This window comes from Silene latifolia, chromosome 8 (genome assembly GCF_048544455.1).
Source record: "Silene latifolia isolate original U9 population chromosome 8, ASM4854445v1, whole genome shotgun sequence".
Lineage (NCBI taxonomy): Eukaryota > Viridiplantae > Streptophyta > Magnoliopsida > Caryophyllales > Caryophyllaceae > Silene > Silene latifolia.
Window position 1 is genome coordinate 27,120,811 of NC_133533.1, and position 72,089 is coordinate 27,192,899.

The 72,089-nt window shown below is 35.2% G+C and overlaps 7 protein-coding genes, 1 non-coding gene and 1 pseudogene across 10 annotated transcripts; 4 read left to right on the top strand and 5 right to left on the bottom strand.

The window, feature by feature from the left end:
- Nucleotides 1-11,186: 11,186 nt before the first annotated feature.
- On the bottom strand, nt 11,187-12,617 carry LOC141594226 (uncharacterized; annotated as a pseudogene).
- A 5,003-nt stretch (nt 12,618-17,620) lies between these two features.
- Nucleotides 17,621-22,449, top strand: LOC141596639 (protein CURVATURE THYLAKOID 1A, chloroplastic). The gene is made up of 5 exons (XM_074416845.1): nt 17,621-17,990; nt 19,304-19,404; nt 19,511-19,618; nt 20,416-20,487; nt 22,122-22,449. The coding sequence occupies exons 1-5, from the start codon at nt 17,837-17,839 to the stop codon at nt 22,185-22,187; spliced, it is 501 nt and encodes a 166-aa protein (XP_074272946.1). The 5' UTR covers nt 17,621-17,836; the 3' UTR covers nt 22,188-22,449.
- Nucleotides 22,450-22,632: 183 nt separating this feature from the next.
- On the bottom strand, nt 22,633-24,030 carry LOC141594228 (GDSL esterase/lipase At5g03980-like). Its single transcript, XM_074414371.1, has one exon. It carries the CDS (start codon nt 23,979-23,981, stop codon nt 22,767-22,769), a length of 1,215 nt encoding a protein of 404 aa, XP_074270472.1. The 5' UTR covers nt 23,982-24,030; the 3' UTR covers nt 22,633-22,766.
- Nucleotides 24,031-27,990: 3,960 nt separating this feature from the next.
- On the top strand, nt 27,991-28,062 carry TRNAQ-UUG (transfer RNA glutamine (anticodon UUG)). Its single transcript has one exon. It is a non-coding gene; the product is annotated as a tRNA-Gln (tRNA).
- Nucleotides 28,063-31,905: 3,843 nt separating this feature from the next.
- On the top strand, nt 31,906-33,230 carry LOC141596641 (metalloendoproteinase 4-MMP-like). The gene has a single exon (XM_074416847.1). It carries the CDS (start codon nt 31,971-31,973, stop codon nt 33,078-33,080), a length of 1,110 nt encoding a protein of 369 aa, XP_074272948.1. The 5' UTR covers nt 31,906-31,970; the 3' UTR covers nt 33,081-33,230.
- Nucleotides 33,231-34,781: 1,551 nt separating this feature from the next.
- Nucleotides 34,782-38,734, bottom strand: LOC141596640 (F-box protein At5g51380-like). 3 transcript variants are annotated; one of them, XR_012522527.1, is made up of 4 exons: nt 37,341-38,734; nt 36,133-36,669; nt 35,507-35,609; nt 34,782-34,867 (listed from the first exon to the last, which is right to left on the bottom strand). XR_012522527.1 is itself a non-coding variant. In XM_074416846.1 (2 exons), exons 1-2 carry the CDS (start codon nt 38,537-38,539, stop codon nt 36,402-36,404), a joined length of 1,467 nt encoding a protein of 488 aa, XP_074272947.1. In that variant the 5' UTR covers nt 38,540-38,734; the 3' UTR covers nt 35,859-36,401. The 3 variants fall into 3 exon arrangements, 1 of the variants encoding a protein (XP_074272947.1); XR_012522528.1 differs by lacking the exon at nt 34,782-34,867 and having other exon boundaries at nt 34,890-35,609; XM_074416846.1 differs by lacking the exons at nt 34,782-34,867; nt 35,507-35,609 and having other exon boundaries at nt 35,859-36,669.
- Nucleotides 38,735-48,396: 9,662 nt separating this feature from the next.
- LOC141594896 (uncharacterized) lies at nt 48,397-54,009 on the bottom strand. The gene is made up of 8 exons (XM_074414882.1): nt 53,938-54,009; nt 53,012-53,134; nt 50,146-50,217; nt 49,970-50,068; nt 49,641-49,712; nt 49,441-49,555; nt 49,165-49,233; nt 48,397-48,668 (listed from the first exon to the last, which is right to left on the bottom strand). Exons 1-7 carry the CDS (start codon nt 54,007-54,009, stop codon nt 49,178-49,180), a joined length of 609 nt encoding a protein of 202 aa, XP_074270983.1. The 3' UTR covers nt 48,397-48,668; nt 49,165-49,177.
- Nucleotides 54,010-59,385: 5,376 nt separating this feature from the next.
- LOC141594229 (expansin-B15-like) lies at nt 59,386-61,589 on the top strand. The gene is made up of 4 exons (XM_074414372.1): nt 59,386-59,467; nt 60,159-60,271; nt 60,955-61,151; nt 61,358-61,589. The coding sequence occupies exons 1-4, from the start codon at nt 59,386-59,388 to the stop codon at nt 61,587-61,589; spliced, it is 624 nt and encodes a 207-aa protein (XP_074270473.1).
- Nucleotides 61,590-66,548: 4,959 nt separating this feature from the next.
- Nucleotides 66,549-67,238, bottom strand: LOC141594897 (uncharacterized). Its single transcript, XM_074414883.1, has 2 exons — nt 66,989-67,238; nt 66,549-66,821 (listed from the first exon to the last, which is right to left on the bottom strand). Exons 1-2 carry the CDS (start codon nt 67,103-67,105, stop codon nt 66,549-66,551), a joined length of 390 nt encoding a protein of 129 aa, XP_074270984.1. The 5' UTR covers nt 67,106-67,238.
- Nucleotides 67,239-72,089: the final 4,851 nt, after the last annotated feature.

The window sequence follows — 72,089 nt, forward strand, 5'->3', positions numbered from 1 at the left end:
ATTTTTTTGGTATTATAGAAACTTCGGGTCATGACGTTATTGTCGGGGATAGCGTCCTCAAGCAAAGACACAATAACATCAACGACATTAAATGGCATATTAAACTCACATTTTAAGGTTACTATCCTAGAGGCGGCTTGTAACAATGTCATTCTACTCCCTTCATATAAAGGTTTTTCTGAAGCCTTTAACATTTCAAAAAAGGATTTTGCTTGTGGGTTTGGTTCTTGTTCAATAATAGGCTCGTGGTTGTCATTATTAAAAGTATTAAACTCCAAAGCATCAACTACCATATTTCTATATGGGTTATCATTTTGTTCGGCTTGAGGTTGCTCGGTAATTGGAGAATATAGTTCTCCATGACAAATCCAATTATAATAATTTGGAGAAAACCCATTTGTATAAAGATGTTCTTCTACTTGAATGTAATGAAAATAATTCAAGTTTTTGCATTTACTACAAGGACACATAAGTTTATTTTCTACCAAATCATATCCATCTTGTTGTTTAGCAAACTCAATAAACTCAAGAACCCCCTTTACAAATCTACCAGTGGGACGTTTCCTCTTATCTACCCTATCTTCGTACATCCATTTGCGTTCCGATCTCTTCATTTTAATCTAAAAAATATTCCAAACAACAATTTTTAACAATATAACTCATACAACATTATTATACTTCTTAGTTTACAACCTTATACTAAAAAATATTCCAAACAAGACTAACAATAATTGAATAAACTAAAATCATCCTAACATTATACTAATTTACCACCTTCAACAATATTAACATTACACAATACAAATTATAATAACATTATACTAATTTTGATAAATTCAATAATACTACCATTACACTAAAATTATACTAATTTGATAAATTCAACAATACTAGCATTAGACTAACTTGGTAAATTCAACAATACTAACATTAACAAATATTAGACTAACTTTAATTATACACTCCAAACCCTATACAATACTTAAATTATACACTCCAAACACCATCAACAATACTAGCATTAAACTATATTTTAATTATACACTCCAAACATATCAAAATCACAATTACAACCCTAATTCAATTAATATTCACAATTACACAAAACCCCCAATTCATATTCAACCTAATTATCAATTTACACAAACCCTAACTAATTAACAATTAAAAACAATGTAAACATCACATGAGTATACATAAACATCATAATAACATCAAAACAACTAATTACAATCACAAATTAAACAAACAATACAAAAACCAACTAATAAATTGAAATTTAAAACAAAATAACACACCTTCAAACAACAAGAGAATGAAATCAAAAGAATGGTGATGAACAAAGGACCCGGCGGTGACAATGGCGGTGGAGGTGTCATCGGTGGTGGTTGTTGCTCGTGTCGTCCGTCTCTCCTTCTTTTTTTTTGTGTGTTTTGGTAAAGTATGAAAGAGAGAAGGAGAAGTTGCTGGAAATAGAGTAAAAGAGACGGGCGGCTGAAAGTGGCGACCGACTACAGTGCAGTCGCTATTTTAGCGACGGAAATCAGTCGCTATTTTGGTCATTTCCGTCGCCAATTTTTTTGGGTTTCGGTCGCTATTTTGGCGACTGATATTTGTCGCCCGAATTTTTAATTTGTCGCTAACTTGGCGACTGCGGAAATCAGTCGCTTACACTAGTCGCCCGAGAGCTGAATTTTTGTAGTGTTCTATTCACAATATTTATTTAAAATCTATTGCTCATTTGCCCATGAGTTTCTAAGTTGTAGATTATATTTTATGGTTTAATTTATTTATTTGATTATAGAGAGTACATTGAGTATTATTATTGAGTATTGTTGTTGTTATGTCCAATAAAATATATTTTAATTTGTTATGTTATTGGTTTTCTAAATCCTTTGATTTATATCTAAATTCATGTTTTTCATTTGGTTTAATTTCAATGATTTACATGTGACAATGTTGATTCGTTTGTGAAGTTTTTGCCATGTTGATGTTTTACCTTTTGGTCAATATATTTTTTATATGAAATTTAAAGCATCTTGAAATGTATGTGAATGCAGATAAGACAAAGCATCACGTGGGTAATCTGAAGAGGAAAGAAATACAAAAGGCATGAAACTGAGGTAAAATCTATCTATATAATATAATTAAAAGGCTACTTAAAACATTTAATTTTAATTCACATGGCATTTTTATAGAGGTTAATACTAATTCATCTATATTAATTACTTAATTATTTATTTTTATACAATATTATAAAAAGGCAAAACTATGTATTAAAAAGTTAATTATCTCCAAAATTGTCACATGCTTATAAGTATCAAAAAAATTTTAAAAAAATAATAGTGGCAATCACTAAAAAACTAATATACTTCCTCCCTTCAACTCCACTCTACCACTTTACTTTTTCACGTTTGCCAACGCGTATTTTACACGGTAAATATCGTTAGCTACGTCTTTGCAAAAATTATAAAAGTTAGATATTTTTAATGCACTCGTAAAGACGAATCAAACAAGATACCACATTAATATATTTTCACTTATTTATTGAGAGAAAATTAAAGTTGAATGTTTAATTGTGAATAGTGTAGAAAATTGAAAGTGGTAGAGTGGAGTTGAATGGAGGAAGTATATTCTTTATTTTCCTCTCATAAATTTGGTTATTAATCTACCTGTTTATTTAACTTTAATTCCATAAGATAATTAAAAAGCAAGCGATACTATCTACCATTATTATTCTGCATGCCATACTTTAATTCGGAAGACAATTTTTAAACCATTCTCATGCAAAGTAGATTGTGTAAAAAAATAATATTAATAACAATAATAATAATAATAATAAAGCAAATCTTTCCTTGCTCCTTATATGGCTTGTAAGTTGTAAGTTATTGAAAAACGTTGAGAATTTGAGATGATCGATCACCTTTCCTTGCTCCTTATATGTCTTGTAATTTGTAAAGGAGATTTTATTATGAGCCTTAATCACTTTATTTTGCAAAAAATATTTGGTGAACATGTTCAAGGACTGATCATTTTTCTAATCCATTTCATACATAAATCGCACATAAATCAGTAACAGTGAAATTGAGTTGTTAGATCATTCCCAAGCAGAAGGTCGAGTTAATCGGGTCACCAATATTTTTCCTCATTATCACACCTAAATTATCTTACCCACTTTCATCCTCCCAAGCAGAAGGTCACGACCTAGGTTACCAACCCAATTATTTTTCACTTTTTAACCAATGAGAGAGTGCAACCTACCGGGTCATCATACTCAACCAAAGGTCACCTTCTCTTTATTTTGACGGTTGTTCTTTTTTTTTTTTTTTTTTTCCAGCCAATGGGAGTGTGCCACCTGGCGGGTCACCAACAAGGTCACCAACTCAACTCAAGGTCACCAATTGACCCTGAGTAGTTGAAGGTCACCAAAATTAACCCCTTAATCCTAATTTAAGGTGTCATTAAGGTGACCCAACAAGGTCACGACCCAGTCGGTGACCTTGCTTGGGGATGGTCTTAGGACTTGAGTAAGTTTACTATAAGACAGTCTCACTTTTTAGTGATATACTTTTCAATATTTGATCAATTTTATTAGATTCACGAGCCAGAAAAGATAAATCGTTCCTATAACGTGATAAGAAAACTAGAATACATACAAACATATACTTACCAAATTACATCGCTTTCCTAATCCAAACAATATTAGAGACGAAAAATTATTGGGTATACGGGGAATACAAAATTATCGTACCCCATAATCAACCAGTAATAAATTAAACCTTTATTCATATCCACTTAGATTTTGCTTTTTATTACTACGTTTTTTTTATTGGGTAGGGTTAGAGATGGCATTTCGTGCCCAGGCACGGTGGGCGGCACGGCCAGGCACGCACGGCACGGCACGGGTGCAGTTCTCGAGGTGGCACGAGCACGGCACGGTCGTGCTTGGTCCGGGCTCCGACACAGAATTTAAGAATTTCCCGTGCCCAGGCACGACACGGCCCTGGCACGGCCAGGCACGGCACGCACCAGGCACGCGGGCCTGGCACGGCACGGCCCGGGTTGTGGCACGCTAGTGGTTGTTTATAGCCATTGAGGTTGGATGAGGTCATGCTGAATGATGAATTGATGATGGCTGCTCTGTTAGATGTTGCCGTTTTCTCTGTTTTGTACTTTTGTTGCCGTTGTAATTGCAAGTTTGCAACGGTTGTTTTAGTTTTTTTTTTTTTTTTTTTTTTTTTTTTTTTTTATATATATATATAATTCCTAACTCTATAAATACAACCTCAATTCAATTCATTTTTTCACAATTCAATCCATCTCTTATTCTCTTCTACTTATCTTTATTCTTATATACTTCTTATAATTTTACAATATAACTTATAAATATATAAAAATCTTATATAAAACAATTAGTAATATAAAATAATTAGTTATATAAAGTAATTAGTTAATCGGGTTTGTTCAAGCAAGGGTTCAATTGGGTTTTATAACATCGGGTTTGTTGAATCGAGTATTTGGTTCAAGCAAGGGTTCAATTCTTCATTTCGATATTCCGAATTCCGATAGCTTTGTTTGCATTTTCTAACTCTACTTTTTATTATATTGTTTTAATTTTTGTTTGATGAGTTAAATTTAGTTAATTAATTCTATTTAAATATTAGTTTGTCTTTTAAAAATTTAATTATAATTATGGACTCACAAAACTCGTCTAAGAGGTCACGTCATATTAGTGAGTCGGATTCACCAAACCCCGAACCACCATTAAACATGAACCAATATATGAATTTTAATCCGTCACTACTTGAAAACATGCATTTTGAAAATACTATTTTCGAAAATCAAGCTTTTGAAGGACCTAGTACAATGCCTATTTTACCACCTTTTGTGACGGGGGGGATAAAACCACCGTCCGAACATGGGTCATCTACCGAGACATCACTACCCCAAACACAACCCAAACAGCCCGTAATAGATGTATGGTGTACCGAACAAGAAATGGACGAAATGCATAAAAAGGGTCATTCTAGTGAAGCATGGAGTCATTTTTTTAAGTGTAAAAATAGACCGGTTTGCATATTTAGTTGTGCTACTACGGGTGGTGCCGGTCATCTAAATCGACATTGGAAAAGTTGTACTAAACGAATCCAAAGTGACCAACCTACAATGGACCAATTCGTGACTCACCCCGATAACCAAAGGTCCAATTATAATTATGATGAATGTTCCACCCAATTGGCTAGAATGATTATTCAAACGGAAAAACCGTTTACACTAGTTGAACATCGTGCTTTTAACGAATATGTTAAAACAAATCAACCCCGCCACAAAGAAACAAGTAGACGGGCCGTTAGAAATAAAGGCATGGTATTATTTTTTGGCACGACAAAACCTTATTTCGAGTTTGAAAAGACTAAATGTAAATTTAGTATAAGCGCCGATGGGTGGGATTCGGGCGTCGAGTATTCGTATATATGCATTACCGCTCATTGGTTGGATGACACTTGGACTATGCAAAAACGAATCATTGACTTTGCTAAATTAGAATACCCTCATAATGCGGAAAATACACATGCAATTATCATGAACGGTATTAATGATTACGGACTTGCATCTAAAATTTTAACTTGTACTTTTGATAATGCATCTACCATGAATTCTGTTGCTAACAAGTTAAAAGCTAGTTTAAATGATGTTATTTTAGATGGTGATTTGTTGCATGTTAGATGTGCATGTCATGTTTTAAACTTATGTGTGAAAGATGGTCTTGAAGGCATTAAAACTTATCATGCGAAATTTAAAAATATTGTTATGCATTTTAACTCGGCAAAGTGGAGATTTAAACAATGGAAAGATTTTTACGAGGCCGAAGGATATAAATGCATTAAATTTCCCGACGAAAATAACACTAGGTGGAATTCTATGTACATTATGTTGAGTGCTATGATTCCCTATAAAGAACCTCTTACTACTTTTTGGAACCGATCCTTTCCCGGTAACTTGTTATTAGAGGAGGATTGGACGAAAATTTCATTGTATATTGATTTATTAGGTGCTTTTAACTTTGCAACTCTCTCTTTTTCACATGTTTATAAACCTACCGCTCCTTGTTTCGTTGGTAATGTTATTCCTATTGCGCAACTTTTTAACAATTATCGTCAAAATGCTATGTTTAGCGGGTTTCTTCCAAAAATGGAGCAAAAGTGGCTCAAGTATTGGTCCTATATTCCCATTGTTTACGTTTTTTGTATGATTTTAGACCCTAGGTGGAAATTAGAGGAAACTATACAATTAGTTGGTGTTTATAGGAGTCTATTATGTTTACCTTTTGACGAAACTCAATATGGAGAAAGAATTAGTTCGCAATTTTTTACTGTATATAACCATTACGAGTCTGTTATTGGCAACTTCACTCGTGTTTCTTCTCATACTACTTCTAGTGCAGGTACTAGTGGTGGTGCTATTCAAGGAGCGAGCTTGACCGCTCTTAAAGGTTTGATGAGTCGAGTAAGGCCGAGTCGACAACAATCTACTCCAACATCCAACTTGGCCGAGTATCAAATGTACACTACCTACGATTATATGCGAGGTATGACCGAAGAAGAGTCCAACAACCTTGACCTTTTGCAATGGTGGCGAAATCAAAGGAGGTCGCTTCCGGTGATGTCAGCAATAGCAAGGGACTTCTTAAGCATTCAAGTGTCTTCCGTTGCATCCGAAAGTTGCTTTAGTGGAGCAAAAAGGGTATTGGATGAAAAACGAACTCGTCTAAGATCCGATACACTTAAAATGTTAGTGTGCTATAAGGATTGGATGGATGCCGAAAATCGACAACAAGACTTTGTCGATCATGAGCACGAGCTTGATTCCAACGAAACAAGCACCTCGTCAGATTCATAGTTGCACACTTGCATATCATATTAAATAAACTTGTATTTTGTATTTTTTTCTTATTATTATATTAGATTAATATCGTTTCTTAATCGTTTCATCGTTTTTTTAATTGAATAAACTTGTAGACGTGTACTTACATCGTTTCATGCTTTTTTAATAAAAGATTGAGGTATTTTTTTTTTAACATTGTTTCTTAATCGTTTAATAAAAAAACTCTTTTTTTTTTCATCGTTTCTTAATTATTTGATTAAATCGAATATATTAAAAATACAAGTAATCAATTACATTAATATTTAATAAAATATATATTTTCGTTAAATTATTATATTAATAAACAAAAAGTACTAAAATCATACAATTATTATAAAAAGTTCTTTGTTTTTTTATAAAAAAAAAAAAAATAGCACGATGGGCCGGCCCATGAACAAGGCACGACCAGCCCATGGGCCAGGCACGGCCCAACACGAAAATAGGCGTGCCACAGACGGGCCGCGGCTAGGGATGGAGAAGATGGGCCAAGCACGGCACGGCACGATGGGCCCATTAACCGTGCCTGGGCCGGGCCAAATTTTGGAGGTGGCACGGTGGGCCGGCACGGGCCAGCACAGCCAGTGCCATCTCTAGGTAGGGTGTACGATGACGTGGCAAACCCGGTGTAGTTAAGAATTACTCGATTAGAGTCAAAGAAACCCTAATTAAATACCAAAAACCCTTACGACAGGAGCTGTAACATCCCTTGAATCTTCTCCAATGGCAACAACCATTCCCATGGACGTAATACACTCATGCATATTCCCTAGATTACCAGTCAAATCCCTTACTCGCTTCAAATCCGTCTCCAAATGCTGGAAAACGATAATCTCTTCCCCTGAATTCATCCGCCTCCACCGCCACCACGCCCTCTCCTCAGACACCAACCGTCTCTTCGTATACGTGAAGGACTCATTCTTCCACATTCACGAACTCGACTCTCTCCTGCCGGCCCCATCTTTACACTGGCAGTACACTAAACCCGCACCTATCTTCGCAAAAATCCTTTCTTCTTGCGAATTTTTCCTATTGATAAACTTGTACTGCGACCTTGGACTCGCCTTGCTTAACCCATCTACAGGTTGGTACTACAAAATTCCTTACCCTCCTTACCATGGCGCAGACGGCGAAGAACACTTTGGGATGTATCTCGACGAGGCCAACCATGATTATAAAGTTGTTAGAATAACTCAAACGCATTATATTCTGTCGTCTGACACTATAAAATTTGAAACCCAAGTTATGGTGTGCAGCCTCAGAAATAACAAGTGGAGATTAATTAAGCGAAGGTCGGATAAATGTTTTGGTACAGCGCTCCTCAATGACAGGAGCGCTGTAATCCGTCATTTATTCCATATACTTTTCGTACCTAATACCAATAACGCCAAAAAAAGTATTATCTGTTGTTTCGACATTCTGGCTGAAAAGTGGACTACTGATGTTCCCTTCCCTCACTTAAATGGACTTGAATCGATCGAGTCATTAACTGTACTAGACGGGTTACTATGTGTTACAGCAGTGGAAACGGAAAAGAATGGATTATATAATTGTAGTGCGTGGGTTATGAAAGAGTATGGCGTTAAAGATTCTTGGTTCAAGTTAATGAGCATCACTTATAACAATTATTCGATTTTTTGTCCGATTGCATACCGTACAGGATCACGACACGAGGTATTATGTAAACGATTTCGTAGCATTCAAGTTTTTTGGTACAACATTAGAGAAAAGAAAGGTACTACAACTACTATTGCAGGTATGGATGGCCATATTTGCAAAGAAAGCCTTGTCGAATTTCCCGGTGGCCGACAAATGAAACTACATCAGCCTAAACAAGCCGAAGAAACTACTAGGTCGTCTGAAAGGTGAAAACTATCCTTCTGTCTATGGATGTACTTTAAATCAAATTTTCTTTTCATTGTCCTAATCATTTTTTATTCATGACGTTATTCACTACTCACTAGGATAAACGAGTTTTGGGTCGAAAATCTGTTGCCTTTTTTTAATTTGTGACGGCCTTTATTGCAGCTTCGATGAATTCATCTTGTTATATACTCCGTATTAAGAATAAAGTCTACTTCAGTACAACCATGACTTGCAAAGGTTACCATGATGACAAAATTATTTTGTATTCTAATTAATTACTTTGTCCCGATCGTTTTTTCTTCCGTTGGATTATAAATCCTCGCGAGTAAATAGATGAATGAAACGGAGTGAGTATTAGTTATCGTTAAGTAATTCATCGTAGTGAAAGGAAACGTTACCCAATCTGAAACATACGGAGTATGATGTAATGCAACCATTTTCTTTGAATATTAACAGCCTCTAATACTCTTCATCCTATTAGCTTTGTAATTTAGTTACCCACTATTAGAGTTGGCAAAAGCTGATCCGGCCCGCCCGAAACCCGACCTGATACAACCCGAAAATTGGGTGAACCGAAATTGAACTGTTTTTTTAACCGACCTGATAACCGACATCAGCCTTATTTTTTTCCAACCCAAACCCGACTTGAACCAATATGACCCGACCCGTGAGCCGTGACCTGATATTTTCTCAACCTGATAGATGATCCCGATAATGAACTAGCTTAATAATGGTTTAAACAACACCAAATCGACGTTCATCTTAATTATTTTCACTTAAAAGTACAATTAATAGACCTATTCATTATTTAAACATAAAATTACCATCTAAAACTAAATATATAAGATAAAATATATGCTGATAACTTGACCTCCCACTGAACCGCTAATGACTCGACCCGACTTATCACCCGTTGATGACCCAACCCAAAGATGATCCGACATGAATCGAACCGACCCGAACCCGTCACTCACCCGACATAACCCGAACCTGGTATAACCCGACCCACTTTGACCTGTCCCGTAACCAACCCGAGTGTCCTGATTGCCACCTTAGAATCACTGTTTTGGACATGTTTAGTAGCGGTAAATGAATCAGAATTTGGACTGTATGTTCATGGCTTCCAAGGTGCTGTAAGAATTGCCATCTAAACAGTGACGGATCTAGGATTTTAGAATGAAATTGAAAGCATACTTTATTTATGAATCATTATATTGGTGAGATATTTAGTCTGGTGGCTCGTTTGATAACCAACACTTATACTCCGTACTTCGTAATATATAGTGCGACAAAGGAAAGTAAACATTTTGTGAGAAAATAAATATCGACCATTTTATATTAAAAAGTTGACCACTTATAAAAAGTGTTTAATTTACATAACATAAAATAGTTACTTCATTTTTTATGTCGTCGTACCATATAACCGTCCTACAGCATAATTTGATCCAAACTTATGATACTATAACTACAAGTCTATAACAAAGCAAAGGTGGAGTAGATGAATGACAGTTGTATTTGTATATACATATAATTAAGCAATCATCAAATGATCTGTATTTTAATTGGAATCTAGTGAGTAGTGACCTATATTAATAGAGCATTTGGTGATCTTAATCATTAGATCACAAACTTATATATAATGACAGAGTCATCCAATTATCATTTTATATTTTAGGAGTTGAACCACACAATTAAACAAGTCAACTTATACGAAATTAAAAACGTTTCTAATTAATAATTTTGTTGTATTATTAATTACAGTCTTATTTTATTTGGAGTTTCGGAACACAAATCGAAAATATTAATCAATTTGTCTCTCTTGTGACAGAGGATACGTGACCGTTTTATCATAAACATTAACTATCTGCAAATTCTTACTCCGTACTTATCAAACAATGGTTATATTTTTAATTTATCATAAAATGGTTATATTTTTCCGTCACAAGCTTATAAGGCGATTTGTGATTATTAATTGTGCGAAACCAAAAGTATGCGATGTAATGATTAAGTTTGTCACGATTACTTGTTTAATTTTTTTTAATGAAGATTAGTAGCTGTCTCTTTTGATTATGCCAAGTATGATTCTCAGTTTATTTGCTGGAATTGAAGTATCAATTTCACCAACTTAAGTTCTTGTTTTCTTTTTGTCTTTTTCATTGGTTTAGACTATTTACAAGGCGGAGCCAGAGGAGGGCTAGCAGGGAGCGCTCGACCCTGTTGGAGTGTGGAGGACAAAAATTTCGATGCTTTTGGTTAAAATTTTCGAAGTTTTTCCAAGTTTACCTTATATTATTACATGTTTGTCTCCACTAAAATTTTTCGACCCCAATTTACAAACTTGGCTCCGCGATACATTTGATAATCCATCCCTTTCTCGCAACACAATTTACAATATTCCAGGAAACGCACGTATATTATGTTCACAATATTGTACATTCTTAGAACAATGAACTATCTAACTTAACTAAATTTAAATAATCCACATCGAGTATTAACCATAATATTCTACGTGAGTATGATGGTACTGAAACTCAATTTATACCGATAAATAATCTAAGGAGCCAAATCGTTCTCGAGCACAGCTTGGGTTCGAGTAACATGAGCCGAAGGCATCTTACTAGTTCCAATCCACCTAGTATCAAGGTGTTTCACTCTTCTCTGCCTTTCTTTCCATTCTTGCCATCTTTTGTAATCCAAATGCTCTATAACCAATTACAAAACCCGAAACTAACAACATCAAACCCACTAACCCGACTATAAACCCAATTAACCATCTTTTCCATAGCGCGAATTTAACCCCTTCTCGATCCTTAGATGAACGACGAGGCAGAGGAGTTGATTCCGGTGCACTAACTCCTGGCATTGCAATCGCAAATAAACCTAATGAACGCGTTAAGCAAACATTACGCTTAATCATATTACTTAATACAATTAACCCGTTAATTGGATCAAACCGAACACATCTTATCTCATTCAAATTTTTCTCTTGAGGTAGTTTTACTTGATCATTAGGGAACCTCACTTTAATAGGTTCCCCTGAAATCGTAAAATTAAGCCTTTCAGGGTTTGTGTTCGGACTCAAATCCGTGGCATTATATACCGCGAAACCAATGATTGAGCTAAGAATCGTGTACCCCGGTAAATCATAGTAATTTGATGAAAAATTCCCTAAGTTTTCATACATTATTGCATATCTCTTGACATAAGGTATTATGATCGCCTTTTGAGGAATATCGAATGTGCTAAAGTTTGCTCCTTTAGCCCATAATGTACTACTTCTTAACGTTACAATGGACACCTTCATGCCGGAAAAATTAGCCGGGAGAGGTACGTTTAGTAATACACCGGTGTGACGCCTTTGAGATGTCGATTTTGAGGAGTATTTATATAGATAATCTTCTAAGGAGCTAGGATTAATGTAGGTATTGATATTGATACTAGTTTTGTTCATGGCTAGGGAAAATGTTGTAAAACATGAATTTTGTAAAATTATAAACCAAATAGTAATTGCATACCATGTAATTTTGGAATTTGGACCCATCAAGACTTGCATACATTGCTTCTTAATTACATCATGTGATTAGAACAAAAATTAATTGTATTTTTTGAGCATAATATGACTACGTCACGACGGATAAATGTTCAGAAAAGGTGAGAGTTTAAAAGCGGAAATTAGAAATAGAGAAAAAGGGTAAAGATTTGGGGTTGAATATGGAAATGGAGAGCTAGAAAAAAGGAAAGAGAGACGGGTGATGAGAAATGTGACAAATGGAGTTATGAAAATAAGCAAGAAAATAGGGATTATGTGTACAATTTATTTACGTAGAGAAAGGAGGCATTGCTAGACTGGCAGCACTAGAGAATAAAGGGGAAAATATATATGGAAGAATGATGTGTGTGTTTTTTCTCTAATTCTTACTTTGAGATGAGTTATTTCCGTTTTATTGTCAGGCGGTCCAAATATAATCATTTTACGATAAAATATAACTATTTAATAATAAACTGGTTATAATTAAAGTTATCACTTTTAAACAAAAAAAAAATGATTATGGTAACATTTTATCATAAAATGATTACATTTGGTCCGTTATATTATTAGACGGAATAGTTTGTTTGACAGAAGAGGTAGTCGTTTTTATATGAAAAATAAAATAAAATGGAGTTGTTCAAAAAAGGGTTTGGTTTTTATTGTTGACTCCTAGTCATCAAGGAATATGGACGTATTCACCAACTAGTTATATGTTATTTTAAAGAGATTTTGGCTATTTTATGATCATTTGTTGTTGGTTGGAGGATTGGAATTTGGAGCTGTATAACTTTGTAGTACAATTTTTTCTGATTTAATATAGTTGTTTGGTAGATTATGAATTTGGATCGTATACCGTATCCGAAAAATTAAAATGTTATTAAATTCTTTTTTTTTAATTTTTAATATCGTTGACTTGCAAAGGAGTTCCAGGGGTTGGAGAAGTGGGAGCAATTTCAAGGTCTTGATAAGTAGGAGCAATTTCAAAGTCCTGATAAGTGGGAGCAATTTCGCAGGATTGAGTGGAGTAAAGCGAGACGAGGAAGAGGGTTAAGAAAAATAAGGGACGAGGAAGAGAGCAATTTCAAGGTCAATGACGCCTTATTTCTACGACTTACTAAATTGTGGTTTTGGGTAAAAATAACACATATAATTAATGCAAATAAACAAGACTAAATACAATGAGATTATGATGAGACATGGTGTTCGACCGGTTTTGTGCGAACGTGGGGTCCTGGACTTTGCTCCGCTCCCTTATCGCCTATTACCTGAAACGAGAGTGTGTAGCAAATCTAGCCTTAAGGGATTATGAGGAAAGTCCTTTCAATGTCCAAGTGAGAAGAGTGTACTCGTACGGGTAAAGGTGTACACGTGGCAAATCTACATGCCCCGTTTCATATTTCCGACTAATGGTCGAAGGCTTGTGCTTCGCATGATCGGCGAGGGACACTATTGATTTTGCACGTCGCTATTAGTCCCACTCGGAGGTAGAGGTAGTAGGTCCGTACAACCGAGTTTGTGGGAGAGAGTGTAAGTGTTTCACACTTTTTTTTTTGTTTTTTGAATGCACGTATAGCAAAAGGGTCATCAAAGAATTGAACAGGCAAACAAGGTGGGATTTTCCCATGAGGAATGTGGTTCACTGGTGCGAGCAGAGGACGGGAACAAAGGCACAAAGAGGGGTGCAGTCAGCTATGATGTTGAGTGCACTTTACCAGGTCTGGAAACAGAGAAATAAAAGTAAGAATGAAGCTGTTTTGGTACGGCCTGAATGTGTGGCAAAGATGATTATGGATGAGATGAGGTCACGAGTTCGAGGCAAGGAAAGAGCAACTTTGACATAGGCTGAGAGAGACTGGCTTATAAAAATGCGTCTAGTAGAATGATATTTTATTTATGTTGGCTTTCCACTTATAATCATATGTAATTATCATTTGATATATATATTATTCTCACATTTCACCAAAAAAAAAGAATTACATTTTGGATCAAATATCCATTTTTCCAGATCAGATATTGGTAGGGTTGTAGATATAACACCCAAATAAGTCGGGAAGCCTTCTCCTAGACCATCTTAACCCATGGAGATGTCACATGACTTGGTTTTCCAAGTTTGTAGTGCGAACAAATGAGATAAAGCGAATTAATATAGATAAGTTGTAGTTAAATAATTAGGTTACAAGTTAAGGGATTCAAAAGCAATCCTAATAATACAACCAAATTGAAATAAAAGTGGAGTCTAATGAAGAGTCAAAAAGCTAGACAACAAAAGTGGTGACAATAAGGCGAAGACCGCTCTCAAGCCTCCAAGGTATATGCAAATGCTAACCTATCAAGCCACTGCTCCCCATATGAGCGGAAATCATCATATGGTTCACCACAGATATTTTGAAAACACTTTGGTTAGCTCCAATAATACGAATGCTCATTACTAACATGTGAATGCAAAAGACTAAGATGATTATACAATGGAATGATGATGCAACAATGCAATTTATCAAGTTACATAATTCTTCCACAACAAACCCGGTGACGGCATCGCAACACCGCCACCAAACCGCCGGACCGCAGTCCATAACAAAGGTACGCGAGATGCACCCGTAGTACCGGACCCAAGCGCTAACCGGAATCCCTGCCAGACGTCGTGCCTCAACCACACGAGTCCCTCCAAACTCGAATCATTAACGTGCACGTTCCTCTTGGAGTGGGAAGCTCCAAGAGGCGGCCCAAGCGTAAGACGGTCTCCCAACCGTCTTACGTCTCCTCAACAACCATATATCATAATCCAATATCCTCCCTTCACCACCTTCAACATTCACAATAAACCAAGTATGCACAACAACAAAATAAGACTTGCCACATAAGAATAAGCCATCTTAAGACAAGAATTCTCATGTTTACCAACAAGCCAACTAATTAATTAACAAGTTTTCCAATTCATGTTATAATGCAATAAGATGATATCATGATACTAATTCCATTTACCTAGCCACAATATATGAATAAACACCCCACATTAGTATGCCATTAAACCCTAGTTGCCAATTACTCATGTTATCATGTAACTATAACATGGATTATGTAATTCATAATAACTAATGCATAAATAAACATCCATATTATCAAAGCTAAGTAGGGAAACCCTATCTCTGTGGTGAACCCTAAATGCTTGGGCACAGACACGACACGGTACGGACGAATAATACTGACGGCACAGGCACAACACAAACTGGTTGAGGGCGGGCCGCGACTGCGTTTTTTGGAAATTCCCGTGCCCAGGCACGGCACGGCCCAAGCACGGAGGGTCCGACACGAACCAGGCACGGCGGGCTTGGCATGACACGGCCCGAGATTTGACCTGTTTCTTAATTATTTAATTAAATTTCTTTTTTTAATATCGTTATTTAATTACTTAATTAAGTCTAGTACATTAAAAATACAAGTAATCAACTAATCAAGACATCAAGTACATTAATATTTAATAAAATATATATTTAAATCATTAATATTCATTATCTTATCTTTATAAATACAGAAACATTTAACCCCTCCTGATTAACCCACGTCATCATTTGCAACCTTTTTTTTTTATTTTAAGAAAAGTAAACCTGAGACCCGCATAAATGTATTTGTATTTAATTTCTGGAAAACTAACCTCCATGCATGTTTAATGTTCAGATGCTATGAAACGTTAATCAACACTATCAACATTATATAAAATAACAAAGAAACAATTTAAATTTTAAAAGAGCAACATTATAAAATAATTTGAAAAACATGAGATTTAAAATATATTTAAAATTTTAGAAGTATAGTCATAAATATTAATAGTGAACTACGTAAAAATGTTGTAGATTACAAATATTTGTATATAATTTGTATAGAAATTATACCAATACCATTTATACTAAAAAAAATATTGTAAACTAAATCAAAATTTATTATTACTAACCAAAAATTAAGCTTGTGAGTCATGCAAACACAATCTCCTTTTTGTATCAGGCTATTCGATTTCAAGAACTAAAAGACAAATAAATGGGAAAGATGGCTAGGAATTTTGAGTTTAGTAGATCAGATTAGAAGGTAAGATGAGTTCAGTTAGTTGATTAGCTTTATGGATTTAGATGATGGGTAAAGGGGAAAGGATGGATATGAAGAGCCGAGATAAGGGAGGCGAAAGTGATAAAAAAAGACTGAAAGAAGAAGTAGGCGAGAGGTATGGGCCAAGGTTGAGTACTTCAAGTGAAATAATGATGGACCTATGGTCCATGGACGTTAGGACGTGGCTCTATTTATTTGTGGGGAGGTGTGTGTTTGCACAAATTTTCATTTAAAATGGGTCAATCCGTCTTAAGTTCAAAACGAGTCAAATAGTTAGGATAAAACAAAAGAAAAGTTCATAAATACTAGCAGAATAATTATCTTACCTAGGTAAGTGGCGTAATATTTTACATGTTTACTTTTAAGAGGGACATACCCGTCGTTCTAAGGGAAACCAATTATAGTAGTAGAATAGAGTTTGTTATCTTTTACTTCCTATATTCTAATCAATTCTATACATTTGATTAAAATATAACTCACATATATTCGACAAATTAAATGTATAGAAATGATTGAAATGAAGGAAGTACAATTTACTATTTCCTCCATTTTTTTTTATCTTCCCATTTTATTTTGCACAACATTTAAGAAAAATATTAAATAATACAACATTTTATGACGAAAAGTAAGGGCAATTGCTAATCAGTTACTATCATACTTCACTCTTTTACGTGATGAATTATATAGACCTTAATATATACAGAGTAGTAACAATTTTGTTAAAAAACTAAATAAAATCACACTTTAGATAAAGCATGCCCGTGCAATTTTGCACGGGTTTAAAACTAGTTTATACAAATAAAAAAGTATTTAGAAAAAAATACTAAGGATATTGGGCCGGTCCACGTGCCAGGCACGATTAGCCCATGGGCCAGGCACGGCCCGAGCACGAAACTGGGCGTGCCATGAGTGGGCCGCAGTGGGGGTTTGGGCGAGTTGGTTAGGCACGACAAGACATGACTAGCTCAATATCCGTGCCTGGGCGGGGCCATTTTTGAGGGAAGGCACAATGGGCCGGCACGCGGGCGAGCCTAGCATAACCCAATGCCAATTCTATCCGCACGTGCCGGCCTAGCACGGCCCAATGCCAACTCTATCCGTCTCTTCAAAGAGACCTCTAGTGGAAGGACAAGTGAAACGGTCACAAACAAGAAGAATTGTTCCTCATTTCCTATCTTAAGTTGGCTCATTAATTTATACTGTACTCCGTTAAGGTGGTTCGAGTTTCAAGGTTAACAAACCTATACGGATTTGGAGATAGAGAAATAACCAATAAGAATTCATTAAACATTCCACGTGTTGCTCAAACCAATAACCTTTTTCAACAACACAAACATCCTTCATAGTTCATCCTTGGATATTTTATGTATGGTCGAAAACTAAACTCAAATAAACCTTCAACATTCTCCCATTTTCTTAAAAATGGCAGCAATTTATGCTGGAACTTCATCTTCATCAATGGCGGCTGCAACTACTGGGTTACTGCCACGTGTCCCTGTTAATCAAGTTTCTCCTTTTTTAGCTTTGCCTTACCTCCCACCTCGCTCATTTCTGCCATCTTTCAGGGTTTCTGCTGGTATATTTCTTGTAGACATTTCGTCGAACATTTGGTGTGCATGGTTTAATCTGCTGTAACTGTGTTTTCTGCTATTGTTTTGAATTTTTGTAATCTGGGTTTTTGAAGCTAGTTAAGTGTTTTTGTTGGTGACTTATGTTTGCGATTATATACTCCTTTCGGTCGGCGTTATTTCTTTTATTTACGTTTGCTTTTGACACGAGTCTAGGGAAATGAGAGATGATATGATTAGCGAAAATGTAAAGAAATGACTCAGAGTCTCAGACACCCAAATAAGGAGAACGTAAAGAAATGACCGGGACATAGGAGGTATTAAGTTAGTTATGATATTGTTAAGCCAATCATGTTACCAGCCACACTCTTTTGATACTCTGTTGAATTTGTCAATGATCTTAAGACAAATACTGTATTCTCTCGAGCTAAAGGGTGTTCCATTCTAAAACCAATAGGTCTTATTGCTTGAATGCTTGTTCTTAGGTTGACTGGGACACTATCCAGTCTAGTGGGTTGGCTTTTCCAACACATGATGAAAAAGCCTTTCGTATGTCGCCTTATATTACAAAGCTGTGATGTTACTGTCAGTAGTCCATGAACTGATTTTCTTTTTTAAGGTAAAATGGCTATCAAGAAACAAAAGTCTGAGTGAATTTTCTTGTTTATTTTGGTGGCTGTGGGGGTGGGTTAACCTTAATTGAACCCGGCTCATAGTCTAAGTGGTGTTGTCAGTATCTTGTTTCTTGATATTGAGTGCGTCCTGATTTGGGGACTTTGGATATCTAATCTTAGATTTAGGGTGTTCTAAGTTAGAAGAGGACCCTGAATTGCTTGATAGGATAGTCCTTTTACTCACCTTTTAGTCTTTTACCAGTCAGTTAATTTGCGATAGGATTTTTTAGACAGGCTGATTTTTTTGCCAAGTAAATCGATTGTGCTGGTGATGTAATGACTTTTTACCATCATACTTTCCGCAAATACTCTCCCTTTGTTCGCCAATCCAAGCTCTGAAGATCGCAACCCTTGAGTTTTTAATAGTTGGTGACACTTGAGCAAGTGGCTATTAAATTTCCGTGTTAAACATGGTGGTGTAACGAAATGGCTCACAATTTAGCCGATTTATCTTTGTGTTGAAAATGAAGCTTCAGTGTGCTTTGTTCCATGAAGGTAATCGAAAATGAATGCATTTTAAGTGATGGTAATTGGAGAGCATATAGAATCATGAGCAGCTCAATACTGTCTGCTACGTCACTCTTGTCTAGAATATTTGAATGATAGAGGTGTGCTGCTCACCACTTTCGATGTTTGTCTCTCAACAGAGTCAAGGAGGCTCTCTTCGTTTCAACTCAAGGCCTCCTCAACAGAGGAGACCTCAACGTCTGTTGATACTGGGGAACTATTTGATGACCTGAAAGAGAAGGTAAATATGAAGTTATGACAATTGACATCAGATGAATGAATACTTCTTTTGTTGGGTCATGATTTACATAATGTGAATCTTTACTTTTTTATCTGTTTCTTTACAGTGGGATAAGGTGGAGAATAAGTCCACCGTGCTCATATATGGTGGCGGAGCTCTTGTAGCAATTTGGCTGTCTTCCGTTGTTGTCGGTGCAATCAATTCAGTTCCTGTGGTATGATACTCATATTCTCTTTTCTGGAAAATCAAATATTTCGTCAGATTAGACAGCTTGGATCTTTATGTATGTTACTGATTTGGACTGTGAAATTGTATTCAAAAATCTCCATTAGCAATGTACTGTATTTCATATTATCCTTCCAATTTTGTTCTCCTTTTCTTTGCAGCCAACTAAGAACTACTTGATATAACTAGACTTTTTTTATGAAGTTAGAATACAGCTCAATCTGTTTGTAATTCTCAATTTAGCATACTTCTGTTTCTGTGACTGAATTCATGCATGTATTTGCCATTGACCTCTACTCCTGTAGTGTTGCATGGTTCGGTGTTTGTCTCGGTTCGAGGAACGGGTACAACGTACAAGTTTGTAAAACGCCACTAGGTTCAAATATAGAGCATTTTATCAACTTGATTAACTTATTAGCTATGTTCTAGTGTGGATAGTTCTCTTCAAGGATCGGCCGACCGAGCCCAAAATTATGCAACCATGACGTAACCTGAATGAAATAATGTTTGACTCTGCTCTTTTCTGCTCCTCTTAACTCTAATGCTTAATGGCGAGTGAAATAAGCTACTGAACAATTAATTTAGTTCTTGAGGATATAAAGTGAGGGAGGGAATGCCTATTTCCTTTTAAATCTTCACGTTGGAAGAATTTTAATTTGGCTTGTAGTCGGCTTCCCGCTCCCTCCTTCCCACTTCCCTTGTAGTCCCCTTCATCCATACAAAAGGATTAATGAATGTGTTATTGTATCTGATAGTTATTTATGTTGTCGTTGTCATTGTCATCAGCTTCCAAAGATCATGGAATTGGTTGGGCTTGGATACACAGGATGGTTTGTTTACCGATACCTTCTTTTCAAGGTAAAGTTCCTTCCTGGTTTTGATGCGTGTTGAACTTTGTCTTTTGACTTGATCGGAGTAGTTGCTCTTCAGTTTTTATACCTGCAGATGCTTATTATGGTCCTTCCCACAAAAGCTAGAACTTAAAACATTGACTGATTATCACGGGGAAGCAAATGCACGCCCTACTGCCTTAAACATTAGTTTTATATTCATGATAAGTTCGATAGCCAACATTCTAACAAAAGATGGGTTAGAGTAATATACTATAACAAAACATTAGTGAAATTGGATTGGCAATTCTTGCTTTACAAGGGTAAATAAGTTACTGTGGAGAGGAACTTATTTTGCACGCACATTTTCCTTCACACGAACTAAACAAGAGTGAGAAGGAAAACCATTTATCGGGAAAATGTTTCCCCTAACTGAACACATTCAAAAGGGAAAACTTTTAGTGCCTTATGGGCTCCCGCAAATCGTATAAAAGCTTAGGGAGGTCAGGGGCGAATCCAATTGGTAGCAAAGGGTAGCCGCTGCTACCCCATAAAAAAAAAATTCAGTTGAGACGATGATGTTTTGCTACTCCAAATCTGAGCAGTTGTAAAGGAATAAGTAACAGAAAGCGCATAGTACACTAATTAAAACCAGCGTGGTTCAGTGGTAAGTAATGGCTCTTACCATCCTATAGAGTGGAGTTCGAATCCTGGCACAATCATATCCCAGTTAATTTTTTTGGTTTCCTTGTATCTCGTACCTTTTCTTCCTTTGTTACTTCGTATTTATCGTAACTTTTCAAATTGTTAATGTCCACTATATTTGCACCCAATGGATTTTCTTTTTTTTCTATTTACCTAATAATATTTCTTTTTTTTTTTTCTTTTTTTGAAAAATCTTACCTAGTAATAATTGTGTTTGCCTATAATGATTAAATTTTTTTATGACAAAGTGTCTAAATTGTATCACAACTTTTCATGAAGATAATTGATCGAATAATGTGAATTTAAGTCGTGATGATTAAGCGTTTTTTATATCACAAAGCTATATAACCAAATTTATTGTCGAAATATAAAAGAATTATTTAATGAAAATACTCTAATTTTAAGTTAGTCTGGAGCGTTCATTTGATTGTTGAGAAATTCTTTTGTATTTTTAATTTTTATATGTTATACAACAAATGTTTTTTAATGATTTATTTCATCTTTTTGAATAATTATCCGCTCAATATTTTTTGCTACCCCAGACTTGGAATCCTGGCTTCGCCCCTGAGGGAGGTTGAATACTTGAATGTACTTAGTCTGAGGGGTTGATTTTTGAGTAAATAATAAGGGGGTCAAGATTTGGACTTATGACCTTTGTGTTAAATAAAATGTATATATGAACTGAAAAAGCCAACGATGGTTGTCCCCTCCCACTGTAAGTTAGATCTATTAATGTTCAAGCTTACCCCATGTGTTAATAATAGAAAGTAGATGCTTTCTGATGACCCATACTGAAAATTACTTCAAATAACGACTTATCACACGATTAAAAGTAGCGCTCAGAGTGTGTTTTTGGCTAAATTGGAAATGGAAACAGGCAAGAGGAGATGATATAATCTTGACATTTTAACAAAGAGAAAGACTCGTTGTCTGACACTATCTTTTATGTTTGTTCAGTCAAGCAGAAAGGAACTAGCAGAAGACATCGAATCATTGAAGAAGAAAATCGCTGGAACTGAATGAAACTGCATCCATCGACTTATAATTAGTACCATTCTACCCTATCCCATGTTGTATAATACACCATAGAGCTGTACCTATATATCCAGTTTTTATCATGATCCAGTTTTTAATGTTGCCATAAATGTGCGTAAATGTAGTTTTCTTATCCCTTTTCTTTTTGCACGCGACAAATGCCAATTTGTTATTACAATGTTACAATCGGAATCTGTATCAGAAATGTGAGCCTGAATTGCACGACTACAATGGTCCTGATTTTGATCAATTGCTCTCTCTAAAATTTTGCTGTTTTATTCCCCTGCTGTGTTTCTGGTGGCTCTATGCTGTAAACCAGAGAAGGTTACAGATCACTTTTAATATACTGTAATCCATGATATATTGATATTGATATCACATAAACTTGATGCATTAAACTGAAACATAAACATAAATTTAAAACTAAGCTGAACAATGACTTAATTAAACAGAATATGAAAGGTGTCGCAATTGCGAACTAGAGTACCGTAACATATATTTGACACGCTAATCATAACAATGTCGTAATTAAACGTATAGACATAAGCAACACTAGAGTCTGATTAATTAAACTCTGTTGAGTTCCTGAACAAGTCGTGGCAGCAACCATTGAGACATACGCTTGTAAGTCTGTTGAGTCATATGAATTCCATCCCAACTTATGAACTGATTCGGATCTGCACACACCTCAAACCCTTCAGTCCCACAAATTTTCGTCAAGTCAAAATTGTAGTCATTATCACCTGATCCACAACACGCCTTGAACATGCTTGGTACATCAAATCCAAGAGCGCCTGCATTCTTAAGGACCGAACTCAATGCTGAATAGTAGTCTCCATATACTACCGTCACCTCTGGGTAGTCTTGTTGCAACTCTTTGATGGCCTCTTTAAGATGGTCATTGTGGTATCTTGCAAAGGCGTTCAGTCCGTCTAAGCAATTCAATCCATCTAATGTGTAATCGCTTTCGAATGTGGCTTTGTAAATGGGTAGGCACCCGATGGGGAAGTTCCCTGGGATATAAACCCGGGTCACACCATAGCTAATAACTTGTTTAGCTGCGTTTATAATAGTTTCAACAACTTGGGGAACCATATCGCGTACTTGATCCATTGTCTTTCCTTGTAGCATGGCATAGTTATAGTCATTCCCACCCGTCTCAATCAAAACAAGGGACCTACTAAGCTTGTCCCAGCAGTCTAAAGCATCGTCGCAAATGGTGTCAAGATGGGTCTTAAACCAATCAAGTTGGACATTCAAGGAACTAGTAGTAACGGGTGAAACGATACCGTTGGAGTGTAGGGTATCAGAGTCCAAGGCAGTTGAACCAGCGACAGCAAAGTTAACACCCTGCGAAAAGTCGTCTCCTTTTGCAAGATAGGGGTTGAGGAAGGGCTTATCAAAGAATTTGGCAAATTGGTCGATCATTAGCAGACCATCAGAGCAACGTCCAGTGGGATTGTGCATGGTCATCCCATAAGGATAAGCTGCGAAATTGTGCGCTCGAACAGGAGACTCAATGACAAGATTACCGGTGTCGCTAATGGAGTCTCCAAACTGGAAGAGGTAATCAATAGAATAAAAAGAAGTGGGAGGTGAAATTCCAGGGGGTTGAGAAGTGGGAGGTGCAATTCCATGGGGTTGAGAGGTAGGAGCAATTTGGAAGTCTTGATAAGTGGGAGCAATTTCGAAGTCTTGATAAGTGGGAGCAATTGCGCGGACATGAGTTGAGCAAAACGAGACGAGGAAGAGGGCTGACAAAAGTAAGGTAGGGGATGCCATTGATGAAATAAGAGAAAGATTAATGAATAAAGAATATGAGTTTTAAGATATTAGGATGATGATGATTTGTGTTGTTTATATAGGTTTGTGTGTATGCTCTAAATTAGTCGTAAACTCCTAATACGAGTTAGGATAAGAATACGATATGATAAAGAGTATAATAAGGACGCTAAATTTCGAAACCTAATGGAAGAAGGATTACCACGTAGTTAAGGACCTGAAAACTGTTCCTAATGGAAGAAGGATTACAATGTTAAGGATTCTGGAAACTGTTCCTACAACAAATTTTCAATGCAAAAGCAACTAGGAAAAGCTAGTAGGAATACATTTATTTAGCGTCTATATCCCGAGTAGATTCTGTGGGTTGTTAAATTTTTAGCATATTCAAGGTTATTAGCATGTTACTCATCAATCTACTATTGTATGCTTGAGTAGATTGGAAATAATGAATCTCTCAACCATTTACACATAGATACAACAATTTGTTAACTTAAACCCGCTAATTAGCAAATACTTATTCAGGTGCTGTTTCAAGGGTTTTAGCATGTTTGACCAAACAATGTGCTAATTTTAGTGTTTGGTAAACAACATATTAAAACAGCATATTTGGGGTCAATATGTTGTTTTACAATATGCTGCTTACCCCAGCATATTGGTTAGCATATTGTAAAATAGGAAATTTGTCTCCATTTTACAAAGAAAAGTAACAATCTACTAATCGTAATCTGCCAATTACCAAACACTCAAATTAATTCTGCTAATTATAATATGCTAGTCAAATCTTCTCATAAAATTTGTCATTTATAATTTGCTTTTGTAATCTGCTTATGCTGAAATTAATCAGATGTTTACCAAACAGGGCCTAAATATGCAAATTGAATATATTTAGTCAAACATGTCAATCTAATCTGTCATTTATAATCTGCTTCTGCTAATAATAATTTGCGGACTGCCTCTTTGTGACACATCCTCACTTTAATAAAAATATCTGTCATTTTTACATTTTTATTATGTGACAAATGGTGTGTCGTAAGATAAAGGTAATGAGACACTAGATAGGACACAAAATCACAAATTAACGTTTTTTCAACTTTTCACGTCTTATATTTAGATTCTTGCACAACTTATCCCCAAATAACAAATCAAATAGTAAGTAAACACTAAAGCTTGCTTGATTTGTTGTTTAAGGAAAGTTTTAATTTTTAATTTTTAATTTTTAATTTGTTTTATGGAAAGTCAGCCGACATAACTATGAGTCTATATGAATATCGTGTACAGTGTATGTGTTTATTGTTACTTGTTATCATACTTTCAGCCAAACATATACCGATATTAATACTCCTATTAATTCCCTACGCACACAACAACAACAACAACAACAACAACAAACACAAAAACATGGATGAAGATGAATCAATGATTGTGGAAATCATGGATATTATGAGTTTAAGACTATATAAATGTCCTAAAGTGTATGATAATGTTGATGGTCGGGTACTCTTCATATTTAAGCTTCGTGACACTGAATATAAAGATCGACCCGGCCACTTCTTCAACCCTCGTCCTAAATACACTCAATTGTCTTTGGATACTTCATTCCTTTATAATTTAGATGATGATCGATTTTCGAGGACTATTCACGAGGTTACTTCTGTGGCTGATTTATTCTTCTATAGTAATACTAATGAAGAATTAGCCTCCATTTTAACACGTTTAATCAGGAGTTATTATCGATTTACTCCTAGTGTGTTGAGCGCATTTAGTGATTATTCTTTGGTTTTTGTTGTCGAAGTTGGGAGGGGTTATGCTACTAAAGGTTATATCGAGGCTACCCGGAAGATGTTTTTAGATTATCATTCTTCGACGACTACAAGTGTTAATAATGATGAGGAAAATGGTAATGAACAGGTGATTGTTGAAGAATCGACTATAGGTGATGAGATGGATAAAGTCGTCGACCCGAGTGATGTGGATGCCAATGTGGTCAATGATGACGTGGATGATTGTGATTATAGAAGCGTAATTATGGATGATGGTTTTGATGACGATTTAGAGGAGGAAGAAGAGATGGAGGAGATAGATTGGGATAAGGAAGAAGAGATGAATAATATAATGAACGGGGTGAGGAGTTGGCAAGAGTTAGCTAACGATTCGGAGCCCGTCTTAGAGGAGATTAAGCCCTTAATTACATATGAAAATTTGCATTGGGATATAATTGGGAATGATTATGTGATTACCAAGGAAGAGGAGCGTGGTGAATGTGCTATTTGTTTGTCACCCTATATCGGAAAGGTAAGGAACGATCCCGTTTTCACCTGGGAGCAAGAGGGAAACTGTTACACGCTTGTCATATTGGGTTGCGGACACTCGTTTCATCATCGTTGCATATTCATGTGGCTCGAAAAAAATCAGACATGCCCTTTGTGTAGATCAGTTACCTATGTTACCGTTTGATTATAGCTAGCGATTGACGACGCGAAAGAAAAACATGTTAATTTGTAATTGTTGGATTGTATTATATTTCAGTTTTTATATTTAATTGCATCATGTATTTAATTATTGAAATTGCAAGTTTGATTCATACATTTTCTTTAACAGTACACTGGTGATGAAATCGATTATTGCATTGAATACAATGGCGGAGGTAGAACATGTATTGCATTGAATTCATGATATGACATACGCTTTCTTATGTTGTTATGTGCAACAGCTGCCACTTTAATGTTATGATGTTACCATTGGAATGTATCAGCAATGTGAGGCTGAACTGCACTGCGAGTGTCCTGTTTACGATCAGTTTAAAATGTGTGAATATATAATATATAGCAACCTTGCAGAATCATGGCATTATCATCTTGGCAGATTTCTCCTTCAAAAGAATGCTGCTCCATTTGATGGACTATGTTGGGCTGACAGGTCTTATGCAGGTCGGTATGCCAATCTTAGTCCTGTTGAGTACAGAACCGTTATCGACACACACTCCTGCAAAAAGTAGTACCCCTGTAAGGAAACCAGGTCTTTGTGTTGTGCCTTTGATAAAGCTAGCTTCAACTTCTGCACGAAATTCTCGTTCCATTTCGCCAGAGCAAATCTTTCAGAAATCCTGGGAGGACTGTCGGTCTCCTCCTCATGTAGATAATCCAACTCCCCCAATCTGGATGTTAACAACTCCCCAAGGTTTACTGCTAATTTTAGAAGGACGGGTTCTCAGACCAAGACCGACATTGATATAATGTTACAATCAGAATCTATCAGAAATGTCAATGTGAGGCTGAATTCCATGATTATGACGGTCCTGTTTTCGTAGGCTTGTGAATTGTTGTTGAGGTCTTTTCCCATATGTGTGTGAGGGGCATTATCCCACATCGGTAGAATAATAGTGAAGAGGCTAGCTTATAAGTTAGTGGGCTACTCCTCCTATCACCAATTGGTTTTAGGATGGAACCTCACTTGCTTGTGGGCCGGTCTCATGCACCTCGGGAGCTGCAAAGTGAAAAGTAAGGTACGGGTGCCATTGATAAAATATAAGATGGAGTTGTGAGATATTAGGAATGATGACTTTTAGTCCTAATACTAGTTAGGATATGAATAATTTCGAAAGCTAATAGAAAAAGGAATATAAATATGGAGATGTCAAAATTATATATGGTCATTCAACAATCAACTAGATTTTCAATACGAAAGCAAGTAGGAGTACAAGTGTTAAATCTTAATTCTGTAACTGTAATCACAAATTGAATAACTGTGTAAAAAATTAGCTTTTCAGCAATAATACCTTCAAATGCAATTGTGGTAGTATCTTTTAAAACCATGGCCGTGTTGAAACGTCGATAGATACGGATTCCTGTGCTTTTACAAAGATTACAGTTCTAATGCATAGCTAATGTCCTCCCGGATCAAGCACGAAAGGTTTTTAAAAGAGACTACGCTGGTACTATCAACTTCTAATGTATAGTTCAAATATTATTATCATGTATAACTACAAATACAAAGACTGAAAATACAACAAGGTTCTATGGTGTAGTGGTTAGCACTCTGGACTTTGAATCCAGCGACCTGGGTTCGACTCCCGGTAGGACCTTTTTTCCGTACTTTGCATTTTACGGTTTTAACCTATAAAAGGGAAGTTAATTTATTTTTATATTGTGCTGTTTATTGCTTACTAGTTTGAAAGCCCGTACTTCGTACGGGTTAATGACCTTGATTATTTTAAAACTAAGTTATAGAAAATTATCAAATAGGTGTTTCGAAAAAATGAAATATCTTAATCCCTTATGATCTCTTGATACGTACTTGATTCTAAGCATTAAGTAGCCTCTAAAGCTTTGTTATCTCGAATTCTAGCAAAATTTATTAAATATTAATCATCATAAGTGTAAGCCAATCGGGCGCGCTTTGATAGCCCTTATGATTAATGTAAAGATAGGTGTTTCGAAGTTCAAATACGGGTGTCACATAATTCTAAAAAAAAAAAATGAAATATCCCAATCCCTATGGTCTCTTGATACGTACTTGATTCTAAGTATTAAGTAGCCTCTAAAACTTTGTTATCTCGAATTCTAGCAAAATTTATTAACTACTAATCATCATAAGTGTAAGCTAATAGGGGCGATTTGATAACCAAATTTATTAACTACTAATCATCATAAGTGTAAGCTAATAGGGGCGCTTTGATAACCCTTATGATTAATACAAAGACAGGTGTGAAATTAATGAATAGTTTACATTTGCTATATTTTGGTAGGGAGAATAAAGTAAATGTAAATTATTGATTGGGACGGAGGGAGTATATATTTGGTTTGAATCATATACCTACCCTTCAAATATGGACAATTTACTTAGACATGTCATTCTTATAAGTTAGTCATTCAAATTTTTTTGTTCAATTAATAAGTACCGCCTTATATAATAATAATAATAATTAATTTTCTAATTACTGATACATAGAGTTCATTTTTATATTCTTTCTTCCACAAAGCACATGTAATGTATACTCCTATGATCATCTTATTGCTATCATTCCACCGTAAAGGCGTAAAAGATAAATCCGTCTATGTTTTTTGCCACTATAATCAAACATAAGTACAATTTAGTGATAACAAAATTATAGTTTGTTAAATTTCAATTTTAACCGTTAATAATAGAAACTTTTAAGAGCTCTCTTTCACAATCGTTAAGTGACTCAAAAGATTTTGGGTTTATTCCCAAGTTTTAAGGATGGCTTCTATTTATAATCATAAGATCACCCTACCTTATGCATGCTAATCTTTCAATGTAGTTATATTTCATATTTAATAGGGTTTTTCTAACATGCATGTGCCCTTAGGGCACATGTTAGAAAATCCGTATTTAATAATATGAGCAAATACTATATGTTAATATTCATACATTCAACATCCAATCCGATTAATAATAAGCAAATACTAACAAACTCATCTTATCTAGAGTCTAAAGTTTTTCGCACGTATATAGGTAACATTTGTGCAATTTTATCTTATTACTAACAAACTAATCTTATCTAAAGCTAGTCCAAAGTTTTTCTTACGTATAAAATTAATATTTTTTCTTATAAATATTAAGTAGATTTTAAGGGTTGAACTCTCTAGATGAAAAAAATGTTAAAACTTGAAAAATTAACATTACGTAACGTTACTTTTAAAGTATCTTAGTATATAATAAGAATACTACTGTTGTATATACGTTATTTATAAATTCAGCTTAAAAAATAAAAAATAAATAACTTATTCCTAAACTGCTAAATTTGAGTAGAAAAGGAGATGATATAACAATATATAATTATATAATTGTGAAACCAACAAAATCAAAAGTATAATACAAATAAATTTCACTATTGTGGGGGTAATAATACAAACTTTTGAGAAATAGGAACATACATCGGATGTATTACCTCATACCTCATTTGTTTTTGAGCTTATGTGTATTTTTTCTGAGCATTTTTAAGTTTATAAGTTACATTTTGATTTTTTTCCGTCAAAACTCAAATTTAACTGAGTTTATATGTAATGTTTTTGAGTTATATTGTGATTTTTTGAGCTTAATGTTTAAGTGAATGAACTCAAAAACTTTATAATAAAACTCAGAAACTTTAAAACAAAACTCGAAAACTTTATTGTAATGCTCAAAATTTACACAACTGGTGGTAGTACATCGGATGTATAATCCACTTACTGCAAACTTTTAAGATCTCTTTAAGACAATACTTAAGAGACTCAAAAGATTTGGGTTAATACCTAAGTTTCAAGGAGGCCTCCTATTTATAATCATAGGATTAACCCATTTGTCAATCTTTCGATGAGGGACAATTCTATTATTTATACCTAGTATATTCTCTACACCTACATTATTTTTCAATGTGGGACATATAATGTATTAAGAACTAAGAGGTACACTATCTTTAGTATGTGCAAATAATATGAAATTTATATTCTAATGATAGCATTTTTTTATCACGAATCTAATTATATTATTTTCATAATTTTTTTAACAATACTTTGTTGTCAAATGAAATGGAAAAGTTTTTATATAAAAATTGAAAATATCACTTGAATAATTTAGGAAATATATATATTATAATAATTAAAAGATTCTCCACCTTATTTTTTACATCAAAAATTATTATTTATGATACTTTCCTAAAGTGATTTTTGATGATGTGGACGCTCTAGAATCGCTCGAAAAAAGCCTCTTTTATAAATATATATAATATATAGATTACTCCCTTTGTCCCGGTTATTTGTTGTCCTTTTCTATTTTAGGGTGTCAGTCATTTGTTGCCCTTTCTATTTTAAGAATGAGTTTGATGAGTAATTTGGTCATTCACACTCAATTTATTTCACTTGTCATTTAGTAATTGGCTCATCCCTTTTCCTTGGTCTTGGTGCCAAACCCAAAAAACAACAAATGACCAGGATGGAGGGAGTACATTTGTTACTTTTAGATTTGGTGCCATAGGCGTCAAAGCTAACTAAAATACCACGACGGTTTAGACCATGAATGGGATATGATCTCACTTTCAGTTTGCCTCTTGAATTTCAAGTCCCTTACAATTATAGGCTTGTGTTATCATCTAATAACAAGTTAAGAGAACCCGACAATAAGCTAAGAGAGAATACCTAATAAAAATCAAACATAAATAATCTACTAACTTATAAATAATTGCGACGGATGGAATATATGTATATCCATGAGCAAATTAAAGAACTGTGTGAATAACGACATGTAACGGTAAGTAGTTGCTTTAGAAATACATAAAGGACCATGTTCAGTTCTAAACTACAATTGGTCTCCCTTGTGACGGGTTACCATTTGTGACGGATATTTTGTGAGATAAAATGGTAACAAAATGGGTTAGTGGAGAAAGGGGACCACATGAATAGTGTTGCAGAGAGAGAAAAAGTGGGTACATTGTGAGGTAAAATGGTACCCGTCTTCAGCTTGTGACGGATATGTCATGTCTTCAATGAGAATTTGTGTCTAAACTAACACACAAGCATTCCCTGTACCTTCCACAACTGTTGTTGCTACCAAATTTTACCAAATTTTGTTTTCCAACTCAAATTTTACTAACCACTTTATATTAACTTATATGAATATAATAATACATCACTCATCACATATGGAGTTGTTCTTGTGGATTAGGTCCTAATTCATGACTAATGAGGAGCAAGTAGTGTATTTTTTATCGTATCAGAAAGTCGGTTGTACTCAGTCTTACCCTTATTGCCAAGTTAAACCCACCAAATGTTTCTTTTTTTAGCAGCCGTAAAAAAAAGTTCTTATACGCATGATATTTGACTCATTTGATCAAATGCACTTATTTTAGTAATACTGTAAACCCACCAAATATAAAGGCTACATTTGAGCATTATATCTACTAGTATATCATTAGATTTGTTATCACATTCCTACCTTATAAAAACTTCCCAAGACTTCCTTCCAACATTAACTACATGCTAGCTATTAGCTAACATGCTCTCATTTCTCATTAATCCAATCTCACTATACCTCATTATATCACTTCTAATCACTCATTCTTCATCTACCATGGTTCAATCACATTACCACGATCACGATCATCATCACAAACATCCTCATGTATGGCACAAGTTCAACAAACTCCTCAATTCTAAGAAAGGAAGTCGAATTCAAGGCATCGCGGAGCTTAAACAATACTTTCACCATTTCGGCTACTATCATCATATACTCCCAAACAATAACCACACCAAAATTCCATTCACCAACAAATTCGATGACCATTTAGAGGATGTTGTAACGCGTTACCAACAAATTTTCGGCCTCCCTAAGACCGGAACCCTTGATGAAAGTACAATTTCCTTAGTCATGTCTCCTAGGTGTGGGGTACCAGACCATAATATCATAAACAAAAACCCTAGACCAACTTCATTATTACATGGAGTTCAACATTACCTTTATTTTCCGGGACAACCTAGGTGGAACCGCGAAATCCCTATAAATCTAACCTATGCATTTTCACCTCAAGACATGATCAATTACTTAAGCATGCCAGAAATAAGAGGTGCATTTGCGCGGTCTTTTTCCAAATGGGCATCAATTATTCCAGTTAACTTCCTCGAAACACAAGATTACGACTTAGCTGACATTAAAATCGGGTTTTACAGTGGTGACCATGGAGACGGTGACCCATTCGATGGGGTATTAGGGGTGCTAGCCCATGCATTTTCACCAGAAAATGGGAGATTCCATCTTGATGCAGCTGAAACATGGACTGTTGATTTCAAAAGCGAGAACTCGAAAGTGGCTATTGATTTAGAGTCTGTTGCATTGCATGAGATTGGACATCTTCTAGGGTTAGCTCATAGTACTATTGAAGAATCAGTCATGTACCCAAGTTTGAAACCAAGAGAAAGAAAATTGAAATTAAGGGTAGATGATATTGCAGGAGTTCAAAATCTTTATGGTTCGAATCCGAATTTTACACTTGGAGCTTTGTTAGAAGCTGAAACTTCATCATCTTTTCATTGCATTGATCATCTGAGGGATACATTTCATATGCTGGCTTCCTTAGCTGCATTTCTAGTCATATGTTTGTGTCTATGATTCGACGTTTTATTTCGAAACAGAGTGTTTTAGCAAAGTTGGTTTAGTTTGTGTATATCATGTAGTAAAGTTTAGACCTTGTACAATACAAATATACAATCCAAACTCGGAAAATCGATTTGAAAGTTGAAATATTCGAATTGTTATAGCACATCGTCATAAGAAAGATGAAACTGTTCTGAACTACCCAAATCTCAATTAAAACAAGGGACCTACAAAGCTTGTCCTGACAGTCCAAAGCAGAGTCACATATGGTCTCAAGATGGGTCCGTAACAGGTGATAGGATACCCTTAGATTGCAGGGTAGCAGTATCTAATGCAGTTGAACCAGCTACAGCGAAATTAACATCATGCGAGAAGTCGGCTCCTTCTGCAAGGTACGGGTTTAAGAAAGGAAGATTGAAGAAGCTGGCGAATTGGTCAATCATTAGCAGGCCGTCAGAGCAACGACCAGTTGGCTTGTGCATGGTCAGCCCATAGGGATACGTCGCAAAATTATAAGCTCAGACAGGAGACTCGATGACAAGATTGCCAGTGTCGCTAATGGAGTCGCCAAACTGGAAGAGGTAGTCAATTGAATGAGAAGTGGGGAGCTGCAATTCCAGGGGCTTGAGAAGTGGGAGCGATTTCAAAGTCTTGGTAAGAGTAATTTTACTCTTTTTTTCTTGGGTCGTGTTTAACTTCAGGTGTCCTTGGAACTATGGATCCTATAGATCAAACCCACCAATTCCCGCCTTTATCTGAGGATGTGGAGCAACTCTATCGGTTTACAGCGAGCTAAGATAAGTCTCGTGACGAAGATTGCGTACCAAAAACAAGATTTGTGTTAGGCTCTCTTTACTCATTAGTGATGATGAAATCACGAGCGAAAAAAATCTTTATCAATTGACCCCTGGTTCTCAAAGCAAGAAAATTAAACAAATAGATTGAAACATTAATTTGTTATCACAAATTACTGAAGCTGAAAGACACAATATTCAAGATTTGACAATATCACAGATAATTGAAGAGAGAGTATTCACAATATCGCAGAAATAACTAGTATCTATCCTCCGTCATAATCATTTGTTTCACTTTGAGAGACGGAGGGAGAACTAAAATACTCCGTAACACGCATAGAAGAATTGCAAAATTACTAACATGTATTCTCATATAAGACGTTGTATTGCCTACAACAGTATCATAATAACTTAACTTATACACTATCTATTAATTTAATCAAATAAAGTGCATATATTATGAGGCCGTTATACACCATTCAACTGTCTTATAGAGATCAATCGATTACTTCGGACCAGGCCCACTAGAAGAAGAAGGGGTGTCCTGAGAAGCAATGTCATCTGGCTTGCGATAATTTACACCAAGTTCAGCAAAAGCTTAAAAGTGTATTCAGAGACGCTTTTTATCGATGGGGCACTTGCATAACTTAAGCTTGTGCACGCCACAACTACTACTGTCTTCATTAGAACTTATAAGTATTCTTTGTTAACAGCTGGGCCAAATTTACTTTTCAAGTTCCGAAAACCAGTTAAAACAGTTAATAGGAAGACTTGCTCCAAGTTTGGCTTTTCATTTGCAAAAGTGAACACTCGGTCACTTATTAAAGAGATAAGGGAGCCTTTATCACATTAACCAACTTTGGTTCTTACACTAGGACACAGCTCAAGGTAAAGTTCAAACACTTACAGAACCCGAAACCTAACCTGCGATTCAACGAGAAGTTCAATTGTTGTACAAGGATCAAATGTACAGCAAGCCTTGGATCCACGATGGGCTGGCAGCAAAAGCTGATGAGCATCCATTCAAGAGTGAGAGCATAAGAAACATGCACTAAGCCGCGTTATGAACATCAGTGTTAAATTTTTGACACTCGAACAATGAAAAGACAAATCATTAGAACGACTATCGATTACATTATAAAACGAGTTTTATGAATGGATGAATGGGGGTGTGATTGATCAACATCATCATTAGAGCCTTAATCCCAAAATGATTTGGAGTTGACTGACATGAATATCCTTTAGAACCGTCCTTGGGTGATAACACACCTCATAATGCAAAAAAACAGAAAAATAAAAGTGACAAGCAAATGGGATGTGAAACATAATTACAAAAGTCAATTTTAGAAGTAAAAAAAGTACTCATGTTTTTAGGTAATAAGTTTGATAAATCTCAAAAGTAAACAAACAATTTTAAAAACTAGAATAAAATGATTTGAGGATGTTGCCATTACATGAGTAGGTGCAAATGTGTAATCAATCACACTCCCTCCTCATTTTTCTCTATCCACCCCCATTTATGTCCCTATTTGAAATAAAAGTAATCCATTACATTTCAACGGTAATTAAATGCTAACGAAAACAGCCAACTTATTCCTTTAAGAAAGCTCGGAAATAACAAGGCATGCGGTATGAAAAAAAGCTTACCAGGCACCCACGTCTGATCTTCTGTTCCAATGTGAAATTGTCGCTATCTTTAATAAAAGGGTAATTTCCACGACTTGCAATCACCAGCAATATTCCACATCAGCTGCAGATACAATCCACATACGTACTGATCTTTCCAAAAGTTTGGAGCAAAAACAAAGCAAGGTAAAGAGAAATTAATGTGGTAGTTATGGGAGATTATGAGAGTACATCTTGGACAAAGCAACCAACGAAATGATGTGGAACATCGAACAGGAAAAACAGTATCAGGGAATTCTAAGCCGTAAACATCGTAACAATAATGCTCCAAGCATTTTGAAGGAAGCTCAGCTGGTAAGAAATAGACCAGGCATCTGAGAAAGACTGTATTTCTGTATTTATTGCAATAACCTATATTTACAGGAAAACTACTTCTTAAAAGAAATAGTTGACATTATTAAGCAGTTATGTATTGATGAAAAGTGCAGGAAATCTCCGTTGAAGTGCCTCCCGGTAACAGGTTGGAGGCACTTATGAAAGGAGGAGTATAAGCTATGTTACAGCCTACACTAAAGGTAAAAATAAGTAAAATACATTTGAGAAAACTGTTCTTGTTTGTAATCAATAAGAAAGTGAATCCCACATACTATTAGCAAAAATGGAGAACAGTATGTAGAGATGTGAACTAAGATTCCCTGAGCGGCATGCAGAGAGCCAATCATTTCCTCTTGTCCACCATGGTGAGTGAGCATCGGGGTTGAACACGAAGGAGGTAATTACAGAACATTCACAGTAAGTTTAACTATGCTTACGCATAGCTTAGGCCTTAGGGTAAAGTAAACCTTTTCATGGAGTTGTTGTCTAGACATATAACACTCGAAGCTTAGGGTCACAGCATCAGGTTACAGGTTGAGCTTTATACCCTCTTGAAAAATCTACCACCTTTCTTTCCTACTCCAGTACCAGAGAGACTCGTTGCCAGCAAAGATCTGGAATTTGGCCTCCATTTCAATTCTTTCAAGACAGAAAACAAAGTTGCCAGCTCTGGAGTGATTTCAGCATCCTGAATATTGTTACATGATACGACTTTAAGTGTCTGAAGCTCTTTCCAATTTTGAACTACCGAATCTAGGCCTATTGTTGTCAGTAAAGAGCATCCTTCCAAAGATATGGACTTCACTCTCCTGTAATGAAAGAATCACTGATTAAAAAACTTCAAACTGCACTAATTGACATTACCAAAATCCACAAAATATCTCGCAAAAGCGCAATCAAGCAGAGAGGTTGAGATAATAAAAGACAAGATAGGAATGGGATTGAGCATGGTCACTAATAGTAAACAGCAACAGAAGAAGCCTTCGACACACAAAAGCCATCAATCAACAAGAAAGAATAACACTTTTACCATGGAGTCGCTCACAAAGTCACAATAGAGATACTATGTTGAAATTAAAGCATCACAATACATCACATAGCTCAGAGATTTGTACATATGCATCAAGACTAACAAAACATGTTAACTTGCAAACTTTCCTAACATTAGATATCTCCTGCGATCACATTTTCTGGTTCAATAATCTTTATTACTAGCAAGAAGTAATTCTACCACAATCTCAGTACAACACAGTGATACCATCTCTTATTAACAATTTAAGCATGCAGGCTAAATTTTCAAGCCGATCAAGCAAACATTATATAGAGGATATGTTTTACAAGTAATTTTGAATCAACCACCAAACATTAGAAGCATACGCAGTTCGGGGTAAAACTGTGACAGTAAGCTATTGATCAACCCTTCTGGTATCGATATAATGAGCAATAGTACAACAATCGAAAAAACAAGCCAATTTCATACCTACACACAGCTGCATAGCGAAATAAATCATCGTCCAATCCCCAACAATCCAGAAAAGAAATCTCCTTAACAAATTTGCACACTAGAAACAGAGCTCTGACACCCTCTTTCTCTCGCACTTGACACCGCTCTAAGTACAACTCCTCAAGTGTGGGGCAAGACCCCAAATGCTCATCAGGACCCGGACACACATCAATACTCTCACAAGACTGAAGCTTCAAGGTTTTCAAATTGCTACAATACGAGAGCGCTGCCAACCACCCACCACTCATCCTATGCCCGCAAATCGTCAACTCCTCCAGCATTTGACAACATTGTCCAATAGCCTTAATCCCATCATAACTCCCTTCACACCCACTTAACTCAAGCTTAACCAACCGCCGACACCCTTGAGCCAATATCGTCAACCCAATATCCGAAACAACGGATTCATACAAGCCTTCAACATACCCACTCAATTTCAAAATCTGCAAGTTCCTAAACTTGGAAAAACTCCTCAACACCATATCCTCACAGCAATGCACCTCTAATTCCTGCAATGTATCACAGTTTTCCGCAACAGCCCGTAACCCTTCCTCACTAGCATTAACCACACACAGCTTTCTCAAATTAGAACAACCACTTCCAATCAACTTAAGCCCATTATCAATCAATTCACACCCTAAAATCCCTCCTTTACCAATCAAACCATCACTAACAACCGCGGTATCGACATTAATCTTCACAATCTTATGACTAACAACAATCCCTGAACTCATACTACTCCTAAAACAAGCAGGTACCAAATTAACCTCACTCAAATTCGTAAACCTGTCAATTAACCTCCCAGAAATCAAAAAACCCCAATCTAACAAACAAATGGACCTCCTAATCTTCCCTAAAACATAATACCACCTCTTACAAACCGCCGAAATCAACTCATGCTCCAAAACCGGAACTTTCGACAATATTAATTGCAAATTCTCGTCCCCAATTAAAGAAAATAAATCATCACCTAGGGTTAGGGTTTTCAAATTAGCTTGCTTTTTCCCCAATTCATTATGCGACGTCGTTTGATGTTGTTGCATTTTGTAAATTGCGTGCTTCAATTGTTGGTCTTTGAACCAGAGCTCCGTTAAGCTTTGTCTTCGTTTTCTCGGCGTTTCAATTGGGGAATTAGGGTTACTGGGATTTTCCAATTGATTTTTAATTGACGCCATTTTTAATTGTTGGTTTGGTTGAAGGATTATATAATTTAGGGTTATTCGGTTAATTTTTTCCCCAATTTTTTTTTTGTGCTCTTGTATTTATTTTGTCACTATTACAACGGCCAATTTTTTTTTGATTAGATTTGTGGGGTGTGGAAAAACTTTGAATTTAGTTTTGTTATTATCTGGTTTTTGTTGTTGTCATTTTGTGGATGTTTAATTATTGTGGACTAGATATATAAGGATAATATTATATTATTGTGAAATTCGATTTTTGAAAAATGTTTTCTAGTTACAAATACTCGGTTTTATATTAAGTTGTTGAGAACTATTTTATCGTACTTTCTTATGTGTTACTCTATTTTCGCAGAATTGTTGTTAGGGTTGACCGTGATAAGTTTGGTCAATTCGCCATAAAAAATACTCCCTCCTATTCAAGATAAACCTCCCTATTTTCATTTCCGTCTATTCACAATAACTTCCCTATTTCCTTTTTTGCTAAGTGTTTGTGTGGTCCAAATTTAATTGTATAGTGGGGTAGTGTATTTCTGTGGTTCAAATTTATTTATATGGTTGGCTAGTGTATTTTCTTAATTTTTGTGTCAAAATGAAATTGGAGGTTTATTGTAAATAGGAGGGAGTATCTCAAGTTACAGTCTTCTCAAGATAATTTCACTCCTAATATTGTTTCATTTATGAACCTATTTCACCGAAGTAACCCACTAAAATAATATTCATCAGTCAACCACACTTTTTTTTATAATAGGACATTAAGGTCTTTGAGAAAGATTTTACTAGTCTTTAGTTTCCTTCAAAATTAATGTCGGAAATGGAAATGAGTGTAAACTAGTCTAATTTGTATTTGAGTTACTTTGAGTTACGCAGCGAGATATTCGAGATTGTAACATGCAAAATGGATGTGATTTTATAATTTAGACTTGTAATATATATATTTGTTAGGAAAGTCAAAATCTAAATTATTAGGAAATTAATACAAATAATTTCACATTTACTCTTATCTCATCGTCAGGAAAAAAAGTGAGCGAGTAGTATGTATGCATGAAGAAAGCAAATATTTTCTTCTATAACCATTCAAAAACTAATGCCAACTTTCTAACTTCTAATACTCCGTACATAATATTTACAATTTAAAATTTATTCAAAACTTGGAATTATTTGTGAGTAAAGCATATCACCCAAAATAACCAAAAGATTAATTCTTAATTTATTATCCAAGTAATGTTGTAGTGAGTGTTGTCTAGACAATTAAGGCAAGCAGATAGATTGTGGCAACTACCAGATTAATAGGCTTTCAATTTGGCCTTCCAACGTCCCTATTGAAAAGGGCATTTAGCACAAAATTCAAATCTAGACTTCATGGAATTTTAAAGGTATCTCACTTAATTAGAATGTCAAAGTTCTCATGGTTGATTATTTAAAATCTCTCTCATAAAAACCCTAGGTAATGAGCTCAATTGAAACACTTCTAAAACTTCTAAAAATATGTTCACGGAATATTATAGTTGGTTCGTGTGAGTGGTATGAACTCTTGTCAATCATCACTTAAAGGATAATGATAGGGCATCACCGGATGACGCTCAGTCTCATCTTTCACATGTAATAAGTAGGGACCCTAATAATAAGAGGTGCATGCGAAAGCTGAGATTGGGCGCCACCCGACGACGCCCTATCATTATCCTTCCTAAATATTGAAGAACAATATAATTGTACAAGATTATCGAAAGAAGTATGAAGAAACAATTGTTGCTTCATATTATGGGTAATTCTAGGAATATTGAATGCCTACATTTTACTAAAAATATGGCAACCAAACACTCTCCCTCTCTTACAATTCATGGGATTTTAATTTTCCCATGAATTAAATAGGCAACCAAACAAGGCCTAAATTTGCATGTTATTAGCTTAATGACTCAGATATCTTCTAATAACAGATTTTTTATATTACAAATTACAAACGACCATATTATGATATAGATCAACTAAATAAATAACAAAACGTCCAAATGTAAAAAAAATATCTTTTTAATCTCTTAAAAAAAATTACAAAACGTTAACACAAATTTATCAAAATAAAATAAAAAATTAATTAAATATGCCGTCTGAGCTAGAGCTGGCAAGCTAAGTATGATCCATCCCAGTGACCCGACCCGGCAGGACTCAAAAATGTTACAATCCGAAATCGACCCGACTTGACCCGATTATGGCTCGTGAGCTTACCTAACCCGATTAAGGCCAACCTAAAACCATGCCTGACCCGGCCCGAGATGACCTGTAACGCGAATCAACCAAATACATCCTTTGATCAGACCCAACCCGACCCAAACAATAACCCAAAAGTTGACCCCTTTTGAAAGATATCCCGACATTAACCCGAAATATAAGCCTAACATAAACGAAACGTCAAGGCGATAAATACTAAACACAAATCGACATTATGAACAACTTTTATAGGGTATTTAAAACTAATTTACCTTTCTCCTCAAAAAAAAAAAAAAACTAATTTACCTTTATAACTTCGCTAAATATTGTCCATAACTCAACTCAAACTGATAAAATAATCGGAAAAAAATCAACCGAATAATAAATTGATGAACAAAACCTGACCCAAACCCGACTAGACTCGGCAAATTATCATATTCCCCGACACGACAATGACCCATCCCATAAATGAGTCCGATAATGACCCGACCAAAACCTGACCCAACCAGGACAAATCTATCTACATGACCCAACCCAACAATCACCTGAACCCGTCCCGAGCTAAGAATTGACCAACTAACTCGACATGTAAACAACATGAACCCAACCTGAACCCGATCCAAAAATAGTTATGAATTAATATGACACGAATTCATCACGACCCGACACAAACCCGACCCAAATGACCCTATTGCCACCTCTACTATGGGCTTCAAGAAAGTAATTTATGCAATAAGATACAAGAAATTGTTTGCCTTGTCCATGAACCTTGGAATCGCTGAAAAGAGGCCCATTAGCATTTAACGCATTCAATTCACTAACAATAAATCCAACGGATATGGATCGTGTGATTAACAGTATACTCCGTATGTACTTGGACAAATTTATGGTTTAGAAGAAATACATGTAATTTACAAATTTATCATAAAATGTGATGTTTTAATAATTACATTTATCCGCTAATAGGATTGTATTTGGATATTTAATTATATTATTATAAAATTATCCTACATAAGACTAAAACTCTGTTGTTATGAAATATTATGGTATAATATTATATGAATGTCCATATCTTAGAATATTCTAGAGAGTATTATCTTATGGAAACTTTACCCTCATTGTATGTGTATATATACCCCACATGATGGAATAATATATAGTTCGGTCTCCCTCCATTCTCTCTAACTTTCTCTCTACAATCTCTTGTCTTTATTTCACAACACGTTATCAGCACGAGTCTTAACCGACTGAGCGAAAGGAATTTATATATTATTCAGGTACGCTTTCGTAATTATTATTTGTATATTATTTTGCTGATTTAGGTACGCTTTCGTAATTATTATGTGTTGGTAATTTGAGACGAGATTTAAGATTTCTTGTTATTTATTGCTATGTTTATCTCGTTTGGATAAGCGATGGAACTAATTCAATGTTTATCTCTTAACCATTTAAAAACACCTAAATTGAGCATATTAAGAACAATTGCGAACACATAGATGCCAAACTTATTAATTCTTTTAAGACCACGTGTAAATAATAATTAAGATTAGTTCCTATCAGTACATATACTCAAATATTAAGATTTAGATTATTTTTTTACCCGATGCTGATAGGGTGGACAGCGTGGACTTGGTATCACATACATGCCAAACTTGTTAAACATTCATGGTGAACTAATGATAAATCGAAGCTTTTAGTTAATTGTGAACTAATTGCAAAGGCAAATGGTTGTTTAAACACTCTACATTTATTCGTATATTTTGATTGCATTATTGGCTTAAATTCGGAGTATATAATTTTTGCACGACTCATTACGAGATAACATCACATTACTATATATTGTTTTTTTTTTCCTTTTTTTTTTTTTTTTTTTTTTTTTGGGCCTGTAGTCCATTTAGAAGGATTTTGTAATGGTGTATGAAATTATTACATCAGGCGTATAGAATGTACATATTATTATTGAACATGAAGTTTGATGTATGGGTCAACAAGTTTTGACAAAGGACATATCATACAATTTTGGGCAAGAAGTTCCAAAAGGTTTATTTTTAAAAAGATGAGCAGATATGTCCATATTATAACTTCGTCTGAAGTTCAAAGTTTTAAAAGGTGTGTAATAATTTAACACCGTCTCATCAGTACAATATACTTATTATATTGTATAAGTGTAAGTGGCCAGAAGTTCACTTGTAAATGCTAGTGGTCAGAAGTCCACGTCTATGAGAATATAAACCGCTGTTGAGTTTAAAGCGGTCTTTATGAAAGGCAAATTTATTTGCGATTCTTGTTCAACTGAAGTTGAACAGTATAACGAGATATGAAATGAAATTTGATTCATTCTTTGTAGTGAATGTGACATCGCATAAAGACTCTGTTTGTAACACAGATCAAGAATATGGCGTTATGATAAGTCTAACATTGCGGCCTTAATTGAGCCTAATAATATGGCATTTGATGAGCCAAGTAAAGAAGCCTTAATTGAGCTTAATGATGTGACCTTATTGAGCCAAATTTGTTCATTGAAAGAAATGAAAATATCTCATGAAAGTAAATATTTCATGAAAGGTCATATGAAAATACTCAAAGAGTAATATATTCCTTATTGGAATATTGACGAGTCTTGCCTACATATATGAGACACATATTGTGTCATATGTCACATCATTTATCCGGCTGGATAAAGTATTACTAACCATAAAATTAGCGTGATAAATATAGTCAACAAAAATATGGCATGTGATAAGTGAAATTATTGAGATACATCCAATTTTGATTAAAGTTTGCCGTGTATTTTTGGCAAACTAAGAAAGTTGAGATGAAATGATTCAGATGTGACAAATTAAAGCCATCCGGGTTCTTACTATACCCGTTTTGATAAACCTTGAGTTTATCTTCAAGAAAAGATAAGTGCTGAAATTCTCTCGTGTAGAAATTTTATTAAAGGCAAGACACTACACTGAGATTGAGTATATATGATGTTGGAGATCTAAACACTACTCGATATTGAATAAAGAACTTAAATGTTCGTGTATGGATTGACATTATATTGAGAGTAATCACATAATGATTTTTCTGAGTAGTTCCCGTGATTAAAAATCACATTCAGATTTTTATATAAACTAGTTGTTGCACCGCGCCCTATCGGGCGCGGTGCCCCAATTTGGTGAAATGCTTAGTGGAAGTCGCTTTGTGCTGTAGCATTTGAAACGGTTGTTTGACATGACGATGTTTTTGAAAGCACGAATTATTTGGAATGCATTGATAGTTGTTTGTTTAAAATGAAGTGGGTTATTTGCTCTTAATTTGCAAGTGAGTCGATCCGGAGGGGAACATAAGTTGTGGGGCAGTAACAATTGTTTGGTGAAAGCCATAGTCTATAATGGTAATTAGCACGAAATTTACAGTACATGTGATTTTTACAACAAAAAACCATTAGTTTGACACATTTAAGATTAAAGCTACATTAAAGTGCTCGAAGTACGATAAGTACACTATCAAAAACATTGTGGTTTTGCATTGACAAGCACCCTTGATTGTGGTCTTTCTGCAAATGATACTCGGACGTAGTCCACAGTTGCTAGGAGATAGGGTGCATCATAGTGAGTACCAACCCAGAGGTGGGGATGATCTTGCCGGTTCCTGTTAAAGAACCAGTTCATAAAGTCGCGTTCTTTTATATCGAACATGTTTTGTAATTTAAATGCAGATCTTTGTTATGATCATATGGGTTATATGGAATGATGGGAATAATTTAATGCATGCTGTAACTACTAATCCACAATATGTCAGATGAAAAGTTACTTACATAGGTACTGGGAAGCAAATACATCAAATGAGAACAAAATGGAGTTTACTTCTCATAACCTCGTCTGGCAGCCACCCCCTTGTGATTTCTGGAAAGTGAGAAACACACAACTCATTATATGAATCTTAAAGATCATAGCTCGAGCAACTATGTTAGCGGTTAGTTATCAACTACCACCTACAGTGCAGCGTAGAAACATTAAATGAATCAGATTTGCATGCAGCTATTTTGAGTATGAGCGACTGATATGGCTACCCCACCACAATGAATACATGTTTTTACTTCACGATCGCAACAAGGCTCGTGTTATCAGATCGGTCAACTACATCAACCACCCTGGAGTCTCATCGCATTAAGTAAATGGCCAAACTAAAAAGATCTTGTTAAAACCAAGATTTAGTCCTCAATAATACAGCAATAGTATACACAATGGTCTGGTCCACCAAATTATGTATATGGAACCAGACAATACTAAGTGGAAAAAAGTCACTTACGGAAAGATCAAATATTAAAACTTACCAATGAAACGAAAGATCTAAGAGGTATAACGTCCACTCCTCCCCTCACCGATTTCGTATTTCCAATCAGACAACAAAAAACACAAATTCCTAAGTAATATTTACCAAAGTTAACGCCTTTGCAAAATTATACATCAAATTATGTACTTAGCATCATCAAAGCATTATAATCAGAACAGCCTAACTAATATCAACTATATAAATTAAACAACGATAGGAGGAACTGAGATGGTGGTTTTGGGATTGAAAGTGGAGAATAGATAGGAGAATATGAGAATTTAATTGAGTAGAAATGAGCAATGGAGAGGAGAAGAGGAGAAGAGGAGAAATGAGTGGGTGGCAGTGAAAAGTAAAAGTGGGCAAGTGGGCACCTGACCAGAGCGCGAGACATTGTTATAAGAACAATTACTGTATCTTTAAACTGGGATTAGTGCTAAGCGCCCTGAAAACCTTCATCCACAAAGCCTATGTTACAGATTAATAAGCTTCATCCCTATATCCAGGTGTAACAAATAGGCATGCAAGGGCAACAAATAACGGACAAATATAAAAGTCATAAATTACATGTAAAAGTGCATGCATAGAAGAATGGGTAAGCACTTACATAATTAAGAGTTGTCGGAAACAAAGTGTCCGCACAACAGCAAAACATCACCACGGCTTCATATAATAATTCAAGAACTCGCCGTCAACTATAAAAGGCCAATCATGCTACACCATCGCCATCTCTACATAAGCATATAACATAGATGAAGATCTTTACCAGGCCAACCAAACAAGACACTCATCCCTGGTGTATTGCCCTCCAATAAGAGAGAACAAACAGCCATCTGCTGGGCAACTGCAGCACACAGAGAGCACTGTGCTTACCCACTATATGTTGTAGTCCAGTGGAGCCAGATCATTCCCAAGGAGATTTTTCAACAACCAAATTAATCGAGATGTTGCTTGTTTAACAGATTTGGACGGAGGTGACATTAAACTGATGACAGGAAAGAAGAACAAATGCACTTCACATAGATTGAATGCAGCTTTCCTCACAATAGTAATTAATTAAAATCAGACTTTTATGAGACACGGAAATGTAAGTAGGTCATACACAAGGACAAAAGGTTTGATGTAACATTCGCCCAAAAAAATATCAGGAGATGTATTGTTTTCAAACTCCCCTAAGATCTGCAGAAGCCTTCAGTCTTGAGGATTTTTGGGATTGGTCCTATTTTAGGCGATTAACCTATCTTTCTTTCCTTGTCGAAAGAACAAACGCTATACCGTGAGATTTCCTTGCAAGACATTTTTAGCTTTAAAGTCTAATATGGGTATCCCATGACTACGAAGACATGTTTTAACTCCCCGATCAAAACAAGGCCTTCATTACCAACGCGGACTCAGTACCCTGAATTCTCGCCCACTATCTAGTAGGTAGAGTTCAATTACATGTTGTGTACATTTCGTGGCTATAATGGTGTAATATTAAGTTACAATTCGACCCCGCCACGGCCACCAATCACCACAGTCAAGCAGTTTAACTGATAACATCAAGACATTGAATCGAAGTCGGTGTTTAAAACTTATAAACGACGACTTCGAAAAAATAATAGCAATAAACATAACCTAATAGCGAATCACTCAAAATCAAACAATAAACATGCAATTAAGCAGCTCCTGGAAAAATGATCAATGTTTAGAAAATTAGATAAACCCTAATCACAATACAACTCGATCAACCTTTCCACACACCCCGATGAACCCAACCAAACTACTCACAACCTTCTAAGCCTCGATATCAGAATAATTTTTCTTCACATCCTAACTCTTATACTGTCTATCTAGCAATTATCCCTCCGTGAAAATCTCACTCTTCGATATACATCATTTTCAACACTACCTCTTTCGAAAAAAAAATCAAATTAAATATAGGCAATCAATTAAGAAGGTAAAATGGAAGCAAATAAGTGAAATAACTCGCAAAGCTCTTGAGAATACCGTCTGAAGGACATCCAATGTGACAGCATACTGCATATTTTCAATTGATGCCAGTACAGTGCTCTCAGGTTCGAAATTTCCTCCCATCTAAGCCCACGCAGCCACGCCTAACCGCAACCATTACTCCGTTAGATCTCAAACAAAGAGCAAGAGTGATGAAAACCGGGATCGCAAAGACAGAAAAGGAGAGGGATGCGCTAGTGGTAATCTTTAATAGAGTAATCAACAAGGAACATCATACTTCACACATATATAATTACATTTCTTCCAAATTCATAAATGAGAAGGTTTCACAAAAATTGATAATCGGCCTTCTTAATATCTCTGACTTAAGCATCAACACTAACTCCTAATAAATCGTATACTGTCTCCTTCGCCGCCATCTACAAAGGTTCCACATTTTTTTTTGTCTATTTCAGATATTTCAAATATGAACATCATCATTTCAATCCAAAATTAAAACAACAAAAGAGTAAACAGTACAATAATTTATGCTTGGACAGACTTGAATGAATGACCAGTCTATAAACAATGCGTTTAAATTGGCAAACAGAATTTGGGGCGTTGGAAACATGTTCTAGCTCCATAGTTATAGTTGACAAACTATGTTACTATACTTTGGCTGTATTGGCAAGAGTCGACACGATATTCCTTCCAACACAACATGACACGACACTTGAATACTTCATTTTAGGTAAAAGTCCGACTGTTTTAGATGAAAGGCCATGCCGGTTATTCAGACACATACATGGGTCCAAAACTTGAAAAAAGGTCTATCTCGAGTAATATAGGTAGATGATAGCTTTGGGCTTGCTTACCTTGAGTTAAATCCCAGACGGAATCCACATCATCAGTGCCATCAAAGTTACCCCAACCTTGATCATCAAAACTTTTGTGAGAGAACAAGGGAGCTTCATATTAGGACTCATAAGATAATGTGAGTCTGTGATAGAGGAGAAGATGGGCAAAAATTACTCCATTTAAATTACTTCATTTTAGGTAAAAGCCCAACTGTTTGAGATGAAAGGCCATGTCTGTTATTCACACATACATGGGTCCAAAATTTGAAAAAAGGTCGGTCTGACTAATATAGGTAGATGATATATACAGCTGGGCTGGCTTACCTTGGAGTTAAATCCCCAGACGGAATCCACATCATCGGTGCCATCAAAGTTACACCAACCTTGATCATCAAAACTTATGTGAGAGAACAAGGGAGCTTCATATTAAGACTCATAAGATACTGTGTATGTGATAGAGGAGAAGATGGGCAAAAAGTAGTAAACCATATCGGTGAAGATCTATTTCTCCCTTAGAGCTCCTGGCAAATACATCAGAAAAATCTTGTGACGGGCTTTCTGATGTAGTTCAAGGCGACGGGCTTCCACGAGGGCTTTTTACCGAATCATCTTCACTGTGAGTATACCCAGATTCACTATCAAGAGCCCACTCGCCTCTACTGGATTGCTTCTCTGACTTGTTATCGGCATTTGACGGTGAATCAGGGTCATATGAATCATTGTGAGGATATGTGCCATTCTCGAATAATGTCGAATTTGGAGAGGTTTTTGCATTTGAATACCCGAAAAAATTTCCTTGTCAAATTGTAATCCTGGAAGTAACCAATCAGGCAATCAGATACCATACAGACAGAACAATACAACATCAAAATAACTTATCCCGGTGTCTCAAAAGCTCCTGCAAATGATGGTAAGAGGGGTCAAATGTACATAATCTTAACACCAAAGAGAGGATGTATTGGGATGACTCGTAATGAAAATTGCATCGAGAATTGCACGCAATGACAGATTAACAGCTACTTTACCATAAAAAAAAGTGTAATTAGTTTAGTGAACCATATTCCATCATAATATAGAACCAAAGAATAGCGAGCTTTCGGCTCCATTTGGAAATGGAAACTATACAAGGTGCCAAAAATCAATTGCCAAGAGCCCAAGACCCAAGTTATTTGCAACATGAGAATGTTCAGCGACTAAATATGGCTATATAAAAGATGATTGTGAAGAAATCCTGCAGTGCACTCTCCACAGAGGGAGAACAGAGGGCTAAAAGTGAGCACTGGAAGAAAGGATTTGTTTCCCCGTTACCTTCATCTTCAAACTAATCCCATTCTCCATCCCATACCGCAGCTTCTTCTTGAATCCCGGGCTGCCAGCCTTTAACAGAAACATAGCATAAAACTCAGATACCAAAGAGAAGCTAATGCATTCTCCTACCCTGCCTGGTTACTCTGGCAAATAGCAGTATGGCACCAAAATCCAGAGTGATGAATATATATTCTTTGGGAAAAATAAATCACCAAACAAGAAACACAAATGGTCAAGGAACAATAGGGAAGCACCAAGAATAGTTTCAAGCATTACCTTTGGGGAGCTCAATTAATGCTTCCGACTTAATTTCTAAACCATGTTTCTTACAGCGTTCAGACAAAGCCTCCAATAGCTCCTCAAAATATGACGGTATTCTATCAGCACATACCTGGATATAAAGCAACTGATCAGTACAAGTTACTATTTTCTTGGAAGATAGCATTAGACCCAAAAGGTGATGGATCAAAGTTTACCTGAAGAATACCATCAGAACTTCCACCTTGTACCATGTTAGTAATTGCTTGTTGCAACTCCATTTTCCGCTCCTGGAAAATTTTACAGCATATAATGGACAACCTACAAATTAATAGCTCAAGAGTAGCAATTATTCTGTTCAAAATCTCATAGAATTGTATAGAGGAAATAGTTTCACCATGAGTACTTCAGCAGTCAACTTTTGAAAATTCTTATCAATAGATTTACGAAGAAAGTAAATGCTTTGTTCACAATTTCACATGTCATTGAAACCAACAATTCTACGTGTTTAACAACAATCAAAAGTCTATAAGCACAATCGCAATACCTGATATTCTCGGAATTTGGCCTCTTCGATCGTTAACTTTGAAGCTATTTCTGCAACTTGCTTATATTTTCCTTCATATTTCTTTCCTAGAAGCCCAGCCTCAAAACTTATTCTTTAGACTCTACACAAGGTGACTGCAATTCAATATTGTAAGGCAGACCCGAAGAATAGGATACCTCACGCTTGTCAGCAGAAGCACGCTCAATAATTTCATTAAGTTGATTATCACATCTGCTTTTGTACAGAATCTACAACATAATAAGAAGATTTATACAAACAAATAGGGAGAAAAGGAATAGATGTCAATGTTGAGATGACGATTTATACGAGCCCTTAAGCTCGCAACACCCGATGAGGAATTCCGTGCTTGACTTGTCTGTCGTAGACGACTGCGTAAAGAAGGAATCTGGGATCCTGTTCATTTATTTGATCGACGGATGTCTATCTACAAAAATGTGAAAGCAGATAACTTGAGCACAGCGAGTAAAAGAAAAAGTTCAAATAGAACCTCTCAATATAATTATAAAACACTTTACCAACCATGAGCACTTTGTATTAGTTTTCAAACACTAAATCTTTGTTAGATTGGTGAGTGGGGGGAGGACAAATTCCCATGTTTGGTTAGCAGGTTGGGTTGAAGGGATTTCGAGGGAGAGAGGGGGAATGAAGGGGTCCATTTTCCAGCCAAAACAAAAAAAAATTGGAGGGAAAACCCTCCTCCATTCCCATCTGTCCTCTTTTCTTCCCCTCCCCTACCCTCCTCTTTTAGTATCTAAACATACGGTAAAAGATCTTCATATTTGCTCTGAGACATGCATTGAGCGTATCTAAGGCCAAAATCAGCAATGCACAAAGAAATAATCAGAAATTAAACATAGAAAGAGAAGCTTTTAACTTAAACAAAGGAAGGAACAAAACTTTCAACACAGAAAATACTGAGCAAAAGATGTGTAGAAAAGTGAATATCAAGTCAAGAGTCAAGACACAAAAAGAGGTATGACATTGGTCTAGCATTTAGGAAATGACAGTAGCATACATGATTCACTCAGCTAGAAAGCCCAGAATCGCGCTACACAAGAATAAAAAAACTTAAATTAGCATGTCCGCGTTGCCGTCCCCTAAAAAGGGTATCTTAGTTTTGTGTTATTTTGTTGCGTAGGATAATGAAGGCTAACCGTTGCAGGAGCGTGAGAAGCAAAACCAGTAAGGGTAAATGAATGAAAAAGGCAAGGAGAAGGGCCAACTTTCAAAGAACACAAGATGCACATTGCATAGCATACACTTCTTTGTCTCTCAGTTAGTATCATTCTACCATGATAATACAAAAGCACATTTCAAATTCGACACTTTCTTTGCATAGTTGGCAATGTTGTCTCGTAGGGCATACCCGCTTCAGACTTAAAAGCGTATCGCAGAGAAAATTCATGAGCTATGTAGCTCACACTCTTCGAATTTACTAAAGTCCTAATGTCATACATTGAAACTCTGACGTGGGTACAGACTACGGACAAGTGACTTCAATTCAACCAAAAAAATGAATTTTCCTCGAAAAATAGTCGAAATTGGCATTAAAACACGAATTGTTTTTTTTGTCAATGATGTAGTATTATGTTCAGGTCCAATAGTTTTGCACTCTAGCTTTCTCACCCAAAAACTTGTTTCCAAACCTACCCACAAAAGACCGTTCAGATCGACATTATACTCTTTCATCGAGAATTACTAAGCTTTGAATAACTCATCTTGCATAGCAACAAATTTGGAACATCATACATTCATAAACACAAAATAAATGAGCATCCTCTGGCTGTACCTAATGTAGTTGAGACATTAAAATAAAAGGCAACAAATAGAGAAAGTACTTACAAGTTCTTGCATCTTTGTACGGTAGTATTTGAGCTTCTCCCTGGAATCTAGTCTACTTTCTCCACCTTTTCAGCCTTGAAATGGTTAAAAGAAATAAGTTTCAATACTTTGGAGAGAATTTAAACCGTCGGAACAATTTGGGGAAGAGAAAGAGTACAGATGGTGTAGCATCTGTTGGCAGTGTTTAAGGCAAGTGCGGCATCAACAGAAGTTTGAATTTAAGAATCAATAATTCACAACCCAATCAATTCAAGTTATCCATAAATGAAGTCACTAAACTGTAGAAAATCAGTGCTTATGAGCTTATGTCTTATGCAATAACATGAAAACAGTTGCAGTACAATTTTCACGGAGGATTGTATGGATATGCTTTAGGAAGAGACATTTGGGGTACATAACAAGGGAGTCAAAAGCCAAATAATCTCATTTAGATTTCCCCCTTCCTTAGATATGTACATGTGAAAAGCTATAACCACTGAAGGTGATCCACATACCACATTATTATCAATCACATAGCCTTATCATGTTCATTATTATGCCAATGCCTCAAAGGTTCTCACCAGAAGTGGAGTAAAGGGGTTGGTTCGCATAATACAAAAGGGGGGAAATCTAAGCACTTGAATTAAAACATTTTAAAATCGCAGAATGCAAAAGAGGAAAGCTTAGGGATACGAAAGGGCAAAAGATGGAAAGTATGAAAGAGGTAAAAGATGAAAAGTGAAAAGTGGAAGAGGGGAAGGGTGAAGTTGACTGGAAATCGAGTAGTACAAAATGATATTTAAAAAATGGAACAATTAAATCAAGCCAAACCCATGGAAGTCCCACTTAACTAAGCCGAAAAACACATGAAGAATAGTTTAACCCTCGAACATGACGATCATAAAGCTACAAAATCCAAACTCAAGGCAAACTATTTTCAGGTCATATACTTCATCTTACCAGAAAGAAGTGTCTATAACTCAAGTAGTATAAGCATTTTCAATGTTTGCACGATTCAAATGATTGGAACGTTTTTGTAGTCGTAATTATACAACCGTCTAAACCAAGCATAAGCCATTCCCATCAGGATTAGACCCAGTAAATCTAAATGCAACATATACTCACAACCCAGAACAGGTCAACAACAAATATAAATCGCCACATGTACTAAAGAAATCACATGCATACACGGGAACTGACCAGATGCCCATCTGAAAGAAACGATATGCATGCACGAGAAGTGTCCACGAGTATCACCATTTGATCTATGCCTTCATTAACATCTGGCTTTCCACTATCTTCAACATTGTTGGAATAAAAGGTCTATATACATCGATCAACATCAAGTAAACCAATAGAAAGTTGATAACTACTGGCAAGGGCAACAACCAAATTAACCACAAGTACAAAGATTCCGTAAAATATGTACATTAGTGATCAACAACATGAAAGTTCAAGGACCTGGTTGCTTTTCCCTCTATATATACATTTATTATTTATACATCAAAGGTGGTTGTTTTAAAAACACCAAAATAACCAAGAAATTGATCGAAATAATTGGAATAATACTATAATAGCATGATCATAATTGTGCAGCCCGACATGCAAAAGTTTACAAGAGAATGGAAAAATATTGGACGAAAATGCACAAGAATCCACGCAACTTACCTGTTATGTTGTCGTATCGGCCGACTTCAATTCGTAGTCGCCATTGTTGTTGAAAATCACAAGTATCAATCGGATTCAATTCCTGGTCGCCATATTGTTGCTGATTTGATAAGTGAATTACTTTTCTCGAAGAGGAATTATGGTGATTGTTTTGGCTAGGGTTAGGTTTAAAAGGGGGATTTCGCCATAAATAATACGGAGTAATAAATTGATATTAATGAAGAAAATTAGTAAGAGATCCTCAGACAATAGAGGACATGGGAAAGTGGAAAGGAACGCATGACCGAGATGAGTGATGCAGAATGGAGCAGGAAATTAATGTAAAATCCATAGGTAAAGATAGAGAGAAACAAAGAAAACAGTGATAGTGTATATTAGTAATAATGACGAGAGAAGTGGCAAAGGAAGTAATAAAAATAAAAGACAGGGACAGAATGGGCAAAATAGATTAGAAATACTGTTACAGCAACAGTAACCCATCTTTGGGTTTTTAAAAGAGTATGGAATCGTTGATCTCTTAAATTGGGCATTGTAAATCAGCACATTAAAAATCCAACTGCATTACACATTTCTTCCAAAAATATCTGTTATAGTACAAATATGCCCATATAAATTCTCATCGATCATATGAGAAATTGAGATCTAAGGTGGTTATGATAAATATTTAGACTATACATTGGTTATAGTTTTTACCACCTTAGGGGGAGAAAAGTGAATTAAAGCTGGTAAAAACAAAATCGATCCCATACTGAACCAAAAGTTCAGAAGGTTATACGTTAAATTCATTGAGTAGAGGTTTTTGAATTTGATGTAACCATATGTTTTACCTCATTAATACAAGTATATACACTTGAATTGTATTGTAACAAAAGTCAAGATGAATTGACGGTTCCAATGAATGTGAAATAGCAAGTTCAAGCAGTTGGTATGACATATAATTGCTATATTTGAAGTGTCCCTGAAGTGACACGATATCTGAAGAATAATAGATGGCTTAAATGAATATAATGGTACCACATACATATTCAGATTCAGATATCATTAAACAGTACTGATATCATCAAGAAGTGATGAAATTATATCGATATATTTATGGAACCTACATAAATTTGCGCGCGATATTTTACGGACTTTATAATGGGGATCGTAAATTTAATTAAGTCCATTTTGGTTGTCGACATATAATCAATGATTATAAATGAGCTCATGGACTAGAAATCCAGTTATTGACCTGAAGTCAATCCAAATTATGAATGGGTAGAAAACTGATCAGTTTGCTTTTTGAGTCATCATCATGTGCATATAGAGAGTAAGTTCATCATTGCATATTAGTTTTAATATTTACATTATTATTATTACTACATATTTGTTAGGATATGTTATTTAGAACTTAGTTTCATATCATATGCATGCACATGTTTCATAATATAATTTTGAATGGATAATGATGGAAAGGAGAAATATATTACGATCTACTCCTTTGAGGATAACTCCCTGTAGGAGCCTCTTATTAATGATCATCAATTGTTAATGGTTGATCAATTGAGTTATTGAAAACTCTTGATGAAATATATAAACCTCTACAATACGATTGAAAGATATCGTGCTTAATTCCAAAATGGAACATCAAAACTCCTATAGAGTTTATTTGAAAAGTTATTGTCTCAACCTGAAGTTTGAGCATATGGGAATTCATATTTAAATGATCTTCTTGCTAAACATGTGAAATTAGTTTATGGTCCAGAATTACCATAACGATTAGAATAATGTAGTGAAAATCTACAGTGGAAAATGTCAATCCATACATATATGGTTTAGCAAAGAAAATCGCTCAAAGGTATTGGATGATTTATTCGATAATTATCGGATTGTTCTCCTTAAGACAAGGATTAAGGAATGATGGCTACACTCTTTTTCCCTTCGACTAGGTTTTTTTGTCCCAAAGGGTTTTTCCTAGCAAGGTTTTTAACGAGGTAGCACTATAAGCGCATTATTACGCTATAGTCATGAACGTCATTATATTTGAGATGACAATTATTTTCGACATATAATGTTATGTTACATATTGAGGAGAAACTTCATCATAATTATGGAGGTATTATTTGAAATGAAGATCCAAGAGTTATTATGAAATGATTATATCCAGATTGTGAGTTCCGATGAAATATGAAGATTGAAGTTATCAAGAATTTATACTAATTGAAAATATCAAGTTAACAACGAAGATGGATTATATTTCAACAATCGAGAAGTTATCTCAAAGCATGGATTATTTCAAGATATATAAAGTTATGTAATCATCAGGGGGAGTGGCACGCGCTGTACTCTTTTTCCTTAGCCATGGTTTTGTCCCACTGGGTTTTCCATGGAAAGGTTTTAACGAGGCAGCTTGTTATGCGTGTTTGAAGATTAGTGTACTCTTTTCCTTCACTAGTGTTTTTCCCACGGGGTTTTCTAGGAAGGTTTTTAACGAGGCATCTTCTTCAGCGATGGACATCCAAGGGGGAGTGTTATGAAATATTATGGTATAATATTATATGAATGTCCATATCTTAGAATATTCTAGAGAGTATTATCTTATGGAAACTTTACCCTCATTGTATGTGTATATATACCCCACATGATGGAATAATATATAGTTCGGTCTCCCTCCATTCTCTCTAACTTTTTCTCTACAATCTCTTGTCTTTATTTCACAACATCTGTTTATTTTTTTTTATTTTTTTTATGACAAGGGGGTTGAATTCTCCCGGACCCATGCATTCTCGCACCACCACATGGACCATGTAAGCCACCCTCTTCGGGGGCTGCAGTGGTCAAGTTATCATCGCCCCAGCTGGTAGTCGAACCCGGGACCTCTCAACTTCTGCATTTCTGCAAGCTTCAAGGTTTAACCCGGCTACCAGTGGACTAACACTACTTGGTTACCCTGTTTATTTATTTGGACATGATTCCAGCTCATTTGAGTTTAGTTTAGCTTTATCCAACTAAGTTCAGTTCATCTTTTTACAAATAAACTCTTAATTCAATTTTATCGATTTAGCTCAATCTCTTTTAATTAAATTCAGTCAAAAGATCAAGGCCTAACTCATTAATCTTAAAGTTTGGTTATGACTTATGAGTTAACAAGGTTAGGGTCGGTTTTGTCCCAGTTTGGTATCAATAGTAAACCTACGAGGTACCATGCATATAGTTAACATTTTGACTACCATGTGCAAATTGTTGAACCTTACAGCGATTTTATTGTAAAATACTCAATTTCCAAACAATCTCCTTATTTAACTTTGCACACTAAAGACGGGTACTTTGACCCCAATTTTCAACATTTTTTGGGTGATGTGGGAACCTATAATCACTATCTTCAATGCATATTAGATAACCCTTAAATATACCTAATAGTTTGCAAATCACATATACATATTACTTATTTTTCCAAGAAAAAATATTTTTTTGTGATTTTTTTTACGATGAATGCATATGTATATATTTTATCGTGAAGTTAGAAATTTTATTAATTCAAAACTTATTTAAGATCAATGGTTTAAACTTTGACATTTAGAAATAAATCAAGATTATTAAGGGATCACGCAATGTAGAGCCAATATTTGAAGTCAAAGGGAATAAAAAATTTCAACGAAAACGAACTGGTAATAATATAGTGAAAACCCGAACAAAGTTTAAAACTAATTAAAAATTGTAAGAGTTTCAACTTTCGGCGGAAACGAGAATCTTTACTAGCCCACCTCTACCCCCACCTTGGACGGATGTAGTGGCGGGGCGATCGTTCCCACTGGCCGAGGAAAAATTCGAAATTTTTAGTTAAATTTTCTAGGTTTTTTTCAAATTTACATTATGCTATTACTTGTTCGTCCCTATTGAATTTTTTCGCCCCCTACTTATAAATCTTGAATAGAGGGACTAATAAAAAGGTGTCGTCAGCCATTAGGGGGAGTATGTACGTAATATTGGGTATGACCTCATGGCTCATAGTCATAGGCTCATAGCACATGAATTTGTATATTTTGTTGGACGTATTGTCTATAAAATCAGAGTAAATTATTAGTCACCAATCACAGTAGTTATTCCTACTCTTTAGACTAACTTGAAGAACTCAACTTATCAACATTATAATAATGTACAAAAAAACGGTTTATAACTGCCAATAACCACCATTAACGGCTACTTTGACGGGTAAGATTTTAATTAGGGAAGCTAAAGCCGTAAATCTTGTGACTTCTAGACTTTTCATCCCTTATAGCATGATATTAGCAAATATAAAATGAAAATAAACGTAGCTTTTAGCTTCATCATCTTGCCCTAGGTTCAGGGTCAATTGTTCTACAGTCCCGACAAATTAATTTATAAAAATAACCAATGTATTTAAGCGGTAATAGATACGGATATACTTAAGATTTTACTTAATTAAATATAACCGTGTTATCATAAAGCTGTTTCTGGTATGAAATTTTGTGTATGTTAATAAGAACTTAATTCAACTAGATCAAACCTAGTTATGAGGGCACTATAAAATAGGAATGGAGATTCGAGATTTCGAACTCAAAACCTGGTTATCCATAAATGATATTTCAACGAGTTTTCTATCCAGTCTATTCGTATTAGTCAAGACATAAAATCATTTATCTTAATATCTATATATTTTGTTAAATATTTGTGAAAGACTTTTTAATTATAAGAAATAAAGGTATGAAAATACATTGATCGGAAGGAATAACACTTTGACGCAAAATTAAAACTACCTTCTTATTTTGTTTTTTCTTAATTAGGGTGTTAATACCTACCTAATTACCTAGTGGATGGCATCACTTTTACTAATTAAGACCCCATTCTTTTCAATTTAATTTCAGCTTTCATTCAGCTCATTTCAGCTTAGCTCAATTCAACTCGCTTCAGTTCAACTCAGTCTATTTCAGTTTTATTCATCTCAGTAAATTTCAATTCAGCTCACTTCAGTTCAGTTCAACTCACTTCATCTCAGTTCAATTCAATTCAGTTCAGTTCCATTCAACTAAAAAAAATGGCTTAACACAAAATTGTAACATTCCAATAAAGCATGAAATAAATTAATCCTAAATCCTAAAATTACGCAAAATTAAAGGAGTGTAATTAATAGCAATAAAGTCAAAGTATGCATGGATTATTTTACATGCATATTTGCGGCTACGGTTGTTAAGTCTTCATTTTCACCCATGTTATTCATGACTATACTAGCTCCATTGCTCAAATAGTTCAATCTATTAAAGAAACGATAACACATTATATTACGGCCACATGCAAGGAATAAAATACTAAGATAAAAGATACATTATATATAGATTTAAAAAAAATTCTTCTTTAAGACAGGTGTATCCGCTCCATTTTAAGCTAAAATAGGTGAAGTAGTATGAATAAGATAAACGCAGAATTATGGAAAAACATGTAAGCAAATGACTTGTCTTATATGCTAGGAAAAACATGTAAGCAAATGACTTGTCTTATATGCTAGGTGAGATGATATTTTACTCGTTTTAAGGTTAAGATGATCTGAATACCTTCATCTTACGAAAGTCTAACCGATAAATTTAACATTTTAATGAGGACTTATACTAACAATCTTTATTCCCCAATTAAGGGCTTAATTTCTAATATGGCACGTTCATCAAATAATCTTCTCTTTACTCGATCTATAAATACTCTAGAGTTTGTATCGATTTTCTTCACTCATCACACCTTCAAGTACTTAATAATTTAATTAGATAATATATTAACAAGTTATTCTTAATTAAGAACTAAAAATGGCTCATTTTTTTCTTAATTGCTCTTACTCTACAATATTTCCTATGCTACTAGCCTTCATTGTTCTTATCCAATGTTGTCAGTGTTTCAACCCTAAACTATTGAATGCATCAATGTATGATCAAAGTTACGGTTCCGGCTGGTCTCCGGCTGGTGCTACGTGGTATGGACCTGCTAATGGCGCCGGCAGTGACGGTATGAGTTATTATGAATAAAAACGCCGTTTACTATTATTATTGATGTACTCCGTATTAGTTTTGCGTCTCTAATTAACTTTTATTAATCACATATCATTATTTCTTATTCTTGAATAATCGAGTGGTACTGAGCTTCGGTTCCACCCTTCCACCCAAACATGTGCACAATGTAATTATGTAAACCTTACGTCAAATAGTCGAGTGTTTATGGTACCATGATTTACGTGGTAATTTTATTAAATTTGGGCCGCTAGGTAGTGCATGCATGCTTCCACTGCATGCACGTGATGAAAAATAAATCAAGATTGTCATAATTTAGTTGGTTCATGACTTTGCATGGACATTTAAAATTTTTTTTTTATCAATCATATAAACTTTGGACTAAATAAAAAATGAATTATTAAGGTGGTTGCGTTTCTTTCTCTTGTGAAATATCGATCCTTCAATGTAGTTTTTGACGCAATTATCATCTTGAGTTATTCAGAAATAATAACCTGATTACGTATATACAACCCTCCCTTACCCCGAAATTTAATCATAAAATTTAAAACAAAACCGTTGTGTAATGTATAACAATACTCCGTATATATTACTCCGTACTAAATACGTAGCAATAATTACTAAGGAGTATGTTACTTTATTTTAATCGTTCTAACTCTTATTTATAAATATTCCGTGAATAAATGTAGGTGGAGCTTGTGGTTTCAGGGATACAGTAAATAAATATCCATATTCTTCCATGATATCGGCAGGAGGACCTTCAATTTACCAGAAGGGCCAAGGATGTGGAGTTTGCTATGAGGTAATACCACATACGAGTCCATGATACACATTCGAACACGCAAGATGTATTAGTAATCCCTCTTACTGCTACGAGAATAAAAACTACCTTGGTTTCTCCTTTAAAAGACATCTATCTAAATAAGAAAATAAGTAAACTTTCATTCATTAAATTTTAATCTTTTTAATGAATATAAATCTTATAATTAAACTCTAATCTTTTATTAAATTTATAATTATAATTTTTTCGTTAAAATAAAATAAAATTGGTATTAAAATATACATTATAAGTTGCTAAATTTTTCAATAATGCAATAATTATTACGGTAGACAATAACTTGACACATACTTACTACTAGCTTTGTGACAAAAACAAATTTATTAAAAAAAATTCACAACTTAACTAAATTCTCTTTGATTAGTTTTCCATTACAATTTTTTTGTTTCATATGTTAAATACAATGGAGTGAAATATTTAATATTAATGAAGTGCAAATTCAAGAAGTATAAATAATCAACTAAATAAAATACAAACTCTAAATATGGCGCATGCATGACGTGGGATACTGGGATCTATACTAGTTAGTACTATACTACTATCATTTATATAGCGAAATGTTTTTTCGTAGACATAATTAACTCATGTAATTACGTAACATTCCTTTGATTCTTCTATTATAATTAATAAATTTGGAATTGAAATAGGTAAAATGCACTGAAAATGAAGCATGCTCAGGAAATTCAGTTACAGTTACAATAACAGATGAGTGCCCAGGGTGCTCTAATTCTAATTCTGAAACAGCCCATTTTGATCTAAGTGGCACCGCTTTCGGAGCCTTGGCAAAATCCGGCCTTGCTGATCAACTCCGAAACGCCGGAGTTCTTCAACTCCAGTATAAAATGTATGTAACTTATTGCCACCAGTTTCATAAAATATACTCCTATTGAGAGTCGTCCCTAATCTTAATAATTAGAAACACATTATATATAATAATGTCTTACACAAGACCAATGTATTATAAACATGGTTATTATTATCTTTACTGATCGAAGTTGTATGTACGATATATATACAACAGTCGTATTTAAATATTTGTAAAATATGCAGGGTAGAATGTGACTATCCAGGAGTGACCGTACAAGTGAGAGTCGACCCAGGGTCAAACCCGTATTACTTGGCAGTAGCAATAGAGTATGCAGAAGGAACCGGGATATCGAAAGTGGAGCTCCAAGCCCAATCAAGTAATAATGGATGGATGAACATGTATGAATCTTTAGGTGTAACTTGGGCTATAAATACCGGAGTTGTTATTCAACCACCTTTTTCTATAAGGTTGTGAAAAAGCGATCAGGAAACACCTTAATCTTAACTGATATCATTCCAGTTGGATGGCAAGCTGGCCAAACTTACCGTTCTCGTGTCAATTTTGTTGGCAATTAATTAATTGTCTTCATAAATTAATATATTACTCATAAATTATTATGAATATGTTAAATACTAACTTACTTGTGATCTTTCTATATATGTAAGTGAATGGTTGAATAGTTTCTAATAACTTTCAATCTGTAATATGTAATAGGTATGGCATGTGCAGTACATCCAATCGATTACTTTGTTTCTAAGACGGAAGTATTTGAGATATCGGGATGATGATAATGTTGTTGTTGCTTGTGTAATATCACAAAAAATTGTATTGTACTACTATGTATGTATTGCGTATTTGCATCAAAATTCTATATTCGGCCCAATCCACTTGTTCGGCAAACCAATAACAACATTTGGATTTGATACAAATCCCACAAAATCCAAGTAAAGTTAAAATTAGCCTATCTGAAATCCTTTTTAAAAGCCAGTCATTTCCAAGTATTTGTCCAACTGTCTTTGTTTCTCTATATGTACACATCATCATCTTCACTAATCCTCTGTTCTTTCATCTTTTTCATAACTCACAAGCATCTTCTAACCAGCAATTTGGGCACGTGCCATCAGGAGTTGAACCACCTGATATATCACGCTTTTCCTCTGTGCATCTTATTAAGTATTAAGTATTAACCCACAAAGGAACCAAAATTACCGTGTGTAGCTTAAATGAAGGGTTTCAAAACCCGAAAGCGCCAACACCAGAAAATCGAATTAGGCCACCTCGCCAATACCGAAAACGTCAGACAGACATCAATCAAAGTCCCTTCAGGAGTACAACCACCAGCAGTAGCCAGTAGCACAAGAGTGATAGAATTAGAATGTGAACTATGGCACCATTTTTAATTTACGTATCTTTTGTCGTTTATTAATAAGGTTTTACTAACGTGTGGTGGATCACACTAAACAACCACAAGGAAGGATATTGTAAAGCTTTCATGGGAAAACGAACAATCAAATCAATATTTACAATTTTTAACGAGACAATTATCCAAAAAAAAAAAAAATATTTCCCTTTGGTAGTCCTTTATTGTATGCCCGTGCGGCTACCATATCAAACGTCATAAATTTAAAGTTCGGTAAAATTCACGATAAAATCGTCATTTGCTTTCATAGGGTGTTAAGAAACCAATCAAACCATGAGTGCGAGAAATCGAGGATACACTATAAAATTTAAAAATGATCCTCTCTATTTCTTTCTCTCCATTTTTTGTTTATTTCCTCTCACATTACAATATAATATTATACCTCTTTCTATTGCATTTTTTTTATTTATCGATTGAAAACATGGACCATTAGATTACCGTGAGATGAAATCTTGACCCTTGATAGAAAATGGAGTAATGGACCCTTCATTTTTTTTAAGAAATTGAGTGAATCTTAATTGAATTGTAAGTATCCCAAAAATTTTCCGTTCGCAGTCTTTTATTAATTGTATGCCCTTGGGGCTATCCAACCAGATATCATAAACTTTAAGTTATATGTTTGTCAAGGCTGCCTCCGTTGGTCCTCACTTGGATTATTTCAACTATCCAGCTTTGGAATATGGTGAGTCTCTTTTATTTTTTACCTGCATGTCTTTACAAATAACGAAATGGAAATAAAAAAATGAATTATGCGTGCTTACTTGTATTAATTTCCAATGGCTGATTGGCGTTGTGACCCTGCTGCTAATATGATTGCAGCCTTTATGATGTTGCCTGAAGAGGAGAGGACTTGGCCTGCTTGATAAGAAGCCCCTGCCTCGCTTTATGACACTTTTAAGGCCTTGAAGTCCTCCAAGGGTTCTGGGTCTTCAACCTCTGGAAATAAGATTTTTACCTGTTTCTTAGTTGGCTTGATTTTGTATTTATATTGTTGATATAGGAATTTATCCTGTAGTGACTAGGTCTTCTGCTATAACAGGTTTGGCTTTGCTCACTTGAAGGCAGACATATCCTAGATTGCTCAGGAAAGATCTCGAAGTGAGGAGGCCACAGGTAGTGACAGGATGATGTTCTCGAACATGTTGGTGAGACTGAGGAAGTTAGGGAAATTAGAGAGGTCAAGGACAGAATTGGGAATATTTAGGCTGTTAGGGAGCAAATTCAGGTGCACTCTTTCCTGGTTGATGATCACCTAATTTCTTTTAATACTGAGGAGACATCTGCCCAGGCCGTATCAGCCCTTCTCTATTCCAGGGATGCTGCCGCCAATCTGCTTTCCCTGCTTCAGGAGGTAAATTTTCTTTCCTGGGACCTTTATACTTGCTTGTTATATTCCTTCTTCTTAGTTTATTGAATCATTGGGTATACCTGTGTAGAACGTAAATGCTGGCTTTCTGAGTACCCGTCGGTTAAAGTCCGCTAATACCATGATTAACATTCTGGACTGGGAGATGCAGAGCTTGAAGAAGGATGCAGAGCCCCTGAAAAAAGAGCTGGAAGCCAGCAAGGCTCAACTGGTGATTGCCAATTCTAAACATGGTTCTGCTCAAAATGCTGTGAAATCTACCCAGGCTAAGCTCGGCAGGATTTCAAACATAAATTAGTCATTTTAAGTTTGGTCAAATGGGTCACGACTCAAGTTGAGTTTCACTCTCAAAATAAGGACCTAAGCCAGGAAGCGTTTATGGTTTCGAGTCATATTTTAATAGGTCTAGCGAAGATGTATTTCGCTTAGCCGCCCCATGATCTAGTTGTTTATAAAGGGTAAGTGTTACCTGTCATCCTGTATAAGTGTATAACATTATTATTTAAAAGTATTTTTATATTTTTTTAAATAATTAATTATCGAGAAAATTATCAACTTTTTAAAACTTACCCCCTTTAAAAAATTGTTTCAAAATTACACCCAAAATATTGCAAAAATTTTGAAATTGCTTCCAGACCCATATATTTTCATTTTTATGGCAAAAACACCCTTTTTTCATATTACTACGCAACTTCATTACAACTCTACCCACCCTTCAACCACCCGAGGAATCCACGGCTAATCACCACAATCTTCCGACCAAACTCCACCACCCATACTCGTCATATAAGAAATAAAAATAAGGGGAATTTTTATCATAAAATGCAAAAGCAGCGGTTTGGGAGCAATTTCTAAATTTTAAGGGTTTTGGTCGAAAGACCTAACATTTACCCCTTTGGCGTAGTACCTAACTTTTTACTTTTTGTCCAAAGGTACCTAAAATTTTATGTTGATTTGTCGAGAGGTACCAAATGCTAATTCTTAGTTAAAAAAGTCAGATTTCCGTCAAAACTAACTGAAAACGTAATGAAGACCTTACTTTTTCTCTTTAATCCTTTACCTAAAAATAATTTTTCATAAAATTAACCCCTTCTTCATTTCCTCCAACCAATCCTAATTAACCACCCTCTTCATTTCCCCATCTAATTCAATTTTCCTCTACCATAGACTACTTCACAAGAAAAAAAAAATACTTTGTAACTAACAAGTACAATACCCATAATATCTAGGGGTTTAAGAAGAGAGAAGTAATGGAGTTTCAAAAGGATGTAAGATAAAGATAAATGATATGGAGAAGATGATTAGAGTTGAAAGTAACAAAGAAGATGATGAAGAACAACAATAGAGATTGATAATAATTATATGTATGAGTTGCAAATTGTGCTATAGTTCTTGAAGAGGAAGTAGACTAGGATTACAAGTTTTGTGGTGGTAATTGAGAGATAGATGGTGGGAAAAATAGGTGAGTAAGGAGGGTGGTTATGGGGTTGGGTAATGGGAGGGAGATTTGGAGGAGAAAGAAAGGTTGAGGAGTGAGTTAGTGAATTAACAATGGTATTATAAGATCTTAACTGTAATTATAAGTTTTAAAACAATTTTTATTTATGTTTTTCTGTTAATTTTAGCGGAATCTTGACTATTTTTAACGGAATTCGTCAATTGGTATTTGTTAACAAACAAAATATGAATTTTAGGTACCATTGGGCAAAAAATAAAAAGTTAGGTAACTTGGTGCCAATGAGGCTAAATGTTAGGTACTCCCTGACAAAAAACCCTAATCACAATGATAATTAAGCAATTCCAAAATCACAAAGGCTTTTTACGAGTATATTAGGGATTTCTAAAGTTTGCAGAGCATTGTCACATATTGGTAGAAGCAAGGATGGATAGACAAATTGACTTGAGTAGTCAGTTTGTCTCACTTGAATCCATAGGCCTGCTGCAGGGAGCGTTAAAATGTTATAAACAGGACGATAACTCAGTCAAAAATAACACAAATAAATTGTTCAGTCTGTTGCGCCGAACTTGATTCACACATAATTAGGTTCAAACTACCCATCACCTAAGCCCCCTCATGTCAGCACCTAAACGATTTAGTAAGCAACTATGGCGAATTTTCTTTCATCACTAGCAGTTCAGAAATTATAAGCTTACACCCCTATGCACTATGAGCTTGATGCTTAATGTTGCTTAACAATGCAGATATGCCGTCTGTCTCAAATTTAAAACTTCACCACAAATTATGAAACAGCTTACATTTCCACACAAAAATTTAAGGTGTGCTGCTATGTATAATGACCATGTATAGTAAGATTCGTAAGGAGGGAAATGTTTGAACAACAGCGCGAGATAGTCATTAGTTTAGACACAAACCCAATAAACATTCACCAGTGACTAAATCATGTGCACACAAGGGCTGAGCAGTGAAGGTCCTTTCTTCATTTATTTGAAAACTTAAAAGGAAAAAAAAGAAAGTCCATAACTTAGGCCATGATACTTAGCCTTGAGTCACTTGACTGCAAGTGTAAAACACAGATGTGTATCAGGTCACAATATTTTTTTTAATCGCATTTTTGTGATTTGTCTTGAAATGAAGCATCCAAGTGCCATGTCGAGTCAATGAGTGGAAGTACTACACAAACAATGTCTAAGTAACAGAACATTCCAAGAGTGAAAAATCACCTGCTTTATAGAACTCCTTCAATTCAAAATAGCACTCTGCAGCTCTCCAATATACACTTATGCTTTCAAAAAGTTCACCAGCTTGCCTAAGAATGTTGGAGGCTTCTTCAGGATTTAGTTCATTCATTCGAGTAGCCGATGCTTTCAGCCCTAAAGCCTTTGCAAGAGTTTCCCAGTGCTTATCACCAGCTCTTTCAAAGCACATGGTTGCCACCTCATAGTTTTCCACGGCTAACAACTGTAGACAATTAAACCAGTCCCGGGAAGGGACAATTTCAGTAGTTTTTACTGATAATATGTAAGGTGAAAAGTAGAGAGATAATAATTTGCATATATTCCAACAGATATGGTGGCATTCAGCCATTCAGGACAAAAACAAAAATTATTCCAAAAAACTTTGTTAACCTTTTTGCCCCGTGCTTTCCACTCCTCAGGACTACTTGCAACTTGCATTGCACGAGCAAGAGCATCGTCCAATTCTCTAACCTGAACAACACACTTCTTCTTCCAGTAGTCAAACATTGGCTTTGAAAGATCCTCTTTATTTTCGCATATCCATAGCCTTTGCCGTGTGCGAGTGATAGCAACATACAACTGTTTTAGCTCCGAGCACAGAACATTGTGCTTCTCAGAACTAAATTCTGGAAAAGACACTGCTGATACAGAATCAAGGAGATCCTTAACATTCATGTACTCATATATAACCCTCCACTGGTTTCTCAGAGGGGATGACCCAAAGAAGTTGTACAGGAGGACGTCCTGCAAACGCAACATAATTGTGTGATCAGAAGCTCGTGCTGTCACATTATATATTTTTAATGTATTCAACAGAGATGTATAAATGACTACCAATTCAGAATTGACTTTGAAAGGAACGTCAATTGAGAAGTATCAGTAATTGTAACTTCCTCCATACATGAATGAATTTCTTAGTTTTTAGTGCACTAAACTAAAAAAGATAACAGATGCGGATAGGAATGCGAGATGATTAAACATGCGGTGTACATAATTCACAAACAAAAAAAGGAAAAACCTCAACATGGAAACCAAGAAATTTACCATGGATAGACGGACAGATAGAGTATATACAGTACATAAATGGCGTTGAGATGATGCTAGAAAATGAACTTTGTTAAGCATGTTAGCCTTTTGAAATAAAGCTCAACATAGCATATTGTTTCGTTTAAATGGTAAACATCAAGAACAAGATACTCGGAACAGTCAGGAATGCATGATATAGCTTACCTGAAACTCTAATCCCTTGCACTCGACAATTGTTAGCACAAGAGCATTCTTTCCAACATAGCTTGATATTTCTTGCCGAAGAGATTCATCTCGTACCAGAATAACCTGCTCGGCTCCAAACCCAACAGGATATATTTTTAAACTTTTTTTTTTAAAGAGTGTAAGTTGGAAAAGGTATATTTTTATTGATAATTACTCTTAATTATATATAATACTAGATTTAATGTCGTGCAATGCAGATTATATTTAAAAAACACATTCTTGGTGCTAACAATACAAAATACATTTTCTGCTTACGCATATTGTAAATGCAGATTATATCGTTTACCATTGGTAGTTTTCTCAAACAAAAAATTGAATAAAATATATAAACCATAGTTTAAACAATAATTTATTGATAATTTGGGATGTTCTTGTTCAAGAATGAGGACTTGTGCACAAAATAATGAAAATAAGATGGGTAATAATAAGTTAATAACGTATTCATAGTTAATAAATAGGATGCTTATATATACATGAAATATATCGTTGGTAATGGCGTACCATATTTTGTAAACTGTCATAGAGGTATGAGAGTTGTGTGTGGCGAAGGAAACTTGTATTCCAAGCATAATTTATATGAAACACTACCAAAAATTCTTATGTACTTTTAACGTGTTATATATTATCGGAAGTAGTATTTGCATATAATATATTGTTGTACAAGTAGGTTTGCACACAAATACACGACATATGTATCCACATGTTATTTAATCATGCTCTTAAATTTAATCATATAAATTATGGAGTAAGATTTGAATTAGCATTGCCTCATCAAATCTCACTACACCCAAATTCTATCTCAAATACATAATAAGATAGTTAGATATAGTTCTTTTTTACGGATAGGAAAAACAATTAATAATAAACAAATTAAAATGGAGTGATTTGTAAAATTTGATATCGCTCAAAAATTCAATTTTTAACGCAGACGCTCGAAAACTAAAGTGGGAGATAAGGTCATAAAGCAACACTTAACACATGGATGTTCTATTTTGTTGTAATAATTCTAATAAGGTCGTTGATGCCTCTATTATTGTAAGAGTAGAACACTATTTTGATAGTAATAAACCATGTCTTATATCTATCATAGAAGGCCATGTTCGTGTGATGCACATTTCTATGTGCAATGTTTTACAGGATTTATTCATTTTTGTACCCTATTTAATTTTAGTGTGTCTCATTCATTTTTTTACCTTTCTATATTAGGAAGGATTTTTGATCATATGCATCCACTAGAGTTTACTTGTCATCCTCTAACAACAATCGCAAATGGTCCTCTCCCCTTTCCTTGATCTTTGTGCCAAAATCAAACTGTAAGCAAATTAAATAACCGCGACGGAGGGAGTATATGTAAAATGTCAAAGTTTATAATCTCAAATTGTTGTAAAAAAAAACTAGCAAATTCAAATACTCCTTTCGTCTCAATCACCTTTTTTTTTTTTATGTTTTGTAAAAGGTATTTTAATTAAAGGTGAACAACCAATTGAGATGGATGAAGTACGACATCTTCTATCCTATTCATTTTTTTTTGGCAAGCGGAAAGAAAGGTTCCTTACACAGTGCTTAGCCGACTCTCTGAGTCAGACTTTATTATTACATTATTAGCAAAGGAAATTAAACTAAGAGTGGGGTTATCAAATAGAAAATGCTTCTTGAAGGGGCGATCCGAGTCTGCCAAATGAGTGAAATCTTCTTTTCTCTTCTTTGTCAATTGGGCTTCAGAGGAGTACCTGCAACAAGACACACTTACGCCTCTAGGACGTAGAGATTTACGGGAGAAAGACCTACTTGTAGGACAAGTAGATACATTGTGTCACGGAGATTCATCCCCTTAGCTGTGATTCTTCTTGGAATTATTAATTCTCTTTGTCTCACTCACTTGTCGATTAGAAGGATTAGAAGGATGCCTGCAAAATCTACGTGAGGGGTACCTGCAAAGCCTATGTGTAGGCGAGGCGCGTGACATTTTACCAAACGAAGGACTCTTGCACTTCTTAGGACCGGCTGAAAAAAGGAAAGGCTGATGATGATCAGTTGAATCATTATGGGCTTGGAAGCAAACAGAAGTGTTGGTCATGTCATTCCCCAAAGAAACACGTAAGCAGAAATTAGGAGCGACAACCGTAGGGTCTCTTTGGAGAATTTGAGTACTAGAAGAAGATAAGTTGTCACAAAAAGCGAATGAACTCGAGCTAATGCCACCAATTGAGGACTCCCACGAAATAATACCATGAACCCCATCGATGGCACCCGAACAGGAAACCGTGTCATCATTTACCATCACCATCTTCATTTTTCGCTTTTTAGAACGTCTTCTTCTCTTCTTTCTCTTATAATGATCTCTTGTAATTCCTCTCTCCTTGGTGACCTTGATGTTAAGGATCCGAATTGTCATAGTAGACAAGTCTCTTTTATTGTAAAAGCTCACCTTACTACCTTAAAGCATTTTTTGATAAGCTTGTCCGAAGATCTTTAGCCTTGAATTTCCTCCACCTTTTCTTGAGAACTCGAGAATCGAGTTTTTAGGAATATGCTCATTATCACCCATTTGAGAGTCTTTGTGATTGTGTTCCAAATCAAAATTAGGAGAAGAATTTTCTTCGAGATTTATAGGAGTGCCATCATCCGAAATGCATGTATCCATGAAAGTGGAGTCAGAAAGTGGAGTAACGCAAGAGCCACAAGAAGATCCCCCGTTATCGTTTACTGAGATGTCCCCAGTATTATCATCAGGGATAGGTCTTTTACTCTCCCTAGTCACCTCACATAACAACTGGTCATCAACACTTCTTTTATCGTTATGATTAATAGCCCGTAGATTCTGAACAACATTCAGTTCTCTAAGGATATCTTTATTCTTAGGTTCAAGCATTGACGCAGTTTCAAGATCAGTTTGCGCTTCCATGAGCATTTTAGTCTTCATACAAGCTACAGCTCTACGAAATAGAGCCTTAGCATTTTTAGGGTAAGACGACAAGACCAAAGAGCAGAAGTTTATGGCCGCCTCATACTCATGGAGCTTATTAGCGCAAACCGTTAAATTCAAGTTTAAAGAAATTGCTAATTACAAGATAGATTCAACGTCGTAGCCCTCCATGGATTCCAAAACTAAACATAAGAGCCGACATGCCATTTCATAGCAGCCGCCAACAGAGTCAAATAGATTTTGCTTAAAGAAGTCATTACCCTCCTTCTTAAGGAATTTAACCTTAATCAAATGGGTTTCTTCCATTGGTAAGAAAGAACTAAACACTGACCAATCATCATCCTTAAACTCACCATTTCCATGAGCAATAACAAAGTGCTTTAGAAAAACTTCATCAATAGAAATGGTAGCCATAACGTTTCACAAAACAACCCCAACTCGAAAAAACTAAGATAGAGCACAAAGTTGATTACTAATTTAAATACTCTTCTATCCTATTCAATGAAATTGCAGTTTTGTTATGATTTGAAAAAATTTCATTTTTTTTCTTTCAAAAAGAAAAACCTAAGGAGTACCATGTATTTACAAATTAAATTTACATACATCTCTTATAAAAAACTGGAATTATCTATTTCAAAAAAAAAAAAAAAAACTGGAATTATCATTTGGAATTGGAAAATCGTCAATCTATAAGCTAACTTCTTTCATCTCTTTTATAATTCAACTATTTTATCCTTTTTATTCAATCTATGCTGGAGTATGAGATTCAGCAATTGAATACAGTTAATTCAAATGATATTTCTCACAGTATATTAACCTAACACAAATATGGGCGAACCCAATGAGTAGCAACCGCTACCCCAATGAAAAAAATGTTGTTTGCACGTACCTAAGCTGCTACCCCAAATATGAGCGTAAGAATAAATAAAATAGGACGCGTAAGAATAAATAAAATAAGCTGCTACCCAATGAGGATGATTTGCTCCAAGAATTAATCTTTCCTTAGCTTCAAAACTTGCAATAAAGCTGGTGTGTTTCAGCGGTAAAGATTAATTACTCCATCTAGTAGAGCAGAGTTCGAATTCGAAATAAATTCTAAATTAAGCTCCCACGCTACAATATTAATATGTTGTAAATATTACCATACTAGTTTGAAAGCCCATACTTCGTACGGGTTAATGACCTTAATTATTTTAAAACTAAGTTTTAAAACTTTATCAAATACGGAGTAGGTGTTTCGAAGTTTAATTTCGGGTGTCACATAATTCTATAAAAAAATGAAATATCCTAATC

Bases quoted from the DNA above. Each gene is read 5' to 3' on its own strand.
- LOC141596639 (XM_074416845.1), top strand. From the start codon at position 17,837: ATGGCAGCAATTTATGCTGGAACTTCATCTTCATCAATGGCGGCTGCA. The intron at 17,991-19,303 runs GTATATTTCTTG...GTCTCTCAACAG, and splicing joins ATCTTTCAGGGTTTCTGCTG to AGTCAAGGAGGCTCTCTTCG. The intron at 19,405-19,510 runs GTAAATATGAAG...GTTTCTTTACAG, and splicing joins TTGATGACCTGAAAGAGAAG to TGGGATAAGGTGGAGAATAA.
- LOC141594228 (XM_074414371.1), bottom strand. From the start codon at position 23,981: ATGGCATCCCCTACCTTACTTTTGTCAGCCCTCTTCCTCGTCTCGTTT.
- LOC141596641 (XM_074416847.1), top strand. From the start codon at position 31,971: ATGCTCTCATTTCTCATTAATCCAATCTCACTATACCTCATTATATCA.
- LOC141596640 (XM_074416846.1), bottom strand. From the start codon at position 38,539: ATGGCGTCAATTAAAAATCAATTGGAAAATCCCAGTAACCCTAATTCC. The intron at 36,670-37,340 runs GTATGAAATTGG...CTTTCATTACAG, and splicing joins CGCTATGCAGCTGTGTGTAG to GAGAGTGAAGTCCATATCTT.
- LOC141594896 (XM_074414882.1), bottom strand. From the start codon at position 54,009: ATGCCCAATTTAAGAGATCAACGATTCCATACTCTTTTAAAAACCCAA. The intron at 49,713-49,969 runs GTATTGCGATTG...AAAATTTTCCAG, and splicing joins CCAAATTCCGAGAATATCAG to GAGCGGAAAATGGAGTTGCA. The intron at 49,556-49,640 runs GTAAACTTTGAT...CTTTATATCCAG, and splicing joins GTTCTGATGGTATTCTTCAG to GTATGTGCTGATAGAATACC.
- LOC141594229 (XM_074414372.1), top strand. From the start codon at position 59,386: ATGTATGATCAAAGTTACGGTTCCGGCTGGTCTCCGGCTGGTGCTACG. The intron at 59,468-60,158 runs GTATGAGTTATT...GAATAAATGTAG, and splicing joins TAATGGCGCCGGCAGTGACG to GTGGAGCTTGTGGTTTCAGG. The intron at 61,152-61,357 runs GTATGTAACTTA...TAAAATATGCAG, and splicing joins CTTCAACTCCAGTATAAAAT to GGTAGAATGTGACTATCCAG.
- LOC141594897 (XM_074414883.1), bottom strand. From the start codon at position 67,105: ATGTTTGACTACTGGAAGAAGAAGTGTGTTGTTCAGGTTAGAGAATTG. The intron at 66,822-66,988 runs GTTAACAAAGTT...AATTGTCTACAG, and splicing joins GGAAAGCACGGGGCAAAAAG to TTGTTAGCCGTGGAAAACTA.